Source organism: Cervus canadensis, chromosome 5 (genome assembly GCF_019320065.1).
Source record: "Cervus canadensis isolate Bull #8, Minnesota chromosome 5, ASM1932006v1, whole genome shotgun sequence".
In the NCBI taxonomy this organism is placed as follows: Eukaryota; Metazoa; Chordata; class Mammalia; order Artiodactyla; family Cervidae; genus Cervus; species Cervus canadensis.
Genome location: NC_057390.1, coordinates 50826573 through 50898661, shown reverse-complemented (window position 1 = coordinate 50898661; position 72089 = coordinate 50826573). Strand labels below are relative to the sequence as shown.

Below are 72089 nucleotides of genomic sequence, written 5' to 3'. Positions count from 1 at the left end.
AAATATCCTACATTAACAAACTTTGATATTGAAGTGTCTAAGTCTTGTTTCTTAGCTAGTACCTGCCAATAGTTTTAACAGGCTTCAGGGATTGCATGAAGTTGCTGCTACCTGCATCAAGCAGCCACCACCTCCCTCTTGAGCTTCTCAGCACAGCTACATGCCTTGGGGTTGAAGTTAATATTTAAGATAAATTTGCATCAATATTTAATGATTCTGAATTTTAACTAAAAACTATCAACTGAACAACTCTAAATTGAACCATGCCAGATACAAAAACTTCAATAATAATACAGTTCTGAGTTGACTTAAAATTATATATTAATTATCTCTATGATACCAGACCATCTGATCTGCTTCTTGAGAACCCTGTATGCAGGTCAGGAAGCAACAGTTAGAACTGAACATGGAACAACAGACTGGTTCCAAATAGGAAAAGGAGTATGTCAAGGCTGTATATTATCACCCTGCTTATTTAACTTATATGCAGAGTAGTACATCCTGAGTAACACTGGGCTGGAAGAAGCACAAGCTGGAATCAAGATTGCCGGGAGAAATATCAATAACCCCCATGCAAATGACACCACCCTTATGGCAGAAAGTGAAGAGGAACTAAAAAACCTCTTGATGAAAGTGAAAGAGGAGAGTGAACAAGTTGGCTTAAAGCTCAACATTCAGAAAACTAAGATCATGGCATCTGGTCCCATCACCTCATGGGAAATAGTTGGGGAGACAGAGGAAACAGTGTCAGACTTTATTTTCTGGGCTCCAAAATCACTGCAGATGGTGACTGCAGCCATGAAATTAAGACACTTACTCCTTGGAAGGAAAGTGATGACCAACCTAGATAGCATATTAAAAATCAGAGACATTACTTGGCCAACAAAGGTCCTTCTGGTCAAGGCTATGGTTTTTCCAGTGGTCATGTATGGATGTGAGAGTTGGACTGTGAAGAAAGCTGAGTGCCAAAAAGTTGATGCTTTTGAACTGTGGTGTTAGAGAAAACTCTTGAGAGTCCCTTGGGCTGCAAGGAGATCCAACCAGTCCATCCTAAAGGAGATCAGTCCTGGGTGTTCATTGGAAGGACTGATGCTAAAGCTGAAACTCCAGTACTTTGGTCACCTCATGAAAAGAGTTGACTCATTGGAAAAGACCCTGATGCTGGAGGGATTGGGGGCAGGAGGAGAAGGGGACGACAGAGGATGAGATGGCTGGATGGCATCACTGACTCGATGGGCATGAGTTTGAGTAAACTCCAGGAGTTGGTGATGGACAGGGAGGCCTGGAGTGCTGCAATTCATGGGGTCGCAAAGAGTCAGACACGACTGAGTGACTGAACTGAACTGAACTGATGCTATAAATTTATGCTTTGTCATATATATGGGCTTCCCCAGTGGCTTAGCAGGTGTAGAATCCCCCTGCTTAACAGGAGACACAGGAAATGTGGGCTTGATCCCTGGGTCAGTGAAATCCCCTGGAAAAGGAAATGGCAACCATGGCAGTATTTTCTGAAGTGTATTTTAGGCAAGTATGTTTTTGCCTGAAAAATCCCATGGACAGAGGAGCCTGGCAGGCTACAGTCCAGTGGGTCACAAAGATCTGGGATACAACTGAGCAAGTAAGCACAGTTTTAGTTGCTCTGGGGCATGTGGGATCTTAGTTCCCAGGCAAGGGATCAAACCCATGCCCCTTGCATTAGAAGGTGGATTCTTAATTTCATATACATAGAAAATAGTTGCAAATGTTGTTTATTCTCAACCTGTCATACATTCTGTGTTCATTCATGCATCAATAAATATTTTTGAGTGACAACTAAAGAAAAGTAATTGAGACCACATCTGAGACCATAGCCTCTGGATCCTATCTGCCTTAGGATGAATTTGATAGCTGTGTGGGGAAAGCTGATATAACTTCCCTGTGACTGTTTCCTCATCTCTAGGGAAATGAAATTGATTTAAATAACCTACAGGATTGTTTAGAATATCAAATGAGTTAAGTGATAAGAACAGAGTCTAGAAAATAATAAGGAATTCTATGAGCTAGCTTTTATTAATATTTCCATGTGAAAAGTAATGCTGTGCCTTTTGAGGACAGGTAAGTCTATGGTTAAAGAAGCATCCATTATTGCCTGGACATTAAATAAACAAATATCCCAAGAAAACGGGGTACTGTTTAGAAAGCCAAAATTAGAAAATGTGGCCAGGAAAGGTCTTTCTGGGGAGATATTAATAGCATGGAGGATGCACCACATTTTAAGATGAAACCAGACCTATGTAAATCTCCAAACAGGGATACAGAGGAAGCAGAAAAGGAATGAGCCCTGTGATTGAAATGAACTTGCTTGTCAACTAATAGAAATTAGAATGGTGTAGCAGGAGTGGTGGGTGATAATAAAAGAGAAACAGACCTCTTTTGAGGTATTGGAAAGAGCCATAATCAACTGGGATAGTAAAACTATCGGAATCTTTTTCATGTGTACCTCAGATCTTTTGCAATGTGGGAGAATAAACAATAAAATGCATCCCGATTTGACTGCAGGCCAGCCCAGAGCTGAGTATTTCTTACTGTGGAGGGGATATTTGCTTCTTGGAAACTCTATAAGGAAATTCTTAGCAAAATAGATACTGTCAGCATTTGTGCATAGGGCTTGGCATTGTAGGGTCCACAGGTGATGAGAGGCTTCAATTCCTATATGCACTCCCACACTGAATCCTTAAACCTAGATATTTTGTACTTTTGAAAATGTGAGGGTCATCTCTTGGCAAACAAACGAACAAAAAATTTTATTTTCAAATTACAGTGAGGGTACAAACTTCAAAACATTCCTATTGTAACTCTTGACAAATACAAACATCATTATAACTAACACAGATAGTCAAAATATTAGCACAACTTTCTCTGTTCTTATCTCTTCTTAGGAAAAAAAAAAAATGTTTCTCCTCTATTCAAGGAAGGGGGGGCAGTAATGTATTTCAGAAATCCAAGCTATTGCTACCTCATAAGAGGTATATACTCTATGGTTATGACCAACTTTTCAGAAAGCAATTGGAATCTCTGACAGAGTTAACATGCACATATGTTTGCATGTAACAGAGACTTCATTGAATAAGGGAATTCATAAAAAATAAAGGGAAAACAATGACATAAGTGAGAAAGTTGAAGTGATCTTCATAGAAAGGAACTTTGATCCTTGGTTTTCAAAATAAAGTTCTGTTTTTCTAATTTTTTTTTAAGTCCTGAATGTGAAGTCAATTATTATATTGTTACCTGAATATCATAGTTCAGGTAATCCAACAACTACATTTCCTATATTGCAGAAAAAGATGCCAAATAAGAAGCCATATACAGTCACTAGCTTAAATTATTATTTATGTGCTTAGATGCAACAAATATTTATAAGGCTGCTACCACAGGTAAAGCACTGTGAAGATAAAAGACTTGAATGCAGTATGGATTCTGTGCTCTGAGGCTGTATAACTTTATGATGAAGATCATAAAACCTGTACCTCATGAGCATCTTACAACAGGGAGAGATGAGTATGGAAGCTCTACCTGTGTCAGATGAGTCAAGCCATTTGAACCTTATTTAGGTTTTGTGGCTATATTTAGACCCATAAAATGGTGAGCAGGAAAATGGAATTTCAAAACACAAATCTTTAAACTTAATGTAACCCACATATTCAGCATATAGTTCCACTTTCTAACATCACCCTGATATTTTTTTGATACTTTCACTTTCCCCCCACAGAATTCTATGTAATGAAGCTGTCTCCTGTCCTAGAAAAAAGAGCAAATGTGAAACAAATGAATCTACTTTTCCTGAGAAATGAATCATAAAGAAATGAATAAAGACATCTAAATATTTAAAGTTCACTCAGTTCTTGCAGCTAAATCCTCATGATACTGTTCTTGCATCACAACTACAGATACAAGCACATCTGAATTGCACTAATAACTACCAATTCCCAAGCCTGATTTCTAGTTTTTCCTTCAAATAATTGCCCTCTGCTTATGTAGCTAGAGCCAGACGATCTTAGTCACTCAGTTGTGTCCAACTGTTTGTTGCACTGTAGCCCTCCAGGCTCCTCTGTCCATTGAAATCTCTAGGCAAGAATACTGGAGTGGGTAGCCATTCCCTTCTCCAGGGGATATTTCTGACCCAGGAATCAAACCCGGGTCTGCTGTACTGCAGACAGATTCTTTACTTTCTGAGCCACCAGGGAAGTCCATTCTAACTGATAAAGAACACCAAACTAGAGAACCAGATCTAGTCAATGGAGCATCAGAGAAATAGATTATTAGGAGTATCAGTCAGTTCAGTTGCTCAGTCATGTCCAACTCTTTGCAACCCATGGACTGCAGCACGCCAGGCTTCCTTGCCCATCACCAACTCCCAGAGCTTGCTCAAACCCAAGTCCGTTAAGTCAGTGATACCATCCAACCATCTCATCCTCTGTCATCCCTTTCTCCTCCAGCCTTCAATCTTGCCCAGCGTCAAGGTCTTATCCAGTGAGTCACTTCTTTGTATCAGGTGGCCAAAATATTGGAGCTTCAGTCCTGCCAATGAATATTCAGTACTGATTTTCTTTACAATTGGCAGGTTTGATCTCCTTGCAGTCCAAGGGACTCTCAAGAGTCTTCTCCAACACCACAGTTCAAAAATATCAATTGTTTTGGTGCTCTTTTCTTTTTTTTAATAGGAGAATAGAAAATTATATTCTAATCTGGCATAGGGCTTCACAGTTCATGGCACACATAAAAAGAAACAAGTAGTAAGTTATTCTGTGGCAAAAATTGCTCTTGACCACTACACAATTCTACCACAGTTTATTGTGATGAGCAGGAATTTGGAGGCCACAAGGTCGGGTGGCCATGCATAGATGGGTGGGGTCATTCAAAGCAAGTGAATAGCTCAGCTCCAATCCTTGAATTCTCTCCTCAATCCATTGAAATTCAAGGAGTTTTATGTGTGACTATATTGAAATAATATCTACTTTCTTACAACTGACAATAAGTGGCCCAAAACCTAGCTTAAAATTGTTTCTCAAGTTGATAAACTGCATAGTCAGCTGTCTTCTCAGCTTTTTCTGGTCTTTTTATAAAGTGATATTGAACAAATAAAGAGGAAAACATGCTCTCTGAAATGTTGAAATAGTTTTATCTAGGAGGGTCTGGAGGGTCCTTGATGTCTGAAAACCCCTCTTGCCATTCTTTTCTCTTATAAAAAAAAGTTGACTGTCTTTTCTCTGCTCATTTTCTGTTGAAGGTACCACAGTCCCCTCAGCTGAGTGCTGTAGTAGTTGGTACTTAAATATACCCCTCATTTCCCTATGATTTTTGCCACTATATCAAATAATTGAACTTGCATCCTAATTTGTCCTAGACTGTCAAATGTAGAATATATTCCACAGAGAAAAGTATTTCTGAAAAGAATGAGAAAAATTCACTAAAATCTGGTTATATTGTGTAACATGAATTTTAGAGTGTATTTTTTTAAGCAGGGAAGGGTGTACATTTTAGCTCAGTTTTAACTGAAACTGTGTGTCTACCAGAGTCCACGCTCACTCAAGCAGGTAAACCTTTGTTATATAAACTGGAGATGCAAGCATTGTGATTCCCAAGGAAATGTTTTTAAAAATTCTTCAAACTTGGAATGCTGATAGCCTCATAGGGAATTTTCTATTACCAATTGACTGAGGTAGAAAAACACAATGAGCCTGGTCTAGAGATTGCATTGCATAATGTATTGGCATCAGCATCAGGTTGAAGAATGTCATCAGAGTCTCACTCAGAAGTGAAATTTACTTATAGGCAGTGGAGAAATAGAACGTGCACAAGGCTCCTTCTGCCCAGTATAAGGGACACTGTGAATTAACTCTGACATAGGGGCAATGCTGTGGGCTTCCCAGGTGACCAGGTGGCAGGAGGGTTCTTCACTGCTCAGCCACCAGGGAAGCCAGAGTCTATACATGGGCTACACGTAATTCTTATCAAAGTCCCTCTCTATGGAAAAGTATATCAGTAACTTGGTGGATGTTTTTTAAGACTCTTTCCCCAGAATCCTCAGGATAGCTGAATTAGATGAAGACAAAGCAGCTTTGGTGTGTTTAACATTGTGGTAACTGTGACTAACATTGAGTCTCATATATTTTAGTACCATACTCTCTGAGATGCAAAGAACTCTACGAGAGAAGATGATCACCTGATATTTTTCTTCCATGATGGAAGAGTAAGAGTTTTTCTGAGTAGATTTACATTTCCTTTATCCTGATAACTTTTTGAGGCTCAGTGATAGTAAGCTGTAACTTGCAGTGCTCCAGTGAAAGTTAATAACCTAATGTATTGTGTAAATCACCTGTTACATTGCCTTATACATGGAGGAAATCAATGGTGAAATTTAGTTATTTTTTGTCTGATGTTTAACAATGAAAATTACATAAATTTTGAACAAATAAAAGGTGAAGGAAAGATTAAATGAATGACTGTGAACCTCAAAAAATATTTCTAGAATTTATGAATCTATTCCTAGTAATTGTGGAGAAGATCATAGAAAGGAAGGACTTGGTCACCAGTTAACCCAAGAAATTGAACCCAGGAAAATGGAGGCAGTCCTCATTCTCTCCCTTAGAATATACATTCTACCCACTGTTGTCACATCTGGACCTGTTTTTAAGGATGTAGCACTGAGAGGTATTTTGTTGAGATCATCTGGATGTATAAGTGGCTTTATATATACCCAATGAAAAGCTCTATATAAACTTTAAGATTCTGGCAGGTTCAGAGACCTACTCCTCTTAGAACTACCCATGACAAACTCCCTATATTAAGTTCCCTTGCTCATTAAACCTGCCACCTACCAATGTGGAGTAGTCCATCTCTATCTTGGGTCTCTCTTTATACCCTTCATGTATGGGTACCAGTTTGTGAGTTAACAGTAATGTGCATTAAATTCCTTATAAGTACATATTGAAAAAAAAAAGAGCAAAACATTTCTGTTCTTCCTGTCATCTTTGTTTCTGAAAGTTTTGTGGTTATTAAATATTAAATAGATGATTGCTCCAGTTAGCACATTTCTTTGTTATCACATTATTAAATCCCCAGGGAGCGTGGCTTTGATGCAAAGCAGATATGATTACAGGTCTAGCATTGTTCTTCCCATTCTTTGTGATCCTGAGTAACTTCTTTAAATGATCTTGGCCCATTTCTCACTTATAAATTTAGTGGTAAGGATGTTTACCATATCAGTCTAGTGGAAACTGAGATAAATCAAGGTATACATAGCATAGATTATGTTTAGTAACAAAGTGAAGTGTTATGTAAATTCTTATTCCCTATACTTATCCTCCTTTCTTGTTTTTTTATCCCTATTTTATTCTAATTTAAACCAATGCATTTTGATCATGGTTGCCATTTCTGTAAGTGAGCATCTGCTCCAATTTCTCTGTGATCACTGACAAATATTTCTCAGTATCCTTGCCTTCATTTAAAATTCAACATACAAAAAAGTCACTTGATATATGTATTGATTGAATTAAAAACAGAATCCTAGATGCTGGAAATAATACATTATTGTAATAACCATGATTGTGATGGCACAGGAATCAGTAGAATTTGGTTGTAATACTATCTTGTTTACTAATTATCTATTTACTATGATGAAATCACACAAATGTTTGAGGAATTGTGTATCCAGAACAAAATAACGGTTACCATGTAAGCCTCCTGACATTATTGTATATTGAATTAATTATATATGCTAGTGTGTTTTAAACTGTAAATAATAAGGAACATAAAATGTAAAGTATTTGGCGTTCTGCATATTAATTTCATTTCAATTTTCATGTAACTGGGATAGTCCTGGTTATGACTATGTTCTTAGATTTTCTATAGTTTACCAAAGTTTTCTCCAAAGGAGCATGGATTGAAAGTCACTGAAATAACATTTGATACCATGTACAAATTTGAACCATAATAAAAGAAAAATCAAAGTGAATTTCATTTCGGAGACATTTGGATATTCTAGCTTATTTAAGTAAACTATATATTGTGCTGCTTCACTTAAACTACTCATAACTGGGCTTAAGAAAGTTTTTATAAATTAACCTGATTCATAATTCAATTATTTAAGTGTTGATTTTTAATTTTGAATTACATGCTCAGCAAGCCAGTTGTTAATGTGGTTATTGCTTCACGGGTTAACTGGAGTCCCTTTTATGCAGAGCAACTTAATCATTTGTTTTTGTATTTAGTTTATTCCTAATATAAATTTGTGATACATCTTCTGCCTCAAGCATGAATCAACTGCTCTGTCAAAGAAATGTATTTATGATTTGTTAATGCATTTAAAATATTAAAATGACATTCAAAATTTGATCACTTTTAAACTAAGCATGCAAAAAATTGCCTTGGATGAAAAGACTGTATGATCTGGAAGGTGGAGGTTGAAGGTCGGTATTCCTCCGCTCTGGCTGAAATACAAAGCTGCTATGAGTTCCAAAGTCAGGGTTTTTCGGTTTTGTTTTTTAGTGTTTCTTCAAAAATGAGTTTTGTTGTTTGACTTCCACAAAAATAAACTAGAACAAAGAATGGAGGAGGTCAGAATTCACTGTGATATCAGTATGGAATGGAAAGTAGCAATTAGGAGACTTTTGCTGCATTGTTAAGATTTCCACAGGTTGTTAGGCTAACAGATAAAGAGAAAAGAGGGACCAAAATAAGGGGAAATAGTAAGTGGTTTTCTGGGTTAGATAATGACAGGCACTATTGTGTGGGGCATGGGAAACCATGATCACTTTCACTTGCAAATTGCGGGTAATAACTTTGCTATTGGTGAAGGAGAAGTTCTAAGAACTAATTAAAAATAATTGATACATGAATGCTATTAAATGCACTTGGTGACCTGCACAAATAGACTTGCAATTTGAGGGCATATTGTGTGCTCACAGCACTCTAAATGAATCTATAATTTTAAGATCTCTGTTCAAAAAAAGCCACATGAAGCTAAAAGAAAACAGATTAGGTCCTCTGCTAAAACCAAGGCCAAATCCAACTTTTGAGTTCACAGGTGAATTAACACAGTGAACTGTGTTAATTAACTTAATTAACAGTGAATTAAGAGTTTAATCTGCTTGAAAAGCCCCTTGTTATTAACAGAGTAATAGGGGTAACACTGCTTTAGAAGTTGAGATTATGAGTGTCAAAAATTATGCTTATTGCATGCAAATGAACTTATTTACATAACAGAAACAAACTCATAGCCTTAGAGAGTGAATTTATAGTTGGAAGAGAGGGGAAAGGTTGGGGGGATGGGATCGTTAGGGAGTTAGGATGGTAAGGTACACATCGTTATATTTAAAATGGATAACAAACAAGAACCTACTGTATAGCATGGGAAACTGTTCTGTGTTATATGACAACACGGATGGAATGGAAGTTAGGAGGAGAATGAGAGTATGGATATATACACGGTTCACTGGAAATTATTACAACATTGTTAATCATCCATATTCCAATACAAAATAAAAAGTTTAATAAAAAGTGCTTGATAAAGACAGTGACAATTGATGATAGATTTAGAGAAAAGAGTCAGAACAGGCAGAGAGATCTTAGCCAATTAAATATACATGGGAATAGAGCAATGGGAAACTAAAAATAAATATGAGTTAAAAATGATCCAGATTCTAAGCAATGTTAATGAGAACACAATACTTCAGGAGGAAATTTTGATTTGTGTTAAGATATTAAGTGAGTTGATCTTCAATTCAGTTCAGTCATTCAGTCGTGTTCGACTCTTTGTGATCCCATGGACTACAGCACGCCAGGCCTCCCTGTCCATCACTAACTCCCAGAGTTTACCCAAACTCATGTCCATTGAGTTGGTGATGCCTTCCAACCATCTCATCCTCTGTTGTCCCCTTCTCCTCCCACCTTCAATCTTTCCCAGCATCAGGGTCTTTTCAAATGCGTCAGCTCTTTGCATCAGGTGACCAAAGTACTGGAGTTTCAGCTTCAACATCAGTCCTTCCAATGAACACTCAGGACTGATCTCCCTTAGGATGGACTGGTTGGATCTCCTTGCAGTCCAAGGGACTCTCAAGAGTCTTCTCCAACACCACAGTTCAAAAGCATCATTTCTTCAGCTCTCAGCTTTCTTTAGGCCAACTCTCACATCCATACATGACTACTGGAAAAACCATACCCTTGACTGGACAGACCTTTGTTGACAAAGCAATGTCTCTGCTTTTTAATATACTATCTAGGTTGGTCATAACTTTTCTTCCAAGGAGTAAGTGTCTTTTAATTTCATGACTGCAGTCACCATCTGCAGTGATTTTGGAGCCTCCCAAAATAAAGTCAGCCACTGTTTCCCCATCTATTTGCCATGAAGTGATGGAACCGGATGTCATGATCTTAGCTTTCTGAATGTTGAGTTTTAAGGCAACTTTTTTGCTCTCCTCTTTCACTTTCATCAAGAAGTTCTTTACTTGGTCTTACTTTGTCCTTAATGTACTTTCACAGCAGAAAGGCCATTTTCATTGTTCACTGCAGACTAGTAGGATGTTTGTCAAAGCAGAGGTTGGAATTTTAAGTGTAGATGTTGGCTTCACTTGCTTACAAGGTCAATTGAATATCCAAACTGGCAATATTACAAGAAAGACTCTAAAACAGAAGTGGGGGTGGGGGGAAGAGCCTAGCTTTTAGAGCTTTCAGATTTAAAAACCTGTAAACCTGTCACTTTATTAAATTTTATTGTATTTAGAAGTGGTTTGCAAACGTTGCAATCCCTCAGAGTTTGGGTACACATATTATTGATATTAACTGCTTCCAAATAGATATGCAGTCCTATAATTGTGACTCTGAGCTCTTTGGTATAGACAAATGGCAACTCTTTTCTGTCATTGTTATTTCTTGTTGAATTTTCTCTATAGAGATCGATACCTACAGTACAGTGAAGTATCTCATTGTTTTCTGGCATGAAATAGCACATAATAGTTATTCACTGAAATATTTATTGTATGCTAAATCACTTGAGTTTTATTTGTTTTAATCAGAAATTTTAGATTTAGAATCAGCCAGGCTATAGTCAAATATGGAAATATCTAACTAGTTTGGGCACTCTTTATATCAAATTAAGGGACAGGAATATGCTAATTTAAAGGGGAAAAGCTAGAAAGAGGGATCTGATAGTTTGTACTCAGGAGATTCATTTCATTCTGCAGCAAAGGCAAAGGAGCAGAACTACAGCTCAAAGACTCATGAGAGGCTGAGATATAGGCTTCAATCCAAGAAAAAGTCTAAGAAAAGTGCAATCAGGCAGAGGGCAGACATGCAAAGTTATTAACAAATGATAAGTCTAGTATTTATTGAATGCTAACATGGACTAGATATTGTGGTAAGACATTTACATTTATTATCATCATTTTTCTTTAGAACAGTATTGTCAAAAAAGTATTGCTTTCCTCATTTTAGAGGCAAAATACTCTCCACAGTATAAGTAAATTGTGAAATAATTTATGCTCAAGAATGATAAGTGAGATTTTTTAACTCCTGTGCTGGTAAATTTTAAGTGTCAACTTGGTGGGCCATGATGCCCACATATGCAGACAAACATTATCCTGAATGGCCCTTTAAGGGTGTTTTGGGATGAGATGAGTAATTTTTAACATTTTATTTTGTACTAGAGTACAGCTGATAACATCGTTGTTTCAGTTTCAGGGGTACAGCAAAGTGATTCAGTTATACATTACATGTACCTATTCTTTTTTGAATTATTTTCCCATTTTAGGTTCCTAGATAATATTAAGCAGAGTTCCCTGTGCTACACAGTAGGTCCTTGTTGGTTATATGTTTTAAATATGGCAGTATATTTGTCAATCCCAACCTCCTAACTATCTGTCCCACCTACCCTTCCCCCCAGTAACCAAAAAATCATTTTCTAAGTCTGTGCTTCTGTTTTTGTTCTTTAAATAAGTCCTTTTGCATAATTTTCTTTTTGTTGTTGTTAAGTGCTAAGTGATGTCTGACTTCGGAAGGACTTCAGCATGCCAGGTCCCTCTGTCTTCCATGATCCCCTGGAGTTAGCTCAAATTCATGTCCACTGAGTCAGTAATGGTATTTAACCATCTCATCTTTTGCCTCCCGTTCTTTTCCTTCAGTCTTTTCCAGAATCAGAGTCTTTTCCAAAGAGTCAGTTCTTTGCATCAAGTGGCCAAAGAATTGGAGTTTCACTTCAGTATCAGTCTTTTCGATGAATATTCAGGGTTGGTTTCCTTTAGTATTCACAGATTTGATATCCTTACAGTCCAAGGGACTCAAGAGTCTTCTCCAGCACCACAGTTCAAAAGCATCAATTATTCTGTGCTCAGCCTCTTTTATGGTCCAAATCTCACATATGTACTAGACTACTGGAAAAACTATAACTTTGAATATACAAAACTTTGTCAGCAAAGTGATGTCTTTGCTTTTTAATAGGCTGTCTAGGTTTGTCATAGTTTTCTTTCCAAGGAGCAAATTACTTTTAATTTCATGGCTGCAGTCACCATCTGAAGTGATTTTCCAGCCCAAGAAAATAAAATCTGTCACTGCTTTCACTTTCCACCTTCTATTTGCCATGAAGTGATGGAACCAGATGCCATAATCATAATGTTTTCCAATACTGAGTTTCTAGCCAGCTTTTTCACTCTCTTCTTTCACCCTCATCAAGAGGCTATTTAGTTCCTCTCCACTTTGTGCCACTAGAGTGGTGTCATCTGCATATCTGAGGTTGTTGATAGTTGATATTTCTCCTGGCAATCTTGACTCCAGCTTATGGTTCATCCAGCATGACATTTTACATGATGTACTCTGTATATTAGATTCTGCATATAGGTGATATCATACAGTATTTCTCTTTGTCTTACTCACTTCACTCAGTATGAAGGTTCATCTAGGTCCATCCATGTTTTTGCAAATGGTATTATTTCAGTCTTTTTAATGGCTAAGTAATATTCCATTGTATATGTACCACATCTTTATCAATTTTTCTGTCAATGGTATGAAAGGATATATGCACTCTGATGCTCTTTGCAGTACTGCTTACAACAGCTAAGATATGGGAACAACCTAAATGTTCAAGACCATGTTTTTCTCCATATATATGTCCAGCTATGGGTTTGTTGGATCATATGGTAACTTTCTTTTTAGTTTTGTAAGGAACCTCCTTATTGTTCTTTACAGTCATACCAGTTTATATTTCCACCAACAGTATAGGAGGATTCCCTTTTCTCTACAGCCTCTTCAGCATTTGTTTGTATATTTTTTGATGATACAATATATAAAAACAATCCCTTCAATAAACAGTGCTGGAAAAACTGGACAACTGCATGTAAAAGAATGAAATTAGTACACTTTTTAATATTATATACAAAAATAAACTCTAAATGGAATAAAGACCTAAATGTAAGACCAGAAACTATAAAATTCTTAGGAAAAAAAAACAGGCAGAATACTCTCTGACATAAATTGCAGAATATTATTTTTGATCCATCTCCCAGAGTAATAGAAATATAACCAAAAGTAAATGGGACCAAATTAAAATATTTTGCACAGCAAAAGAAACTATAAACAAAACAAAAAGGCAGCCCATAGAATGGGAGAAAATATTTGCAAACGATGTGGGTTACAAACAGCCTGTGCAGCTTAGTATCATCAAAACAAACAATCCAATCAAGAGATGAGCATTTAAATTGATGGACTTAAGTAGATTGTCCTACCTAATGTGGCCTAATCAGTTACAGGCCTGAATTAGAAAAGACTAATGTCCCCTATAAATTTCCTTCAGACTTGAATTGCAGTAACTCTTTGTTAAGCCTATAGCCTGCTGGTTTTTGGACCTGAACAGAAGTATTGAGGTTTTCCTGGGTCTCCAGACAGCTATTCCACTCTGTCTATCTAGATATCTACTACACTGCTTCTCTGCAAAACCCTGCGTTGCGCTTAGTCCCTCAGTCATATCCGACTTTTACAACCCCCATAGGCTGCAGCCTGCCAGCCTCCTCTGTCCTTGGGGATTCTCCAGGCAAGAATACTGGAGTGAGTTGCCATGCCCTCCTCCAGGGGATTTTCCAAACCCAGGGATTGAACCCAGGTCTCCCACATTGCAGTTGGATTCTTTATTGTCTGATCCCCCAGGGAAGCCCATGAATACTGAAGTGAGTAGTCTATCCCTTCTCCAGAGTGTTAGAAAACGCCGCGGGAGAAAGAAAAAGCCGCCTCTAAGGACCGGTGGTAAAGGCCTTTTTATTAAGCGTCGCTCTCGCTCTCGGGCAGAACTCCCGGGGGGCTGGTGAGTGAGGAGACAAAGGGAGTCTGCAAGGTATGAGGGGTGGGGAGGGGTTTTATAGTCCGGGCAGGGCGTCCAGGCCAGGTCTTTTCATATAAGGAAGAAAGCGCGGGCTACAGCGGTGGTCAGTGTCCGAGGGCTCTGTGTTGGTACCTGATTGGACCAGGCTGCAGGGGGCCAGCCCCTGAAAGTTTAGCCAGCCTCCGGAATTTGCCTTGTAGCACTTTCCCGGGGGCATGCCCCGACCTTTCACAGAGGATCTTCCTACCCAGGAATCAAACCAGGATCTCCTGCCTTGCAGATGGATTCTCTACCAGCTGAGCTACCAGGGAAGCCCCTGGAAAAGCCTATCAAATACAAATTCCCAACATTTCTTCTTCTCTGCATACACTTTAAAAATAACTGTTATCTAACTGGACTACTTATTAACAGTTATATCTTTTCAAGTTTGTGATATCACAAAAATGTTAGACAATGAATTCAATACTCCTCTTCAATTTCCTCATTCCTACTTATTCTAAGCCTTGATACAGGTTGATTAGGAAGAACATAATATTATTATCCCCTAAACATAAGATTTTGGTGATAAAAAACATAATCTCAGCAGAGGGTACCAACTCATTTCTTTCAGGGGTTCTTACTCCTGAGAACTGGTTATATCACAGCTTCTAGGGTGCTTATTTAAAAAGTATGACACAAGCATATTTGCAAATATGCTTTGAAAATTCCTAAACCCAGCTATTCTGTCTCTAAGTATTACATCAGGTTCCTTGATTCATCATTAGTCCATCAATTTTGTTCAGTCACTCCTTCTAAACTTACTTCTAATGTGGCTTCTCAGATATTTATAATATATTTTGCACATATAACATCATCCCAACTATTCCAGTCTCGTAATTTAAAACCAATCTGTGATTTAATATCAACTGCTGCTACTATGCCTTCTCCAATGACTCAAAGGGTAAAGAATCTGATAGCAATGCAGGAGACATAAGAGATAACGAGTTCGATCCCTGGGGTGGGAAGATTCCCTGGAGGAGGAATGGCAATCCGCTCCAATCCAGTATTCTTTCCTGAAAAATCCCATGGGCAGAGGAGCCTGGTGTGCTATAGTCCAACGGGTCACCAAGAGTAGACATGACTGAGCACACACACTACTGTTATATAACACATTCCATAACTAAAGTATTTTCTATCAGATTACATGGATTCAGTGTTGGAAGGATGTTTGCTCATACATTTCAGTGACCATTGGCACAGGAAAATAGTATAATCATATGTGTATACACACACACACACACACACATATATATGTATGTATATATATACATATGTATATACATATACATATATATATATACACACATGTATACTTACCTATGTATATGTTTATGTGGAACAAATAATTTGCCACTAAGAACAGAAGAAGACAGCACAGAAAGAAATCAATCAACATTTATATTTATACACAAGTACGCACATACTGAGAAAACACACACAAGAAGAAACACTCAGGTAAGCATAAGATTAAAAGGAATCAGATAGCCTGTGTTCCACTTTTTGTTTTAATACTTAATTTAGAAAAGTTACATGGCCCTTCTGAGCCTTGATGCATATGTACATGCATATTAAGTTGCTTCAGCCATGTCCAACTCTTTGTAACCTTATGGACTATAGCCTGCCAGGCTCCTCTGTCCATGGGATTCTCCAGGCAAGAATACTGGAGTGGGCTGCCATGCCCTCCTCCACGGGATCTTCCCAACCCAAGGATCGAACCCACGTATCTTATGTCTCTTGCATTGGCAAGTAGGTTTCTTTACCACTAGTACCACCTGGGACGCCCTTTGAGCCTTGATATCCTTATCAAAATAATACCATGTACTGCCTATCACCCCTTCATGGATCACTGCCTTGTCATGGTGAAGGGGCTTACATAACTTAATGAAGCTATGAGCCATGCTGTGGGGCCACCCAAGATGGACAGGTCATAGTAGAGAATTCTGACAAAATGTAGTACAAGTGAGGAGGGAATGGCAAACCACTCCAGCATTCTTTCCATAATAACCCCATGAAGAGTATGAAAAGGCAGAAAAATATGACATCAGAAAATGAGCCATCTTTTTGGCTTAGGTCGGAATGTGTCCAATATGCTACAGGGGAAGAGCAGTGGGCAAGTACTAATAGCTCCAGAAAAATGAAGCAGCCAGGCCAAAGCAGAAACAACGTTCAGTTGTGGATGTTTCTGGTAATGAAAGTAAAGTCTGAAGCTGTAAAGAACAATATTGCATAGGAGCTTGAAATGTTAAGTCCATGAATCAAGATAAATTGGATGTGGCCAAGCAGTAGATGACAAGAGTGAACATGGACATCTTAAGAATCAGTGAACTAAAATGGACTGGAATGTGTGAGACTATTTCAGATAACTAGTACTACTACATTATAGTAGTAGACCACTACATTATATCTACTACTGTGGGTAAGAATCCTTTAGAAAAAATGAAGTAGCCATCATAGTAAACAAGAGTCTGAAATGCAATACTTGGGTACATTCTCAAAAATGACAGGATGATCTAGATTCATTTCCAAGGCAAACCATTCAATATCACAGTAATACAAGTCTATGCCTCAATTATTGATGCTAAGGAAGCTGAATTTGACTCATTTTATGAAGACCTACAAGACCTTCTAGAACTAACACCAAAAAGAGATGTGCTTTTTATCATAAGGGATTTGAATGAAAAAGTAGGAAGTCAAGAGATACCAGAAATAACAGGCAAATTTGGCCTTGTAGCACAAAATGAAGCAGGTCAAAGGCTCACAGTTTTCTCCAGAGAACACATTAGTCATAGAAAACACTATTTTCCAACAACACAAGCAATGACTTCAAATGCACGTCACCAAATAGTCAATACCAAAATCAGATTGATTACATTATTAGCAGCCAACGATGTGGATGCTTTATAGAGTCAGCAAAAACAAGATCTGGAGCTGGCTGTGGCTCAGATCCTGAGCTCCCTATTGCAAAATTCAAGCTTAAATTGAAGAAAGAAGAGAAAACCACTAGACCATTCAGGTATGACCTATATCAAATCCCCTATGATTATACAGTGGAGGTGGTGAAAAGATTTAAGGAATTAGATCTAGTAGACAGAGTGAAGAATAATGGACAGAGGTTCATAGCACATTACAAGGGGTGGTGATCAAAATCACCCCCAAGAGAAACAAACACAAGAAGGCAGTGTTTGTCTGAGGAGGCTTTACAAGTAGATGAGGAAAGAAGAGAAGTGAAAACCATGAAAGACAGGGAAAGATACACCCAACTGAATGCAGAGTTCCAGAGAATACCAAGGAGAGATAAAAAGGCCTTATTTAATGAAAAATGCAAAGAAATAGAAGGAAACAATAGAATGAGAAAAGCTAGAGATATTTTCATGAAAATTGAAGATATCAAGGGAGCATTTCATGAAAGGATGGGCATGATAAAGGACAGAAATGGCAAGAACCTAACAGAAGCAGAAGAGATTAAGAAGAGGTGGTAATAATACACAGAAAAGCTATAAAGAAAAGGTCTTAATGACAGATAATCATGATGATGTGATCACTCACCTGGAGACAGACACCCTGGAGTGTTAAGTCAAGTGGGTCTTAGGAAGCATTACTAGAAACAATCCTAGTGGAGGTGACAGAATTCCGGTTGAGCTATTTCAAATCCTAAAAGATGATGCTGTTAAGGTGCTGGACTCAATATGTTAGCTAATTTGGGAAATTTCAGCAATGGCCACAGACCTGGAAGATGTCAGTTTTCATTCCAACCCCAAAGAAGGACAATGCCAAAGAATGTCAAACTATCAAACAGTTGTGCTTATTTCACATGTTAGTAAAATTTTGTTCAAAATCCTTCAAGTTAGGCTTCAGCGGTACCTGAACTGAGAATTTCCAGATGTACAAGCTGAATATAGAAAAGGTAGTGTAACCCGAGATCAAATTTCCAACATTCATTGGATCATAGAGAAAGCAAGGGAATTTCAGAAAAACATCTACTTCTGCTTCATTGGCTACACAAAAGCCTTTGACTGTGTGGATCACAACAAACTGTGGAAAATTCTTAAAGAGAAGGGAATACCAGACCACCATATCTACCTCCTGAGAAACCTGTGTGTGTGTCACAATACAACTTTGAAGAACTGACTAATTCGAAATTGGGAAAAGAATAAGACAAGGCTGTAAATTTAATTTATATGCAGAGTACATCCTGCAAAATGCTGGGCTGGATGACTCACAAGCTGGAATCAGGATTTCTGGGAGAAATATCAACAACCTCAGATATGCAGATAAGGCCACTCTATTGGCAAAAAGTGACGAGAAACTAAAGAGACTCTTGATGAGGGTGAAGAAGAGAATGAAAAAACTGCCTCGTGGATTTGAAGTTCAGTATTTCTAAGCCTACAGGTATAAAATACACACTTTCCAGGAGAGGAACAAAGAAGAGAGATCTCAACATCTGAAACACTGACAAAGATGATGGGCACTCCAAGAAAGACACATCTGACTTGGCAGATGATCTTCACCTCCTTTTTCTACAAGATTGTGCAATGGACTTTGACAGTGGGAATTGTTGCTGGGAGGAAGCCAATTCTGACTCCATGTTGGAAATTGTTTCTTTGACTTGCTTTTGCTGCTCCTGCTATTATGTTGCTGTTGTTGTTGTTCAGTCACCCAGTCATCTCCGACTCTTTGCGACCCCATGAACTGCAGCACACCAGGCCTCCTTGTCCCTCACCATCTCTCAGAGTTTGCACAAATTCATATTCATGGCCTCTGTGATTCCATCCAGCCATCTCATCCTGTGATGCCATCTTCTCCTTCTGTGCTCAATCTTTCTCAGCATCTGGGACTTTTCCAGTGAATTGTCTGTTCACATCAGATGAGCAAGATACCAGAGCTTCAGCATCAGTCCTTCCAATACCTTGGCCACCTGATGCAAAGAACTGACCTGTTTGAAAAGACTCTGATGCTGGGAAAGATTGAAGGCAGGAGGAGAAGGGGATGACAGAGGATGAGATGGTTGGATAGCATCACCGACTCAATGGACATGAGTTTGAGTAAACTCCCGGAGTTGGTGATGAACAGGGAAGCCTGGCGTGCTGCAGTCCACAGGGTTGCAAAGAGTCAGACACAACTGAGTGACTGACCTGAGCTGAACCTGTGAACAGAAGAGATTGGCACACCCCTGCCAGAGGCTAGGGGCTTTCTTGCTGGCTCTGGTGTAATTTGCCTGCAATGCCGGAGACACCGGAAACACAGGTTCGATCTTTGGGTCAAAAGATCCCCTGGAGGAGGGTATGGGAACCCATTCTAGTATTCCTGCCTGGATAATCCCATGGGCAGAGGAGCCTGATTAGTTACAATCCATGGGGTCGCAAAGGGCCAGACACAGCTGAAACAACTGCACAGACATTCCAAAGACTGGCCGCTCCCTTGGAGATGTTCTGTTATACTGAAGACCCTTTCACTCTACTTCCTCACTGCCTCTCACTCTCTATTCTGCCTTTTGAGTTTAATTCCTCATTGCTTCTTTCTCTCTGATCTGTAAAAGAAACTGGCATCCAAACTCCGATAATATGATTATTTTGAGGTGCTATCCTGCTATCTTGTCTGTCAGCTGCTTTCCGAATAAAATTGTTTTCCTTGCCTCGGGAGAGGAAAAAAAAAAAAAAAAAGGCTTAAAACTTGACTGTCATGGGATCCAGTCCCATCATTTCGTGGCAAATAGGAGGGGGAAAAGTGGAATCACTGACAGATTTTATTTCCTTGAGCTCAGAAATTAACTCAGATGGTGACTGCAGCCATGAAATTAAAACATGCATGCTCCTTGAGAGGAAAGCTATGACAAATCTACACAGCATATTAAAAAGAAAAGGCAGTACTTTGCCAACCAGAGTCCCTATAGTCAAACTATGTCTTTTCCAGTAGTTATGTATGATGTGAAAGTTGGACCATAAAGAAGGCTGAGCACCAAAGAATTGATGCTTTCAAACTGTGGTGCTGGAGAAGAATCTTGAGAGTCCCTCCCACTTCAAAAGAGATCAAATAGTAAATCCTAAAGGAAATCAACCTTCAATATTCATTGGAAGGACTGATGCTGAAGCTGAGGCTGCAATTCTTTGGTCATCTGGTGTGAAGAGCTGTCTCATTGGAAAAGATCCTGATTCTGGAAAGTTGAAAGCAAAGGTGAAGAGGGAAGCAGAGGACGAGATGGGTGGATGGCATCACTGATTCAATGGACATGAATTTGAGCAAACTCCTGGAGAAAGTGAAGGATAGGGAAGCCACTTGGTGAAGTAGATTTTGGAAATACACAAAAGTAGGGAAGAATATAGATAGATAATAGATAGATGATAAATGATAGGCCTCATGTAGTCAGATATGACTTAGCAACTGAACAAAATAACAAATACCTACCTCATAGGATTTTTGTAGGGAAAAATAAGATATGTCAATTAAAAATCTCAATATAATGCTATCAATAGACATTGGTTGACCAATTTTATAAAGCATGCAATTTAAATAATTATTCAGAACCATAAGACAGAATTAATTATTTCCATCTACCTCCTAGTTTTAGCCTCTTAGATCAGAGAAATGAAAATGATCAGGAAGGATTACTTTAGAAAGTCAATACTTTTACCTTTGTATTTCATACAGCAACCATAATCTAAAAATTATGGTCAAAAAAAAAAAGAAAAAAATATGTGATATAATGATTGCTTATTGAAAACTGGATTTAGATATTACTCTTGAATTGCTTACCAGAAGGAATATAAACTATATTTGATAACCATGTTACAGGTATTTTTGAACCATTTCCTTAATTCATTATTTTATAGTATAAATATATCATAGAGACAACATAATTTCATGGGAAGAAAATATTAGTCCTCTGATTTTTAGTGGCTCTGCTCTGTGAATTGGATACATCAATTAATGTGCCCTAACTTGTAAAAGAAAAGTGCTTTATACAGTGGAGTTGTTAAAATCAAAAGAGATTACTTATTAAAGTACACAGAAGAGTTAAAATTGCCATGAAAATATGAGGAGTTAGTTATATATAAAGGAAGAATTTTAATTAATATTTACAGGTGCATACCTTATTATATAAATGGAATTTTCAGATTTTTTGACATTTTTGGAGCATCTACCATGTGCTCAAAATTGTGATAGATGTCAGGGAGATAGTAGTGAAAAAACTGACAGAATTTTTATCCTTATATCATGTATAGTCAAGAAGCTTCATACTTATAGTGTCTGCAGTATACAAAGCATATTTTTGTACTTGTCTTCCATAGAATCAGTTTCTTTAATAAGTGACTGAAGAAATGATTTAAGGAAACTTTATTCAGAGAATAGAAATATGATTTTATACTGTGTATTTGATACTTTGTCAATGGAATCACAGCGATTTTTAAAAGTGTATTGTTTGTGTGTGAACTCAATTTATTCAACTTTATCAGACATTGATACCAAAATATTGTTGTATTTTTGACATCTCCTTACATTTTTTGCTGACATCCCTTGGTCTTTCTTTAAAGTGAACATCGACCTTTTTTAATTAGGATGAGTCTAAAGCAATATAAAAGTGTTTGGCATTGTTTCTAATTAAGGTAATTTAAGAATCAGCTGACATTTTAAGCATTTTAATGAGTGATGTTTTTTAAGGTTGCAAAAATTTAAGGTTTCCCCTTTTAATGAGAAAATTTATTTCATAGTAATTTCAGCTTTCTTGTTGGATGATCCTATTTTGACTTAACTCTTAGTTAGGTTTAATGTCCTTTTCACACATTCCACATAATGGAACTTACAAAATTTCTAGGCTGTAATTCAAAGCACTCATTTCTATAAGGAGTTTCACAAAATTATTTTAACTTGCTTTTCCCATGAACTTTGCCTACCATTTCTCCTTTGCCTCTTTCCCCAAAAGAGTTCTGCCCAATATTTACTTTCTTTGTTCACTTTTACCCAAGAAAATCATGAAAATCTGTTTTCATCACTTTACTAATATCTCTCCAAATTCTTTAACCCATTTGTTCATTTTTAATCCATTTATTCACAAATTATTTTCAAAGAGTACCACATATGAGGCACTGTTCTGGGCCTTTGAGTTATGCCATGAACAAAGCAAGCGAAAATGGTGAGAAATAGTCACATTTTAGATATTATGATGACCATGCAGAGTTTGGAAGAAAGAGAATAATTAAGAATAATTTTAAGAGGCTTAGCCTAAGCAACTGGCAGGATGGATTTTCCATCAGCTGGACTGAAAACACTTGGTGAAATATATTTGGGAAATATGCAGAAGTAGGGAAGGATATAGATAGATAGTAGATGATAGATGGTGAATAGATGATAGATAGATAGACAGGTGGGAAAAGACTGTCTATTCCATAAATGGTATTAGGAACAATGGACAGCTATATGAAAAAGAATTATACTTACTTTCTCATATCATACACAAAAATGAAACTAAGATGGATTACAGACTACAAGAGAATATGGGCAGTACTTTATCATCATATTTACAAATATTGTTTTGGATCTATTGAGTTAGGCAAGAGCAAAAATAAGCAAATGTGACTACCTGAAACTAAACAGCTTCTTCACAGAAAAAAAAAAAAAAAAAATCAACAAAAGAAAAAGCTAGTATAATGAATAGGAAAACATTTCAGCAAATATATCTGACAATAGGTTAACGTTCAAAATATGCAAAGAACTCACACAATTCAACACCAACAGAAAACCTGATTAAAAAATGGAAAGAGGACCTGAATAGACATTTTTCCAAAGAAGATAATCAGGCGCTTCCTTGGTGGTCCAATGGTTAAGAATCCACCTTGCAATGTAGGGGATGGGGTTTGTTTCTGGTCCAGGAATTAAGATTCCACATGGCACAGAGCAACTAAGTCCACGCCCCATAACTACAGAGCCTGCATGACACAGCTAGGGCCCACGTTCTACAACTACTGAAGCCCAAGGCCTCTGCAGCCTGTGTGCCACAGAAAGATCCTGCGTGACAAAACAGATTCCACATGCTGCAACTAAGATCCAAAGCAGCTAAATATATACATACAAAAGAAGACAAATGAGTGGCCAACAGACACATGAAAACATTCTTAATATCTAATCATCAGGGAAATTCAAGTAAAAACCACAATGAGATAGTCCCTCATGTCTTTCAGAATGACTATTTTCAAAAAGAAAACAAATAACATGTGTTGGCTAGGATGAAGAGAGGAAAAAAAAAAAAAAAAAACTACACAGAACTATACAAAAAAGATCTTTACAACCAAGATAACCATGATGGTGTGATCACTCACCTAGAGCCAGACATCCTGGAATACAAAGTTAGGTGGGCCTTCAGAAGCATCACTGCAAACAAAGCTAGTGGAGGTGATGGAATTCCAGTTGAGCTATTTCAAATCCTAAAATATGATCTGTGAAAGTGCTGCACTCAATGTGCCAGGAAATTTGGAAAACTCAGCAGTGGCTACAGGACTGGAAAAGGTCAGTTTTCATTCCAACCCCAAAGAAAGGCAATGTCAAAGAATGATCAAACTACCACACAATTGCACTTGTCTCATGCAAAATAATGCTCAGAATTCTCCAAGTCAGGCTTCAAAAGTATGTGAACCATGAACCTCCAGATGTTCAAGCTGGATTTAGAAAAGGCAGTGGAACCAGAGATTAAATTGCCAACATCAGCTGGATCATCAAAAAAGCAAGAGGGTTCCAGAAAAATATCTACTTATGCCTTATTGACTACACCAAAGCCTTTGACTGTGTGGATCACAACAAACTGTGGAAAACTCCTAAAGAGATGGGAATACCAGACCTCCTGACCTGCCTCCTGAGAAATCTGTATGCAGGTCAAGAAGCAACAGTTAGAACTGGACATGGACAACAGATTGGTTCAAATCGGGAAAGGAATATGTCAAGGCTGTATATTGTCACCTTGCTTATTTAACTTACAGGCAAAGTACATCATGTGAAAAACCAGGCTGGATGAAACACAAAATGGAATCAAGATTGCCGAAAGAAATATCAATAACTTCAAATATACAGGTGACACCACCCTTAGGTAGAAAGTGAAGAAGAACTAAAGAGCCTTTTGATGAAAGTGAAAGAGGAGAGTGAAAAAGTTGGCTTAAAGCTCGACATTCAGAAAACTAGAATCATGGCATCCAGTCCCATTACTTTGTGGCAAATAGGTGAGGAAACAGTGAAAACAGTTATAGACTTTATTTTGGGGGGCTGCAAAATCATTGCAGATAGTGATTGCAGCCATGAAATTAAAAGATGTTTTCTCCTTGGAAGGAAAGCTATGATCAAGCTGGCCAGCATATTAAAAAGCAGAGACATCACTTTGTCAACAAAGGTCAGTCTAGTCAAGGCTATGTTTTTTCCAGTTGTCATGTACGGATGTGAGAGTTGGACTATCAAGAAAGCTGAGAGCTGAAGAATTAATGCTTTTTTTTTTCTCTCTCTTTCTTTCTTTCTTTTTTTTTTTTTTCATTTATTTTTATTAGTTGAAGGCTAATTGTTTACAATATTGTAGTGGGTTTTGTCATACATTGACATGAATCAGCCATGGATCTACATGTATTCCCCATCCTGATCCCCCCTCCCTCCTCCCTCTCTACCCAATCCCTCTGAGTCTTCCCAGTGCACCAGGCCCGAGCACTTTGAACTGTGGTGTTGGAGAAGACTCTTGAGAATCCCTTGGACTGCAAGGAAATCCAACCAGTCTACCCTGAAGGAAATCAGTTCTGAGTATTCACTGGAAAGACTGATGCTGAAGCTGAAACTCCAATACTTTTGCCACCTGATGCGAAGAACTAACTCACTAGAAAAGACGCTGATGCTTGGAAAGATTGAAGGCAGGAGGAGAAGCGGATGACAGAGGATGAAATGGCATCACTGACTCGATGGCATGAGTCTGAGTAAGCCCTGTGAGTTGGTGATGGACAGGAAAGCCTGGCATGCTGAAGTCTATGGAATCTTAAAGAGTCAGACACAACTGAGGGATTGAACAGAACTGAATATGCACTGTTATAAATTGATTCAGTCATTATCAGAGACATGAAAGATCCTAAAATAATTAAAAATGGCACTTCTCTATTAAGCAGCCTTTTTTTTATTTTTTTTATTTTTTTTATGTCTGTACTGCATGGCATGTGAGATCTTAGTTCCCTGATTAGAGAAACAAAACTCTGGCCCCTTCAGTGGAAGCACAGAGTCCTAAACGTTGGACCACAAGGGAAGTCCCTGAACCATTATTTTTGTATCCGATTATTTACCCAAAGAAAGAAAAAATATATTCAATATTATATATGCAGCATTATTTTCATTGCAGCATTTTTTCTATAGCCAAGATATGGAAGCAACCTATCAACAGATGAACAGATTAAAAATATGTGATATTTATATACAACAGAATACACTTAGGACTTCCCCGGTGGCTCAGATGATAAAGAATCTGCCTGCAATCTGCGAGATCTGGGTTCTCTCCCTGGGTCAGGAAGAAACCCTGGAGAAAGAAATGGCAACCCACTCCAGTATTCTTGCCTAGAAAATCCCTTGTACAGAAGAGCCTGGTGGTCTAATGTCCATGAGGTTACAAAGAGTCTGACAAGACTGAGCAACTAACACACTAGTGGTCTGAAGCAGGACCCTGTGGGGCTCCTGGGCACAAAAGACTCCCTGTGCCCCCCATTTGTTTCATTATAGGAAACAGCCTTCATTGTTGCCTTTCCCTGAGTTCCAATAGGTAGGTTCAAGCAGTTGTTAATTAAAGAAAGGAAGGGATAGGAGACAATGGAAGAATAATCAAGAGAAACAACAGTGCAGCCCTGGGTCAAAGTCCTAGTTCCCCATCAAGGGATGCACATGACAATATCTTTGAGCTGTTTTCCAGATACTGAAACCACCACCAGATGGAAGAATTTAACTGTATGTTGTGCAAAAGCATGTAGACCCCAGACTGATTGGAACCAGGAGGCTGATGATGCTGACTACCACTTACCTCACAACCAACCAGTCAGAAGAATGTCTGCAAGCTAATCACTCCCTCTTTGAACCACTACTATAAAACTTCCCACTGCTCCCTCCAGGTTGGGACACAGTTTTGAGGGCATTAGCCTTCTGTAGCTCCCCTTGCCTGGCAAAGCAATAAATCTGTTCTTTTCTACTTCACCCAAAACTCTGTCTCCATGATTTAATTCAGTGTTGGGGTACCAAGGCCAGATTCGGCTTCATTAGCCATAAAAAGAAATAGAATCTTGCTATTCTGACAACATGGATACATCTAGAAGGTATCATGGTAAGTGCAATAAGTCAGACACAGTAAAACCAATACTATATGATTTCACCAATATGTGAAATCTAAAAATCCAAACAACAAAATAAAAACAGACTCATTGATATAAAGAACACAAAAGGTGGTGGCTGGAGAGTATGGTGGTGGAGGATTTTGTGAAATTGGTGGAGACTGAGGTACAAACTTCCAGTTATACAGTAAACCATGGGAATATAATATATAACATAAGTATCATCAAGAATATGGTAATAACTTTGTATGGTGAAAGATAGTTACTGGATTTATATTGATCATTTTATAAAATATGTTAATGCCAAATCACTGTGTAGTGATACCTAAAACTAATATAATATTGCACATCAAGTACATTTCAGTAAAAGATATCAAAGTAACATTATGCTGAACTGATAAACTAAACAACATGTAATAACTACTCTAGATGTATTGGTCACTTTTTTGTATTAATATTTCCTTTATTTTTTGTAGTGCTATGTTTTGATTCCTACTTTTGTGTGTCTTCTACAAATACAGTGAGGCCTTCATAAAATGTCTTATAATAATCTATTTTATATTGATAACAACTTAATTTCAATGACATATAAAACCCTTCACTTTTATATATTCCTCCCTCACACTTTATATGATATGGCAATTTATATATTTCAGTTGTGACTAATAAGATTTTGTATATATAATAATTTTTAATACTTTTTTCTTTAACTTTTATAATAAAATCACATGTGATTTAGGCACTACCTTTGTAGTATAACAGAATTATTTATTTGTATATGTGTTTGCATTTACCAGTATTTTATACTTTTATATGTTTGATGTTACTGTTTAGTGCACAATAGCAACTCTAATATGGAAGTGATCATGAATTTTAGTGGTCAACTAGAATGAAGATACATACCATTTCTGTTTTCTATTCAGATCATCACATATTGGAAACCAGCTTTAGGAAAGCATAGACTAGTTGATGTAAAATTTAAAAAGTTAGTCTCAGGACTTCCTGGTGGCCCAAAGGTTGAGAATCCATCAACCAGTGCAGGGGTCACAGGTTCAATCCCTGGTCCAGGTCAGCCATCTAGTTGCCATGGTTTCTAATACATGAGTGACAAAATGCCGGCAGTGGTGCTGTTCATTAAATTGGTATGGCAGTGGTACCCATAATGAAGGCATACACCACAGAAAATAACTCTGGCCTATAAAAGGGTGTACCCTATGGTATGGAAAGGGAAGCAAGCCTAAGTAGTAGGTGTTCTTTGCATAGCAACATTTTAGCATCACATGCAACCCAAGTTTCATAAAAAGTACAAAGCCTCTAGGTGCTGATATTTATTAAGGCAAAACCAGAATAATCTAAAGACAAGGTCTCAATGAATGGGCTTCCCTTGTGGCTCAGCTGGTAAATAACCTACCTGCAATACGGGAGACCTGGATTCAATCCCTGGGTTGGGAAGATATCCTAGAGAAGGGAAAGGCTACCCACTCCAGTATTCTGGCCTGGAGAATTCCATGAACTGTATAGTCCATGGGGTTGCAAAAAGTCGGAGGTGACTGAGCGACTTTCACTTTCATTTCAGTATATGGACAATACATATCTAAATAGTAATTTAGGGAAAATTGTAATTGTTTGCAAAAACATGTATAACTTTATTCAAGTAGAATGAAGATAAATACCATTTCTTTTTTCTATTCAGATCACCACATATTGGAAACCAGCTTGAGGAAATCACAGACTAGTTGATGTAAAATTTAAAAAGTTAGTCTCAGGACTTCCTGGTGGCCCAAAGGTTGAGAATCCATCAGCCAGTGCAGGGGTCACAGGTTCAATCCCTGGTCCAGGAAGATCACAGATGCAAAGAAGCAACTAAATCCATGGGCCGCAATTATTGAACCTACATACTGCACCTACTGAAGTCCACATGCCTAAAGTTCATGCTCCACAAACAAGGGAAGCCACCACAATGAGAAGCCCACTCACTGCATCTAGGGAGTGGTCGCCTCTCTCCTCCAATAGAGAACAGCAATGAAGACCCAGAACAGTTTAATCTCCTTGAACAATCTCTCTTGGGTTCTGTCTCAACACACAAATAGCTCCTATTCATTTGATAGGTCAGGAGGAGAAGGGGACGACGGAGGAATGAGATGGGTTTGGATGCAATCACCGAACTTCAATGACATGAGTTTGAGTAGGCCTCCGGGAGTTGTAATACGGACAGGGAAGCCTGGTGGCAGTCCATGGGCACAAAAGAGTTTCCGAACGACTGAGCGAACTTGAAGTTGAACTGAACTGATAAGATGAAGGAAACAAATAAGGAGACAATTTCAAAAAATCCAGTGAAACCAGACAAGAAGTCTTTAGAAAGAATTCTTAGAGAATGTTTTAAATAGCTCTGTGCCTGCTTTCCAATGAGAGTAAGGATAGGCTATGTGATTTTGCTTGTTGCCTTATGCCCTCATGCCTTTCCATCAAGTCTTAAGTTCGTGTTTTATCACTCTTAATGTAACCAAGTTACCATTGCAAAACATTTTACATAATCAGAATCCAGAGACATTAGAGTTTTGGAAGCCATAGGGAGATCAGACAACTGTGATTAAGGAAAATATCATTTTACCAGTAGTAATAGGGGGAATCATATGTAGTCTACTTTGGCTTATTCAAAATTAATACTGATTTCTGTGAAATACTGAACTGCAGACTATTTCATATAAATGTAATATCTTTATTACTCAATAAAGTTACTTCCATAAGACAGTAAATTAAATGATTCACTCAGTGAAAGAGTCATTCATGTGTTTAAGAGAATGTATTGTTTCCTGTTACTTAAAACATTGTTCTGATACTTCTGATGAGACTAAGAGGAATAGCTTTCTTTGCTCAAATAACATCTGATGCTTTTTGCAAACTGGTGGTACAATGAAACTAAATACTGATGAATCATGGAAACTCTTGAGAAGGTCCGTCACTAGGAGAAACTCAAAAACACCATAAAGACAAAATGACAAGTGTTTGTCATAGGCCAGTTTAATTGATTTGATAATCATCTGTTTGTTTAAGAACAAATGTTCTACTACTCAACTCTGCAAAGAAGCCTAGAATTTAAAACGAAGGAACTCTTTACAATGGATTGTCAGTCTCTAGGATTTAGGGGAGGGAGAAGCCACTGAATCTGTTTCGTCCCACCAATTCCCGGGGTCTAAGTCCAAGGTTGATTCCTTTTTTCTTTCATTAAGTAAGACTACATGTTAACTAAGCCATCAAACACAGCTTGATCTGGGGGGAGTTTAGATCCAATCTACACTCAAATTTGGAAAACTCAGCAGTGGCCACAGGACTGGAAAAGGTCAGGTTTCATTCCAATTCCAAAGAAAGGCAGTGCCAAAGAATGCTCAAACTACTGCACAATTGCACTCATCTCACACACTAGTAAAGTAATGCTTGAAATTCTCCAAGGCAGGCTTCAGCAATATGTGAACCATGAACATCCAGATGTTGAAGCTGGTTTTAGAAAAGGCAGAGGAACCAGAAATCATATTGCCAACATCTGCTGGATCATTGGAAAAACAAGAGAGCTCCAGAAAAACATCAATTTCTGCTTTATTGACTATGCCAAAGCTTTGACTGTGTGGATCACAATAAATTGTGAAAAATTCTGAAAGAGATGGGAATACCAGACCACCTGACCTGCCTCTTGAGAAACCTGTATGTAGGTCAGGAAGCAACAGTTAGAACTGGACATGGAACAACAGATTGGTTCCAAATAGGAAAAGGAGTACATCAAGGCTGTATATTGTCACCTTGCTTATTTAACTTATATGCAGAGTACATCATGAGAAATGCTGGGCTGGAGGAAGCACAAGCTGTAATCAAGATTACTGGGAGAAATATTAATAACCTCAGATATGCAGATGACACCACCCTTATGGCAGAAAGTAAGAAGAACTAAAAAGCCTCTTGATGAAAGTGAAAGAGGAGAGTGAAAAAGTTGGCTTAAAGCTCAACATTCAGAAAACTAGAATCATGGCATCCAGTCCCATCACTTCATGGTAAATCGATGGGAAAACAGTGCAAACAGTGGCTGACTTTATTTTTGGGGGGCTCCAAAATCACTGTAGATGGTGAGTGCAGCCATGAAATTAAAAGACGCTTACTTCTTGGAAGGAAAGTTGTGACCAACCTAGACAGCATACTAAAAAGCAGAGACATTATTTTGCCAGCAAAGGTCCATTTAGTCAAGGCTATGGTTTTTCCAGTGGTTGTGTATGGATGTGAGAGTTGGACTGTGAAAAAAGTTGGGTGTTGAAGAATTGATGCTTTTGAGTGTTTGACCAAGACAGACAGACATGTTCTCTCAAGACAGAGGCAGAAATGTTCTCTCAAGACATATGCTAACTTTTCATTATGGCAATGGTCCAGGGGTTATGCAATAATGGTCTTGGAAAAGAAAAGAGACCTAAAGGGTGGTTAGTTCTTAAGACAGTAAATGTGCCCCCTCTCTGGGAGAAACAATTGATATATAAAAACCACTACAATAATGTAAAGTAATTAGCCTCCAATTAATAAAAATAAATGAAAAAAATGATACAAATTTAATTAATCTGGAGATATGATAAAAGTGCATCTAAAAACTAAACACTTCTTGGAGGTAAAGCATTGAGACCTTGAACAATATTCTCCAATATCTAAATGCATCTTGATATTCCTCAGGAATAACCAGGGACACTGAACAATGATCTGTCATAAGAAGGACCCTTTGATAAAGGGTATGAATCAGTAAGAGATCCCTTGGTAACTAAGATGGTAAACAATCTGCCTGCAAGGCAGGAGACCCAGGTTCAATCCGTGGGTCAGGAAGACCTCCTGGAGAAGAGAATGGCTATCCACTCCAGTATTCTTGTTTGGAGAAATCCAATGGATAAAGGAGCCTGGTGTGCTATAGCCCATGGGGTCACAAAGAGTTGGACACAACTGTGCAACTAACAGGCACACACATATGCATCAGTGAACTTACCTTCACTTAAAAAAGAGGAACAGCAATATTAATTTGTGGTTTGTCAGATGGAATATAACTGACCTTGACCCAGATCATTTTCTTGAGGAATTGGCCAAGTAAGCAAAGCTAATGTGCTATGATAATGGACTCCTGACATATTCTGATGTAGAGTAAAATTCAGTCTGGTTTTCATTGTGTGGGTGGCAAGAAGCAAGTATATCCACATCTTTCTACAATAGTATGTTCCTTGGCAGAATATATTTAGAGGCTAAAGTAGTTCTAAGGCAAGAGATTTTGGACTCCCAGCAAATCAGGCAGGTGCATATTTTCATATTGTTTGTTGAGAAACCCCTAGATATTTGTTTGTCATATCTGACTACAAATCATCACAATCTTATATATAAAGTGGTGTGGTTGTGCAAAATTTGCTTGAATTAAATAGAATTTGATTAAAGTTATTAGAGACTTTTTGTATAATATAAACTTTCTGATATGATACACTATACATTACACTGTTCTCTATCATTTCCATCACCTCAGGCAATTACCACTCCTGTATTCTAACCACATCACCTATTAGGGATGATTCTCAGAAGATTTGATATTAGCTACTGCTATCATGTTAAAGAGATTTGGGTTTCCATATAAACCTCTATTTTGAACTGAAGGTCAGCCATTTCTTATTTTAAAGTAAAATAAAAGGAAACATATATTTATTCTATAAGATATTTACATTTAAGGAGTTGTGTGAAAATCATTTTATTTGTTTATTTATTTTTGTTGTCTGTGGTATGCAGTACATTTTTATTCTTGAAAGCTTTTGAGACTGTGTGGAGAAGACGGGTGGCAAAAATCTAGCAAAAATGTAGTTGGTGCTGTTATATGGTGCTAAATATTCAGATAATATTTATTGAACTTCTAAAAGGATTTAGTGCCTTAGTCACCGAGGAAATTAAATTAGAACAAAAACATGAAACATTTCAGGACAATCACTTTTAAATTGATAGAAAACTAATAATACTTCACTTTAGAATGATTGATTGTACCCTAGAAATTACAGATATTAGGTAGTCACATCTTCTTTGTGTTATATACCTTTCATATATTTTGTAAATCAGCTAAGACTCTTTAAAATATTGTATAGACAACTGAACAATATTCATGTTATCTACTACAATATTGTCTCTTTAAATGTACAAAGGCCATTGATGTTTCTATGACTTTACCATATTTTTCCTATGAAGGTATATATTCATGGTAAAGTTATATACATGTTTGAAGGCCTGGTTCATCTGATTATCACCTCCTTTCATTTATTAATGCATACCATTCACCGAAGAAAGGGAAATTTTTCATGAACATATATATATATATATATCTTCATGTCACCTCAAGCGTAATTCTTGCAGAAAACTCTAATGTGGAGGAATTATACCTTGGCAACATACATTTGTTTTGCATTCTGCTTTTTCCAGAACAACCCAAGCATAGACCTATTGTCTGATATAATTATCAATAACACATATTTCACTTAAAAATCATTTGAACATCCAATTATATCATGTGTTCCTATGAAATTAATGTCAGTTGCTTTTGTCTCCAAGATTTAATAATTTGTTGTTTTTTAATTGAATTAAATTTAAAGTATTTCCAAGGAAATGCACATTTTAACAGTGTCAAGCTAGTCATTTCAGGAGAGATCAGGTTCATTTAAGATGGTTTGGAAAAAAAAAAAAAAAGATGGTTTGGCTATAGAAACGCTAGTCATTTCAAATTAACTCTTCCACTGAACATAAATATAAAACTAAAAGAAACATGTGCAAAATATGTTTTAAATTATCTGAGAGCTCTAAATGAAGTGGAGAATTACAGGAGCAAGAAACCAAATAACTCTAGAAGCCCAGAGCTCTGAACTTAGTAACAGGATCAGTTTTTCTTTTTAGTACCCACATGGTCCCCTAAACAAGAGAAACTGATGCATAAGTTTCAGAAATGGATAAGAATTTATAACATATTCATAGAACTGAGAGGGCAAATTTGAAGTTTAGGGTTTGCCACAGATAAGCATGGCTGGTAAACAATCCATCAATCCAGGTTAGATTCAGAAGGCAACTTCCTCTGTGTAATGATACACTGAAAATAGATCAGAACTCCACTGAACAGGCTGAAAATGACACTCACAGATATTGAATCCTAGCTTTACTTAAATACCTAATTGGGTTAGGGAAATTAAGATTATTAATATTGCCAATTTAGACTGGTAAAGAATCCGCCTGCAGCACGGGAGACCTGGGTTCGATCCCTCAGTTGAGAAGATCTGCTGGAAAAGGGAAAGGCTACCCATTCCAGTAGTCTGGCCTGGGGAATTCCATGGGCTGTATAGTCCATGGGGTCTCAAAGAATCGGACACGACTGAGCGACTTTAACTTTCACTTTCTCCTCTAGTTTTTTGTATGCATCATATCTAAACTTGATAATTTCTCTTTGTTTCCAATGATTAAAAAATGTCTTACACTCTGTGTTGTGTGTGTGTTTAGTCATTAAGTCATGTCCGACTCTGAGACCCCATGGGCTGTAGCCAGGCATGCTCCTATGTCCATGGAACTTTTCAGGGAAGAATACTGGACTGGGTTGCCATTTCCTTCTCTTGGGGATATTCCTGACCCAGGAATCTAACCCATGTCTCCAGCATTAGCAGGCAGATCCTTTACCACTGAGATACCTGGGAAGCCCCTTACAATCTCTAAGAGGTAATAAACTCATTCTTAGAATGAAAAACACAAATTTAAACAGTGTCTTTTCTTGCCTCTCTTAGTTTTGTCATTTGCAAATGACATCATTGAAAATGTAGAATTTCTATATTTAAGAATAAGAAATTAATATTCCTGAGGAATACAAGATAATGGAAGCAGAACACCCTTGATACCAAATTGAACTTTATTTATGATAATATAAGGGCTGGGATGAAAACTAGGCATCTGTGCACTTGGTGAAATGTAGTATTTCCTAGAGTCTTGTTCACAGTTTTATTTATTGAAGCAATACATATTTACTGGGTATCTGTATGTTGCTGGAACAGTCGGACACGACTCAGTGACTAAACAACAACACACTGCTGCATCCTGTTCTTCATAGAAGGGATACAGAGTTTTTGTTTGTTTGTTTGTTTTAAACCTAACCTCATCGAGCTTATATTCTAATATGTGAGTATAATAAGCAAAGAAGAAAGAAATTTTGTATAAGAATGTGACAGGTATTTAAGTATAATAAAGTAGTCTAATAAGTGTAGAATGATCCTGGGAAAAAGGAATGTGATTCATGAAGTACTAAAGAAAGCTTTTAGTATGATGCATTTGAGAAAGATTTGAAGGGAGTGAAAGGGTAAACCATGTAGGTCCATGGGGGACTGCATTTATTATAAACCAATGGAAAAATGACTGAGAAAATCATAAAGTGGAGAGACACTTGTTTGTATGAATAATAGCAGGTCAGGAGTGAAATAAGACATGGAGAGGTAGATTATTTGCAAATCTGAAGATAGAAACAACATAATTTACTAATGAACTGGTCTTAGGACTTGAAAGTTATCAGGATAACTACAACACTTTTTGTGCAAATGGGAAAACAGCTATGTCATTTAATTAAGTGTAGAAGTCTGCTTATGAGCCACTATTATTTTGGGGAATCGGTGTTGGTGGAAAGAAAGAGTGTGTCTTGAACGGTGCATTAAATCATAATAAGCATTCAAGTTGAGATAGCAAGGGGGCAGGTAGATACATATGAGTCTAGAATTCAGAAGGGAGACACAATTTAAAAAGATAATTTAGGGAGCCAGCCTTTCAACAGGTCCAAAATCAATAGAATGTGTAAAAAAAAAAAAAAAATGACCATAGATAGAGAAAATGAAGTCTAGGACTCACATGTAGCCCTTCACTTGCTGGTAAGGCACTCTGAATGGATGATAAGACACTGAGGGAGAATCTCTTTCTGTACATTTCCTAGCTCCTAAAGATCATCTGCCTTCCTTTCTCATGGTCCCCGTCCATCTTCAGACCAGCAGTGGTCAGTTAAATCTTCCTCACTTTGTATTATTCTAGCACTGACACTTTTTTTGCCTCTTGTTTCCACTTTTAAGTACCCTTGTGATTTCACTGGGTCCCCTTAGATAATCTAGTGGAATTTTAAATCATCTGATTAGTAAACTTAATTCCCCTTTTCTATGTAGCATGAAAACTTAACAGGTTCTGGGGATTAGGATATGGAAACCTTTAGGGGTTTCCTTATTCTGTCCACAATAAAAGGGAATTAATGTAAAGCTAAGTATTGATGATAGGCAACATGAAGGCCATTGATGATCTTATCAAGCAATATCTCTGCAGAGCAGTTTGTGTAAAATCTAATTGGAATGCATTTAGGAGAGAAGGGGAAGATGAAATTTAGATTAAAAAGCTAAAGATAGCTCTTTTGAAGAGTTTGCTAAAGGAGAACAGGAGATGAGTTCAGGATAAAGTGTTCTTGAGAGGAGAGGTGAACTGATAGAATATAAACTGATAAAAGAGCAGAAATGTAAGATGTAGGGAAAAAAACAAAATTATAGGAGTATAATTATTGAGTAGGTGATTCATAATGGAATCTAGTGAAACATAATATAATTGAATTGAACAGGAGCTTCATCCACAGTGAAAGAAAGGATGGTAGAATACAAAGTTAAGGTTTCAGGTTGGTCAGTCTAGAATGAATGAATGTTTAGTCACTCAGTTGTGTCTGATTCTTTGTGACCCCATGGACTGTAGCCCTCCAGACTTCTCTGCCTTATGGGATTTTCCAGGCAGGAATACTGAAGTGGGTTGCCATTTCCACCTCCAGGGGATCTTCCTGACCCAGGGACCTAATCTGTGTCTCCTGCATAGAAGGCAGATTCCTTAGCCTCTGAGCAATCAGGGAAGTCCCAGCCCAGTGGGGATGATGTTAATATGTTCTTGTATAGTGTTTATTTTCCAGGGATATCAGAAATTAAATAATCAGCATAAAACAAGGAAGAGAGAGAATTTTTTAACATTTAAGAAGAAAGACAAAGTTGTAAAATAATCACCTTGTATGGTACTTCAAAATATTTTCACGTCATGGTACACTTGGAAAATATTTGTGCAAAACACTGGAAGACATGTAAGTGTGCTCATAGCTGAAGGTGGCTGGGAGTAATTGCAGGGTAACTAGGATCTATAAGTCAGCCCAGACATCTAACTGTTCTATGAACAGTGGAACAATAGTTTGCAAATTTGTAACATATCTGAGGTATTTCAGTGTATGTTAGCACAGTGATTGGGGAATGAGTATGGAATGAAACACACTAGGGAAAGGGTTAAAAATGATGAACAACTCCTTTAAAGTTATTTTTCCTTCACTTAGGTGAGACTATAGCATACCTGTGTGGTTTTCTACAGCCACGTCTAGATGCATGGCAAGAAAGAATGTAGACAAAGTCAATATGAACTAAAATTGATTTTTTCTCCCAAATGGAGAGAAAGCTACCAAAACCAGCATATAGGCAAAGGAGAGACTGTAGTGAAAGACCATGGGAAGAAAAATAAAGGTGTGAGGGGAAATGAGGGAGATGGCATAGATAGTGGGATCAATGTAATGGTATCACAGTTCCGTCAAAGGATGTAATTTGTAAGAGATACAAGTCAGAATGGAGAATGATTACAGCAAGATTCTTACGTAACTGCAGTTACTGGCAGTGGTCAAACTTTAGGATATGACTATAAAAATAGTGGCTGATGTAAAGAAATTGAAAAGATAATTGGAAGAGAGGAGACGATGCCAAGATATCAGAGTATCAAGATTTATAACAAGAGAAGGTGAGAAAAAAGGGCCAGGAGCTAAGATTTTCAATCATAGACTCCAAGTATGTTTCTGAGCCCCTGTCTTCATGTGCTGGCTGAGTGCTCATTCTGCTTTGAAGGACCAAGCAAAACTGTGCAGTAGTTATCTTCCTAAATTTAACATACATTTCCTAGAAAATCCAGCTCTTCTGCCTTAATATACTTGTTTTTGGATCCATAATTACAAGCACCAACTGGAGCTTTGATGTCGCCAGATATTGGTCTTTATTTCCCCACTTTGCTGTTTGGCTGGTTCTTCCTCTTTCTTCTCTTTCAAATACAAATTACTCTCTAGTCCTTCCACACTCCAGATAAAGCTCCCTCTCTAATTTTGTGAAAACTTTGAAGCAATCAGAAGAGAAATCTCATAGACTACAACTAGCATACATACAAACCTACCATATTTTGAACTCACATGCACCATATTTCTACTAATTTAGCTGAACTTAGCAGCTTTTATAAAAATCAATTTCACCAAGAGTGTTCTAGGTCTTATTCTTTTTTTCCTACTTAAAACATTACTATAGCATCATCATTTTTCCCTCATTAGTGGATCATCCCAGAACTAACAAGAAATTCAGTAAGAATGGTTCCTGATAGCACTTATTTTTCTAATAGTTAGTGAGATATCTTATCACATACTTTTACATCTAATCAATTTAAAGTAGTTATCTATATGGACTTTCTATCAATTCCTTTTTTCCCATCTCATCTTCCTCACTCTGTTTTATTATATTGTACTATATATAGCATAATATTCACAATTTACATGAAAATATATATTTTAAGTTGATAGCTTGATGAGCTTTAACATATATGTATGTATATTCAAGCAACTCAGAACTCTGTGAATATATAATATTTCCAGCACTCTAGAAATTTCCCTAATGTCCATTTCCAGTCAATTTCCCCAAATCCCTGTAAGGCAACTATAACAGTACTGGATTGGCAAATATTCTTATTGATATTATGGTAACAGTGGGAGAAAGATTAAGAATATTTATTGGGACAAGACCATGGATATATTTAAATTCTATTAGTATTTTTCATTAAATTGTCTATGTAGGGATATATTTTATCCTGTTTTATCAAGTAAAGAACCTTTTTGAAATTTCCTTCAATAAGCTAAATTAAACCTTTTAGTATGCCCATTTACTTAAATATAACTCTGCACAAAGATTTTGGTTCTTATCATTAAGCCTGTCTACTATAAGTGGTATTGTGCTGCTTGGAAATCTTGAGTCTGAAAATTGTGTATCATTTCCTGAAAATATGAATAAGTAACTCATGATCTTACTGCGAGTCATTGATTTCACTTTTGGAATGTCATTGGGCCAAAGTCCCAAATACATTCTCCCTCTATGTGTGTGCATGTGTGTGTGTGTGTGTGTGCGTGTGTGCACATGTGTGTGCTCTATGTTGTTTCAATCATGTCCAACTGTTTGTGACACTATGGACTGTAGTCCACCAAGATCCTCTGTGGGATTCTTCAGTCAAGAATATTGGAATTGGTTGCCATTGTCTCCTCCAGGGAATTTTCCAGACACAGGGACTGAGCCGGTGTCTCCTGTGGCTCATGCCTTGCAGGTAGGTTCTTTGCCACTTGACCACCACTATAGGCTCCGGTTATTCACATTTCTAACCTTTGAATAGCTATTACCTTTGGAAAGGCCTCTCCTTTCATGTCTAAACCCTATACCAAAATTCCCAGCTTACCTTTTAATGTTTACTTTGATGCTTACGGAGATTAACATTTATTTATTAGTTTGTAGTTCTTGCTTACCCCACTCAGCACATATCTTCTAAATAATATTAAGTGAAATTCCATATCTTAGCTATAATTTTCAAAATTGATTTATTTCATATATGCATCTATGTTTTAATCATTATTTTACTGTGATTACTGATAGAAATCTTTTCTTACATTGTCTCTTTCATCTATACAAATATTTTAAATTTTAAAATCTGCCTATCTCTTAAATGTCTATTTAAGTGTAAGCAAGGCTGACTGGAATCTGAACTCAATTGCTAAGCCAATTTCTGCCTCTACCCTTAACCAAGCAGCCTTGAGTTTCTTGACTTTTGTATCCATAGAAATTCTAGTCCTGCTTGCTTATTGTCATAATTGCTTGTAGTTTTATTACAGTACTTTAGATTATCTCTGAATTAGTTTCTATTCTATTTTGGTTGTTTTCTTTTCTTTTTTTTTTTTTTTTTTTTTTTATTAGTTGGAGGCTAATTACTTCACAACATTTCAGTGGGTTTTGTCATACACTGATATGAATCAGCCATAGATTTACACGTATTCCCCATCCCGATCCCCCCTCCCACCTCCCTCTCCACCCGATTCCTCTGGGTCTTCCCAGTGCACCAGGCCCGAGCACTTGTCTCATGCATCCCACCTTGGACTTTCATGTATCAGATTGTTCAATTATTTACTTAATTTACTTTTTAACTGGAGGAAATTTCTTTACAATGTTGTAGTGGTTTCTGCCATGAGTGCTTGTGTCCTCAGTCTCTAAGTCATGTCCATCTCTTTGTGACTTTATGGACTGTAGCCTGCTAGGCTCCCCTGTTCATAGGTTTCCCAGGCAAGAATACCAGAGTGGGTTGCCATTTCCTTCTCCAGGGGATCTTCCTGATCCCTGGGATCAAACCTACATCTCCTGCATTGGCAGGCAGATTCTTTACCTCTGAGCCACAAGGGAAACCCCACAAATACAAATCAGCCATAATTATAAACATATCATCTCCCTCTTGAACCTCCCTCCCCTCCCCATGTACCAGACTAAGTTTAATAAATGTTATTTGGGTGGTGGTGACTCCTTAGTACACAAATCTTGAATAATATAGACAGTTGTATAGTCGCACGTCCTGACACATTGTAAAATTCTTCTGGAGATGAGAGAAAATATGCATTGTCATCACATTATTTTTCATTATTCAGTGTCTCTTGACTCCTCCCAAGCTACTAAATGTGAATTCTCTCACTGTCTTTTACACACTCTATGTGTCTGTCTTTACCTGATTCTCCATATCAAGTCATGAATTTAAGTTTGACATCATTTATTTTTACCTCCCACTCACCTTGCAACACACACTCCAGTCAATTCTGGACTCTGTCTATCTGGGTTAATATTCTGGGTCTGTCTCTAGCTTTGTGTTCTCTGGAAACTTATTTAACATTGTCTTGCTCTATCCTCCTTTTGTGTATATCATGTTACTGACCTCATAACAAATACAACATTGTAAAACAATTTTCCTCCAATTAAAAAATAAATTTAAAAAAATGCATAGTATATCACTTTCCACAGATCCTGCCATAGATAAGAACTTGATAAATGTTTAGATTTATTATTAATTATGGGAAGGCAAAGAGTATTTTCCACAGATTCTATTAGTTCCACTTTCCTCTTGCTGTGTCCCCAGAACCATGAGAACATTATTTATTCAACTGTCTCACCACTCTACACAAGCATGCATGCATCCCTTTACCATACTAGCATTCCCTTGACAATGCCCAGATAGAGTCTCTCACATTTATTATCTTCCTGATACCAGTTTGGAAGTAGTCTCCCTCCCATTATATTAGAAAAGCTATAATACAAAGTAGGAGATGCCAAGAATCCAGGTTATACCTATGGGACATTTCTAAAATGTCCTGAGTATTTCAGAAGCTAACCAGAAAATAAACAGGTTAAACTTGAAAAAAGAATCTTGACAGAACTGTGAGGGCTCTCCAGGGTCTTTCAAATTCCTCATATGAAAATCAATTTAAGAAAAAAAAAAAAGTCTGCTTCACAGAGAGCAGCCTCACCTTCCAGGTTTTGCTTGTTCATATCAGAAAGGTTACCATACCTAGGATAGGAAGCAGCCCCTGTCATGAGTTCAGTGGTCATATCTTCACAAAATTTTTATGTAGTCTTTTTAAAATTTTCAATAAGAGTTCTGAGGAGTTATATTATTCTATAAATCAATGTATTTTTTTTTCTTTTTTTTTTTTTACTGCTAAGTCCTTTACCTTAAATCTCAAACTCAGACTGATACAGAAACATCTTGATATAGTAGCTGTCATTATTAATTGGTAAATAGTTTCCCCTCCCTTTCTACCTCCCAGATACATGGTGATTGACTTCTTTTGTGCCTTTGTAGTCAAGTGGACTGTGTACCTCATTTTGGTCACTGAGCTGTGAGCAAACATGATGTGTTATACTTCTGGGCTATGGTAAACTATTACTAATGAAATTCTTCAAAATCATCTTTTCCTCTGGCATGGAGACTGGCCATGTTTGTACTAATGTACTATCAATGAAACTATGAGCCATGACATGTAAGGCCACCCAAGATGGACAGGTCATGGTGGAGAGTTCTGACAAAACATGGTCCACTGGAGAAGGGAATAGTAAACCACTTCAGTGTTCTTGCCTTGAGAACCTCATGAACAGTATAAAAAGGCAAAAAGATAGGACACTGAAAGATGAACTCCCCAGTTTGGTAGATGCCCAATGTGTTACTGGAGAAGAGTGGAGAAATACCTCCTGAAAGAATGAAGAGGATGAGTCAAAGTGAAAAAAATGCCCGGTTGTGGATGAGATTGGTGATGGAAGTAAAGTCCGATGCTGCAAAGAACAACACTGCATAGGAACCTGGAATATTAGGACCATGAATCAAGGAAAATTGGAAGTGGTCAAATAGGAGAGAATCAAGGAAAATTGGAAGTGGTCAAACAGGAGATGGAAAGAGTGAACATCAACGTTTTAGGAATCAGTGAATTAAAAAGGACCGAGTTCAAAATGCAGTAAGTGGGTATAATCTCAAAAACAACAGAATGATCTCTGTTCATTTCCAAAGCAAACCATTCGGTATTACAGGAATTTAGGTCTATGCTCCAACCGCTAATGTCAAAGAAGCTGAACAGTTTTATGAAGACCTATAAGACCTTCTAGAACTAACACCAAAAAAAGATGTCCTTTTCATCATAGGGGACTGGGATGAAAAAGTAGGAAGTCAAGAAATACCTGGAATAACAGGCAAAATCGGCCTTGGTATACAAAAGGAAGTAGGGTAAAGGCTAACAGAGAGTTTTGCCAAGAGAATGTGCTGGTCATAGCAAACATCTTCTTCCAATAACACAAGAGAAAACTCTACATATGGACATCACCAGATGGTCAATACTAAATCAGATTGATTATATTCTTTGCAACCAAAGATGGAGCTCTATACAGTAAGCAAAAACAAGACCAGGAGCTGACTGTGACTCAGATCATAAACTCCTTACTGAAAAATTCAGACTTAAATTAAACAAAGTGGGAAAACCACTAAACCATTCAGGTATAACCTAAATCAAATCCCTTACAATTATACAGTGGAAGTGGAAAATAGATTCAAGAGGTTAGATTTGATAGACAAAGTGCCTGAACAACTATGGATGTAGGTTCATGGCATTGTACAGGAGGCGATGATCAAAACCATCCACAAGAAGAAGAAATGCAAAAAGGAAAAATGGTTGTCTGAGGAGGCCTTACAAATAAGTGACAAAAGAAGAGAAGCAGAGAGGAGCTAAGACGGCAGAGGAATAGGACAGGGAGACCACTTTCTCCCCTACAAATTCATTGAAAGAACACTTGAACGCTGAGCAAACTGCACAAAACAACTTCTGACCGCTAGCAGAGGACATCAGGCGCCCAGAAAAGCAGCCCATCGTGTTCGAAAGGAGGTAGGACAAAATATAAAAGATAAAAAGAAAGACAAAAGAGCTAGGGATGGAGACCCATCCTGGGAAGGGAGTCGTAATAGAGGAAGTTTCCAAACACCAGGAAACCCTCTCACTGGCTGGTCTGGGGGAAGTTTTTGAATCTCAGAGGGCAACCTAACTGGGAGGAAAAATAAATAAAACCCACAGATTACATGCCTAAAAGCAACTCCCAGCAGAAAAGTACCCCAGACGCCCGCATCTGCCACCAGCAAGTGGGGACAGAATGGAGAGGAGCGGGCGGCATTGCTTAGGGTAAGGACCAGGCTTGAATGCCCTGAGGGCAATTGGAGGGAGCTAACATGAGATAGCAACTTAAACTGTGGGATAGCAGGAGAGAGAGAGAAAATTAACCGGCCCGAACACACTGCGGGCCTGTTTGCAGAACAAAGGAAGAACTGAGCGATCCCAGAGAAGAGCTAGCCAGTGGCGGACCAGTCCATCCCCTGCTGGAGGCAGGAGGTTTTGGGGGGGGAGGGGGAGGGGCAAACTTGACCCCAGAGACGGCATCCCCTACCAAACTGCAAAGAGGCTTCTGGATGATTGACATCGGCCAGGAGGGTCACGGCAAGAGACCAGCTCCCCAGAACAGACATAAGGCGCACCCGACCCGGCACGCGCAGAAACTGAGGCAGGGACCGCGGAGGGGATAAGGTGCACCACAGCAGGGAGAATGCGCCAGTCAAGCCCCTGGCTGCCTGAGCTGCTCGGGTAGGGGAAGGCACAAAAGGCAGGCCCAACCAATCCGCGCTTTTGTGGAGGACCTGAAAACCGGAACCACACGCCACGCAGGGCCCGCTCCCTATAGAGCAGCCTGGAGCCTGAGCAGTGTAGACGGGGAAAGCACACTCCCGTGAGCGGGGGCAAAGCCAGTGTGGCTGGAACACCGCGGGTGCTCCCCACACACGCCAGTGACATTTGTCTGCAGCGCCCCTCCCTCCCCTCAGCACCACTGAACCAGCGAACCTAAACAAGAGACCACCTCCACCCGCTTGTGTCAGGGCAGAAATTAGACACTGAAGAGACCAGCAAACAGAAGCCAAAGAAACAAAGGGAACCTCTTTAGAAGTGACCGGTGCAACAGATTAAAATACGTATAGATAACACAGACTACACCGGAAGGGGCCTATAGATATCAAGAAGTGTAAACTGGAACAAGAAGCATCTGAAACTGAACCAAACCCACACTGACCTCAACAGCTCCAGAGAAATCAGAGAAATTCCTAGATATATTTTTACTTTTTATTTTTAATTAAAATTTTTTTTCTTTTCCTTTTTTTAATTTTTTCTCCTTTATTTTCTTTTAAAATTCCCTATTACTCCTCCATTACTCCTTAACTTTCATTTTCATTTTCATATATTTTTACTATTTTTTAATTATTTTTTTTCTTTTTTCTCTTATTTACTTTTAAAGTCCTCTATTACTCCTCTATTACTCCTTAATTTTCATTTTCATTTCACTATAACCTTCCAAAAAAAAAAAGAGGCCCTATTTTTAAATGGAACTTCATATATATCTCTAAAATTTTTTGTGTTTTTGTTTTTGTTTTTAATATTATATTTTTAAGAGTCTAACCTCTACTCTAGATTTTTAATCTTTGTTTTTCAGTATTTGATATCAATTTTGGACATTTAAGAATCCAATATTCAGTATCCATTTTTACTCAGGAGTGTGATGATTACTCTCTCCCCCTTCTGACTCACCTTTTTCTCCCCCAGATCACCTCTATTTCCTCCCTCCCCCTTCTCTTCCCAATCCAATTCTGTCAATCTCTGCGGGTGTCTGGGCTACAGAGAACACTTAGGGAACAGAGGACTGCATAGATCTGTCTCTCTCCTCTTTAGTCCCCCTTTTTCTCCTCCTGCTCATCTCTATCTCCCTCCTTCCTCTCCTCTTCTTTATGTAACTCTGTGAACCTCTCTGGGTGTTCCTCACGGTGGAGAATCTTTTCAGCATTAACCTAGAAGTTTTATTATCAGTGCTGTATAGTTGGAGAACTCTTGAGGCTACTGGAAGAATAAGACTGAAATCCAGAGACAGGAGACTTAAGCCCAAAACTTGAAAATACCAGAAAACTCCTGACTACAGGGAACACTAATGAGAGACCATCCAAAAGCCTCCATACCTACACTGAAACCAACCACTACCCAAGAGCCAATAAGTTCCAGAGCAACACATACCATGCTAATTCTCCAGCAATGCAGGAATATAGCCCTGAGCGTCAACATACAGGCTGCCCAAAGTCACACCTAACATATAGACCTATCTCAAAACTCACTACTGGACACTATATTGCACTCCAGAGAGAAGAAATCCAGTTCCATGCACCAGAACACCGACACAAGTTTCCCTAACCAGAAAACCTTGACAAGCCAATTGTCCAACCCCACCCACTGGGAGAAACCTCCACAATAAAAAGGAACCACAGACCACCAGAATACAGAAAGCCCACTCCAGACACAGACATTGTGTCATTAACCTTTAAAGTAAATGGGTTGAATGCCCCAAACAAAGATAAAGACTGGCTGAATAGATACAAAAACAAGACCCTTATATATGCTGTCTACAAGAGACCCACCTCAAAACAAGGGACACATACAGACTAAAAGTGAAGGTCTGGAAAATAATATTTCACACAAACGGAGACCAAAAGAAAGCAGGAGTCGCAATACTCATATTAGATAAAATAGACTTTCAAATAAAGACTGTGAAAAGAGACAAAGAAGGACACTACATAATAATCAAAAGATCAATCCAAGAAGAAGATATAACAATTATAAATATATATGCACCCAACATAGGAGCACTGCCATATGTAAGGCAAATGTTAATGAGTATGAAAGGAGAAATTAGCAGTAACACAATAATAGTGGGAGACTTTAATACCCCACTCACAACTAAACAGAAAATTAACAAGGAAACAGAAACTTTAAATGACACAATGGACCAATTGATATCTATAGGACATTTCACCCCAAAACAATCAACTTCACCTTTTTCTCAAGTGCACACGGAACTTTCTCCAGAATAAATCACATCCTGGGCCATAAATCTAACCTTGGGAAATTCAAAAAATTTGGAATCATTCCAGTCATCTTTTCTGACCACAGAGCAGTAAGATTAGATCTCAATTACAGGGAAAAAATTATTAAAAATTCAAACATATGGAGGCTCAATAACATGCTTCTGAATAACCAACAAATCATAGAAGAAATCAAGAAAGAAATCAAACTATGCATAGAAAAGAATGAAAATGAAAATACAACAACCCAAAATCTATGGGACACTGTAAAAGCAGTGCTAAGGGGAAGGTTCATAGCATTACGGGCTTACCTCAAGAAACAAGAAAAAAGTCAAATGAATAACCTAACTCTACACCTAAAGGAACTAGAGAAGGAAGAAATGAAGAACCCCAAGGTTAGTAGAAGGAAAGAAATCTTAAAAATTAAGGCATAAATAAATGCAAAAGAAACTAAAGAGACCATAACAAAAGTCAACAAAGCTAAAAGCTGGTTTTTTTTGAAAAAAATAAACAAAATTGACAAACTGTTAGCAAAACTCATTAAGAAAAAAAGGGAGAAGAACCAAATTAACAAAATTTGAAATGAAAATTGAGAGATCACAACAGACAACACTGAAATACAAAGGATGATAAGAGACTACTACCAGCAGCTCTATGCCAATAAAATGGACAGCTTGGAAGAAATGGACAAATTCTTAGAAAAGTATAACTTTCCAAAACTGAGCCACAAAGAAATAGAAGATCTTAACAGACCCATCACAAGCACGGAAATTGAAACTGTAATCAGAAATCTTCCAGGAAACAAAAGCCCAGGACCAGATGGCTTCACAGCTGAATTCTACCAAAAATTTAGAGAAGAGCTAACACCTATCTTACTCAAACTCTTCCAGAAAATTGCAGAAGAAAGTAAACTTCCAAACTCATTCTATGAAGCCACCATCACCCTAATTCCAAAACCAGACAAAGATGCCACAAAAAAAAAAAGAAAAAAGAAAACTACAGGCCAATATCACTGATGAACATGATGCAAAAATCCTTAACAAAATTCTAGCAAACAGAACCCAACAACATATTCAAACAAATCATACATCGTGACCAAGTGGGCTTGATCCAGGAATGCAAGGATTCTTTAATATCAGCAAATCAATCAATGTAATACACCACATTAACAAATTGAAAGATAAAAACCATGATTATCTCAATAGATGCAGAGAAAGCCTTTGAAAAAATTCAACATCCATTTATGATTAAAACTCTCCAGAAAGCAGGAATGGAAGGAACATACCTCAACATAATAAGAGCTATATATGACAAACCCACAGCAAGCATTACCCTGAATGGTGAAAAATTGAAAGCATTTCCCCTAAAATCAGGAACAAGACAAAGGTGCCCACTCTCACCACTACTATTCAACATAGTTTTGGAAGGTTTGGCCACAGCAATCAGAGCAGAAAAAGAAGTAAAAGGAATCCAGATAGGAAAAGAAGAAGTGAAACTCTCACTGTTTGCAGATGACATGATCCTCTACATAGAAAACCCTAAAGACTCTACCAGAAAATTACTAGAGCTAATCAATGAATATAGCAAAGTTGCAGGGTAAAAAATTAACACACAGAAATCCCTTGCATCCCTATGCACTAACAATGAGAACACAGAAAGAGAAATTAAGGAAACAATACCATTCACCATTGCAACAAAAAGAATAAAATACTTAGGATATATAGATCTAAAGAAACAAAAGACCTATACATAGAAAACTATAAAACACTGATGAAAGAAATCAAAGAGTACACAAACAGATGGAGAAACATACTGTGCTCATGGACTGGAAGAATCAATATTGTCAAAATGACTATACTACCCAAAGCAATCTATAGATTCAATGCAATCCCTATCAAGCTACCAATGGTATTCTTCACAGAACTAGAACAACTAATTTCACAATTTGTATGGAAATACAAAAAACCTTGAATAGCCAAAGTAATCTTGAGAAAGAAGAATGGAACTGGAGGAATCAACCTGCCTGACTTCAGACTCTACTACAAAGCCACAGTCATCAAGACAGTATGGTACTGGCACAAAGACAGAAATATAGATCAATGGAACAGAATAGAAAGCCCAGAGATAAATCCACAAAACTATGGATACCTTATCTTTGACAAAGGAGGCAAGGATATACAATGGAAAAAAAGACAACCTTTTTAACAAGTGGTGCTGGGAAAACTGGTCAACCACTTGCAAAAGAATGAAACTAGAACACTTTCTAACACCATACACAAAAATAAACTCAAAATGGATGAAAGATCTAAATGTAAGACCAGAAACTATAAAACCCCTAGAGGAGAACATAAGCAAAACACTCTCTGACATAAATCACAGCAGGATCCTCTATGACCCACCTCCAGGAATATTGGAAATAAAAGCAAAAGTAAACGAATGGGACCTAATGAAACTTAAAAGCTTTTGCACAACAAAGGAAACTATAAGCAAGGTGAAAAGACAGCCCTCAGATTGGGAGAAAATAATAGCAAATGAAGAAACAGACAAAGGATTAATCTCAAAAATATACAAGCAACTCCTGCAGCTCAATTCCAGAAAAATAAATGACCCAATCAAAAAATGGGTCAAAGAACTAAACAGACATTTCTCCAAAGAAGACATACAGATGGCTAACAAACACATGAAAAGATGCTCAACATCACTCATTATCAGAGAAATGTAAATCAAAACCACAATGGGGTGCCATTACACGCCAGTCAGGATGGCTGCTATCCAAAAGTCTACTAGCAATAAATGCTGGAGAGGGTGTGGAGAAAAGGGAACCCTCTTACACTCTTGGTGAGAATGCAAACTAGTACAGTCGCTATGGAGAACAGTGTCGAGATTTCTTAAAAAACTGGAAATAGAATTGCCATATGACCCAGCAATCCCACTGCTGGGCATACACACTGAAAAAAACATATCTGAAAGAGACACGTGCACCCCAATGTTCATCGCAGCACTGTTTATAATTGCCAGGACATGGAAGCAACCTAGATGCCTATCAGCAGACGAATGGATGAGGAAGCTGTGGTACATATACACTATGAACTATTACTCAGTCATTACAAAGAATTCATTTGAATCAATTCTAATGAGATGGATGCAACTGGAGCCCATTATACAGAGTGAAGTAAGCCAGAAAAATAATGACCAATACAGTATACTAACACATATATATGGTATTTAGAAAGATGGAAACAATAACCCTATATGCAAAACAGAAAAAGAGACACAGATGTACAGAACAGACTTTTGGACTCTGTGGGAGAAATCGAGGGTGGGATGTTTTGAGAGAACAGCATCAAAACTTGTATATTATCAAGGCTGAAACAGATCACCACCCCAGGTTGGATCCATGAGACAAGTGCTTGGGGCTGGTGCACTGGGAAGACCCAGAGGGATGGGGTAGAGAGGGAGGTGGGAGGGGGATCGGGATGGGGAATACATGTAAATCCATGGCTGATTCCTGTCAAAGTATGACAAAAACCACTATAATATTGTAAAGTAATTAACCTCCAACTAATAAAAATAAATGGTAAAACAAAAAAAGAAGAGAAGCAAATACTCAAAGATGAAAAAGAAATATATATCCATCTGAATGCATAGTTACAAAGAATAGCAAGGAGAGATAAGAAAGTCTTCCTCGGTGATTAGTGGAAAGAAATAGAGGGAAAAAATTGATTGAGAAAGACTAAATATATCTTCAGGAAAATTAGATATAGGGAACATTAGTGAAAGATTAGGGAACACTACATGCAAAGATGGTCACAATAAAGCCCGGAAACAGTATGGGCATAACAAAAGCAGAATATATTAAGAAGAGGTGGCAAGAATACACAGAAGAACTACACAAAAGGATCTTAATGACCCAGATAACCACAACGGTGTGATCACTTGCCTAGAGCCAGACATTCTAGAATGTGAAGTCAAGTGTGCCTTAGGAAGCATCACTACAAACAAAGCTAGTGGAGGTGATGGAATTTGGCTGAACTAGTTTAAATACCAAAAGATGATGCTTTTAAAGTGCCACATTCAATATTCCAGTAAATTTGGAAAATTCATCAATGTCCATAGGACTGGAAAACCTGAGTTTTCATTCCAGTCCCAAAGGCTATGCCAAAAAATGTTCAAATGACTACACAGTTGCACTGATCTCACACACTAACAAAGTGATGCTCAAAATTCTCCAAGCTAGGCTTCAACAATATGTGAACCAAGAACTTCCAGGTGTTCAAGCTGGATACAGAAAAGGCAGAGGAACCAGAGATCAATTTGCCAACATCTGTTGGATATAGAAAAAGAAAGAAAATTCCAGAAGAATATCTACCTCTATTTCATTGATCACAGTAAGGCCTTTGACTAGGGGATCAAAATAAACTATGGAAAATTCTTAAAGAGATGTAAATACCAGATCACCTTGCCTACTTTTTGAGAAATCTGTATGCAGGTCAAGAAGCAACAGTTAGAACCAGAAATGGAACAAAGGACTGGTTTAAACTGGGAAAGGAGTATGTCAATGCTGTATGTTTTCATCCTGCTTATTTAACTTATAAGCAGAGTACATCATGTAAAAGGCCAGGCCGGTTGAAGTACAAGCTGGAATCAAGATTGCAGGGAGAACTATCAATAACTTCAGATATGCAGATGACATCACCTTTATAACAGAAAGTGAAGAGGAACCAAAGTGCCTCTTGATGGAAATGAAGAGGAGAGTGAAAAACCTGGCTTAAAACTCAGCATTCAAAAAGCAACGATCATGCCATCTGTTCCCATCCTTTCACGGCAAATAGAAGGGGAAATGATGGAAACAGTGACAAACATTATTTTCCTGGGCTCCAATATCACTGCAGATCATGACTGCAGCCATGAAATTACTGGATGCTTTCTCCTTGGAAGAAAATCTATGACAAACCAAGACACCATGTTAAAAAGCAGAGACAGCATATTAAAAAGCAGAGACATAACTTCACCGAAAACGCTCCATTATGTGGTCTAAATTTCACATGTATGGATGTGAGATTTAGACCATAAAGAAAGCTGAGTGCCAAAGAATTGATGCTTTTGAACTGTGGTGTTGGAGAAGACTCTTGAGAGTCCCTTGGACTGCAAGGAGATCCAATCAGTCAATCCTAAAGGAGATCAGTCCTGAATATTCATTAGAAGGACTGATGCTGAAACTGAAGCTCCAATAATTTTGCCACCTGATGAGAAGAGCCGACTCATTAGAAAAGACCCTGATTCTGGGAAAGATTAAAGACAGGAAAAGAAGGGTAAGTCGGTGGATGAGATGGTTGGATGGCATCACCAACTCAATGGACATTAGTTTGAGCAAGCTCCAGGAGATGGTGTCCTTGACCCCAGGACAAGGAAGTCTGGGGTGCTGCAGTCCAAGGGGTCACAAAGAGTCAGCACAACTGAGTGACTGAACTGAATGACTATCTGTCTGATTTTCTTTCTTTCGTTCTTTCTTTTTTTTTGCTAAACTTATTTCCTATTAGAGTATTTATCTTTCTGATATCTGTAAGATGATGTTTAGCAGGGTATACCTGCTCACCTACAATGGACACATGATGTGAGTGAACAATAATTTTTTGTTTTGTTGAAGCTCTTTAGATAATGGGCTGGTGTTTTACTGGAACAAGGTCATTCTCTGTTTCCTGACACAATCTGAGCTTAATTTCTCAGTTTACCACCTAATCCTGGCCTTCGGAACTCCAAGCTGCATCCCACAGTTAGGTATAACATAGAAGAAGTATTGTTCACCTGTCCTATCCTAGAACTCTATATGAACAGAACAGCAAATTCATTTGGCTCTTCTTAAGTGAGAATGTGGTCCTTAATCAACTGCGAAATTTGAAATCAAGCACAAGTCTTTAGATTTCACACAATGATCATTGCCATATTTCTGTTGTTGTTCAGTTGCTCAATCATATCTGACTCTTTGGGACCCCATGGACTGCAGCATGCCAGGTTTCCCTGTCCTTAACTCTCCACAAGTTTGTTCAAACTCATGTCCATTGAATTGGTGATGCCACCCAATCATCTCATTCTCTGTCCTCCCCTTCTCCTCCTTCCCTCAATCTTTCCCAGTGTCAGGGTTTTCTCCAATGAGTCAGTTCATCTCATCAGGTAGCCAAAGTACTGGAGCCTCAGCTTCAGCATCAGTCCTTCCAATGAATATTCAGCATCTTCCAGTTAACAGTTTCAGCATCATAAAACCATTGCTTTATTTCGATTCAATTTTTGTTTTTCTTTTCCTCTCAAGATTCACAACAGCTGCTTTGTCTTTCTGACTAAGTCTATTTATTAGTCATAGGATTTTGAAGAACTCTATTTTGGATAGAATCTATAGGATTCTGAAGTCTATTTTGTTTCACTAAGCAATCTCAAAGCCTTATCTAATGTATTGAATAAAGCAGGGTGTTTTCAAATGAACAGGAAATGTGTACAATAACTTTTTCACAACATAGATTTGTGGAAATTCTTTATTAATAATTTAGATCAAAATAATAACATTTCTGGAGAAGAAAATGGCAACCCACTCCAGAATTCTTGCCTGGAAAATCCCATGGACAGAGGAGCCTAGTAGGCTACAGTCCATGGGGTCACAAAGAGTCAGACACAACTTAGTGACTAAACAACAATAACATTTCACATCAATTCCTGATTTTTTTGCAATTACTTTTCAATGATATTTCTTTAGGTTTTGGTCTGCTGAAGTTTACATATTGATTTTTTCCTTCAAGTTCTTTACATTATATATTGTAACATGTCTAACTGAACAAAGGATTTGAAACTATTTTTGGTGATCAAGCCTAAACTATGCTAAAAAGAACAGAAAGTTTTAGGTGGCTTTTGACTCAGCTCTTCAGTGATTCAATTTAGCACAACAGTTCTGTACTCATCAACTTGATTCAGACAGTCACAACCTTAACAATCTTTAGTTAAGTAAATGTCACATTTAAGTTTTATAAAAAAGCAACTTGATTTTAGATGTTCAGAATGTAAGGATTGTTTCTGATTATTCTAAGTAAAATTCATAGTTGAATTCAGTGGAAAAATTCAAACTTTAACCCTTTTGCTCACCACACCCAAAGCCTGTTAATATTCACTCCCAAGGAAGAATACATATGTTGGTTTTAACACAAGAAAGCTTTTTGCTGAAAAGAGAAGCTATATATGATCAAACAATATGAATATCAGTAATATAAGGAGATAGATGTTTCACATAGTTAATCACCACAATGATTCAATCAAATAGTGATACTGATGGCCTTTGTATTCTTCAGGTCTAAATTTCAAAGCTATAAAAATAATAGCACATAGTCCCTTTTGTTTTTCAGATAATTCAAATGGCACCTTTTGTGCTTTCTCTGAACATACTGCCATCTTTGCACTTCTCTTCCTTTTCAAGAATAGCTCTCAGTTTGTCTTTCTGACTAAGCTAGCAGTCTTGGACCATTTTTGTCTAACCAAGATGATTCTCAGGAAGTCTGTTTTGTTTCCCTAAGCATTCTTAAAGCCTTATCTAATTTATTGAATACGTCAGGGTATTTTCAAATGAATAAACTATGTGTACAATATTTTTTTTCTCAACACATATTGGTGGAAATACTTTATTAATAGTTAAGCAAAATAATAGCATTTCACATCAATTCCTGTTCATTGTTTTCTGGGTTCCACACTAATCTTATCTAATTAAGAATGCGAGACCAAAATAATGCATTTTTCTATTCAGCTCTGTAATGATATTGGTGCTAGCAATCCATGGCACAACATGTATGGTCATTGGTTGCGGCACTGTTTTAAGTTTTGTCTATTACACTTTTGAAAAATCTAGTTGTATAAAGGCTCCTCCACAAAATTAATCTAAGTGATACTTTATTAAAACAGGTATTTTAAGAAATAATGCTTAAAAGACAAAAAATAGTGACCCTCTCTACCTCTCTGATTTCTTCCTCACAAATTATTATAGAACACATTCAGTGTCTGAAATTAATATTCTTTCTCATCTTTCTATTCTCTAAAATTTCTGAAAGATATGTGTTCTCAGTATTCTACCTGGTAGAGATATGCAAAGAATAAGAGTGACTTCATTCAGATCTTCATTAATATATTTGGCTTCTGTCTAAATCACATGTTTAATAGCTGCATGTGAAATCTAAACTCCCCATTATATTACTGATACAGTAAATATTATCTGGTCACATGAAGGATCTCTTCCTCAGAGAATGCTCTCTCAGGACAAGATAACCACATTTTTTGTAATATCATGTGAGGTTCAAGGATCATTTGACAATTTTTTTGTTTGTTTTGTCTTTTAATTGATGATCCTGTGTTTCACATTTTGGAGCCAATGACAAGGACCATGTGATAAAATTGATGCTAATAAAATATTGCTAATGTATTAGAAGTGATCATAGTCATTCTAACCTGCAGACTCATCAGTCGTTTTACAGACACATGTAAGTTGATTCCTCTGCAGCACTTTGAAAACAGAACCACTGGTGTTAAGGAAAGTAGAAGAAAGGGCCAGTTTGACCTCTGGGTGCAATCTGATGCTTAGGGATTAAATTCCCTCAGGCCTAACAGAGACAACTGACAATTCTGTGTCAGCCTGTGCTCCCATAAATGTCAATGACTCACCTCTTTTTCCTCAGTCTTTCCTCATGCAATGCAAAGACAACACAGTGTATGTGTATGTATATGTGTGTCCTTGTGGTAAAGATTACCTTCGGCTTCTAGGCAGCAGCTGGTTTGCTTTGGAGAATGCTAAAAAGTAATTGTGTGTCAGCATTGGTTTCACAGATGAGTCTCTCTTTTCTTTTTCATTTCCAATTTATGTTGCTAGATAATTTATAGAGAAGAGGCCTCTAAGTAAGGTTTTTATAGCACCCACTGGAAGCTTGCCACTAATCTCTGGCATGATAAATCCATGCCCGTCTCTTTGGTTTTCCATTTTCTCTCATTCTATTTTCCCCTTCACTAAATTGATCCCTAGTAAATAAAAGAACAAAAACCCATTGATGAAGCAAAAAGGGTTTAACTTTAATAATTTACTATGTAATTTTACGGCAAGCCTTTTAATGATGCTTAATTTTCTTAATGCTCTTAATCCTCTGTAAGAAAAATGTTGATAATGCAACACATTATTATATTTGAGGGAGGAATGTGTTCTTGCAAGTAATTGCTTAATTACTTTAGTGGATTGTGTAATGCTGGCTTGATGTGCCTCTCCATCTGTTTTCTTTAATTTATTGAATTGATGCCATCTGACAAAAGAGCAAATGAAAATCGCATGAGACAGGAAGGAGAATAGGTCATCATCCTCAAGGCTTCTGGGAGCACAGGCTGGTTCAGAAACTTAAGTCTGCCAGCTGACGTGTAAAATCCTGAACTTCAGTGCTGAACTCCTGTGTTTAAATTCTGCTTCCTGTTACTTATAGTTCAAAGAACTCAGAAAAACCTGATTTTTTTCAATTACAAAATGGGAATAATAACCCATTTAACTGTCATATACTGAACAATTTTCATGGGTCAAGAACTCTTTAAGAACTAGATACATATATGAAGATAAATGAGAACCTTAGTGATTCATAATCTTGTTGACTGTCTTCTCAGAGTTACTGAGAGTAGCAAAAGAGAAATGATTGGGAAATTCATTCAATATTCCCTACTTGGATACAGTGGTTTTCCTCTTAACCAAATTCTGCTAAATTACTTCTTCGGTTAGTGCTTCTTCTGGTTTGAAATGTGAGAAACATTTACAATATAAATATTTGATCTACTTTGCTAATAGGACAGGATTAGAACAAGTTCTGGTTGAGTTGGTAAAGAATCCACCTGCATTGCAGGAGCCCCAGGTTTAATCCCTGGATGGGGAATAGCCCCTGAAGAAGGAAATGGCAACCCACTCCAGTGTTCTTGTCCATGAACAGTGGAGCCTGGTGGGTTACAGTCCACGATGTCACAAAGTGTCAGACACGACTGAGCACCTGAGCGTGAAAATGTGGAATAAGCTCTAACTCTGAGAACTCTGAAATGTCCTATGTGTATACTTCAACTTTATTGAAACTTAAACTGAAATCATTTACCTCAACTCTAAAACTGCATCCTGACTGGTCAGGTTTCATTTATGACATCATGCTTCTTCTGTAAAGAAGATATGATCTATTTTGGAGTCATCTGATTAGGTGCAAAGCCTTCCCATTCATTTATGGCCTTGAGAACATTTTGTTTTAAACTAAATTTGGTTCAAGTCCAGGCTCTACCAGGTATGAACCATAAATATGAAGAAGTCACTTCTAGTTCTAAGACCCAGTTAGCATCTCTGTAAATTTGAGATCATTGTATCTAACACATTGGGTTGTTGTGTAGTAAAAGCAAATAAGGTGCCTACAGTGATTATTACAACATTTGGTGACAAAATAAGTACTACAAAATGATAGCTTAAGTAAACAAGCAACTCAATCTGAATTTATTACAATAAATTACAGCTTGTGAGCCTGAATTATTTCTCTCTATCCTACAAGAAATTTAAACTGCATTGCTGGATTATTTTAACTTTACTAAGTTTAGAAATATAGGTTTTAACTTAATAATCCAATGACTCCTAAATAAGTATAGAGTGATTCTTAATCTTATACTCAAATAAATAAAATAGAATAAATCCATGTAGCATTTCAAAGGTTTTATGAAAAATGTATACTGCAATGTTGCTTGCAAAATCTCAAATATATGTTGTTTCCAGTCACTCAATTGTGTTTAATTTTGTGACCCCATGGACTTTAGCATGCCAGGCTTTCCTGTCCTTCACCATCCCCCAGAGTTTGTACAAACTCATGTCCATTGAGTTGGTGATGCCGTCCAACCATCTTGTACACTGTAAAATATGTAACAGTAAATAAAATTTGATAATGAAAAAATTAGCAGTCTGGTAAGTAACAGCTGGCTTTCTGCTACAAAAATAAATAAATTAATTAACTAAATTTTAAAAACTGAAAAATAAAGGAAGAGACAGAGAGAGAGAATATAAAGGAAGGTGAGTAGGGAGAGAAAGGAGTTGGAGTAAGGGAGAAAACAGAAAACAAGCCAAATTTTATTATTGCCTAATTCCATAGCAGTAATACTCCCACAACTACCCCTTTCAAGTAGTTAATGCTAGCTGGTTCACAAAATTTCTAAAAATGTAGGAATTAACATCTACAGGCCAGCAAGAGTCAACTGTAGCACACAGTAGAACCATCAGTAACTTTGATCAGATTCTCAAACGATATCTATGACTAAAGAAATGGCCTTCCCTGGTGGGTTGGTGATAAAGAAGCTGCTTGCAAATGCAGGTGACAGGGGTTCAATCCCTGGGTCTGGAAGATCCCCTCAAGAAGGAAATGGCAATCAACTCCAGTTTTCTTGCCTGGGGATCCCATAGACAGAGGAGCCTGGGAGGTTATGGTCCACGGGGTCACAGAAGAGTTGGACAAGATTTAGCAACTAAACAACAACAAAGAAATGTTAAGAAGCACTAGCTTTCAAAATAAAATCAAACAAACATCACTTCACATATAAGGTTCTCTAAAGCATAACTCTACCTTAAAAGCTTTGCTGTTTGCTTTTGTTTTTTGCCATTCCCTTTTCCCCTTATGAACCCAAGTAAGTTTAGTTTGTAAATTCCACAATTATATCTTTACTTTATTCTAATTACTATGAATGGTTTTACATCTCTGTTTCTGTCAATTCAAAATGCAACTAATCTTAAAGTCTCATTTAAATTTTCATTTCCTTTTACCTGGACTGCTTCATTCCTTTCTGTATTTTAAGTAAAAATATTGCCATTACTTCATTATCTCTATAACATTTCTTCAAGAACTTAATTTCTTTTAAGTCATGCTGTTTGCTTCATTAACTGATTGAATAAACAATAATTTATTTACCAATTCATTTGCAAACATTAAAAACTTAGATGCTTTTGTGTGAAGATTTCTTTATGTGGCAACCAAATGTGATTTTTTTTCATTAAGTTTCATAAATCAAAAATCTATGAAAATCCTATTCTTCTTATTAGAATTAATATTTATATAGCAGTAATTAGAATTCAATTTTCTGCACCTTTGTTTTGTATTCAACTGCCCTATTTGATTACTGTTTGAAACCATGTGAAAAGCTCTGTATTTTATCTTATGCCAAAATGTAATGTTTCATTAAGTGCTCAAGACAACTTAAGATCTTCTTAAGAACACTTTTTAAAGAGATATTTGTATGCTGACTCTAAAATATAAATAAAAATTGAGAGGTTTGTCTTCATATTATGAACTTTGAAGTATAAGGAATTAGTATTTTACCGTGTATAAGACATCACATCTTTTACAATGGCATTTATATGAAGTTAATATAAAGAAAATTTGAACAAAGATAGTTGTAACAAGTTTTGAGAATAAATGTATATTCTGAATAAAGGACAACTTTCAATGCCAATAATATTATTGCTAAGGAAGCAGAGGGAAAATAATGCAACTCTTCTTTGATTTTTATAAACATTTAATTTTATTTGTATCTTAAGTCTTAGATTTCCTAAAAATCTACACATCAAAAAATCATGAATAATTTGTTAAAATATAAATGAAAATACCAGTTAAGTTAAAAGCAATAACATCAAGTGTTTAGGAATAGTTGACATGAAGAATGAAAGACCTATATTACATAAGCTACAAAATCTGAGAGAAAAATGAAAATGTGAACAAGTGGGATGATATAGCATATTTCTCAAGAAACTTAAATGTGGCAATTATTTATTCTGTAATTAATTTAAAATTCTTGAAAATTTTTTCTTATAATCTTATAAAACTTTATTTAACACACACAAAATAAATGGCCAAGTATATTAAAGAATTATATCTGAGAGCCAAATAGGAAGGAAAGTTAGCCTTGCTTGATGTTTATTTTGTTTATTATAAAACAAGGATAGTTACAGCAGTTGGAAGTTAGGAATTAGAGTTGACATTTGTACAACTTTTTCATTTTTAGCTCTTCAAAAGATACCTTCTGGAATGACCAAATAATATGAAAACAAAGGAAATAAAGTGTGACCCTCATATGCCACATACAAAATATTAATGTTTGCAAAGTATATGCAGAGGCAATTGTGGATCTTCTCAAAAACCCTTTCAGACAAAACACTGCATGTGCATTCTCAGTCGCTTCAGTCATGTCAGACTCTTCTTGATGCTATGAGCTGTAACACACCAGGCTCCTCTATCCATGGGGTTCTCCAGGTAAGAATACCGGAGTAAGTTGCCATGCCCTCCTCCAGGGGATCTTCCGGCCAAGGGATTGAACCTGCATCTCCTGCATTGCAGAAGGATTCCTTAACCTCTGAACCACCTGGGGGGCCCAGGCAAAACACTACCGAGTTCTAAAAAAAAAAAAAAAAAAAGATGAGCCTATCTTATTTAAGAAAATCACTCCCTTAACTTCTAGGGAAGAAGGCTGGGACCTAAATGAATCATGGCACAGAAAAGAAAGTTTATTGAGAGAATCCATTCTCCAGGGACCACTAGGCTGAGAAATCCAAAGACAGAGCAAGTCAGATTAGGTCAAAAACTTAATGGAGAGAGTATTTTCAGTAATTCAACTTTTTCCTAATATTATGTTGAGTTTCCCTCTGGTGGGAACTTGAGAAGCACCTCTACAAAGCCTGGCAAAGCCACATCCGGTATGTGACATGATATTAAGACAAAATAGAAACAAAGAAAACATTTGCTCAGCTTCTTTGTAATTGAACTATCATAATAAAAATACCATGCCACTCTCTGGGCCTAATTGCGTAATGTTGGGGGTCATGTTCAGATGCTGCTTAGTTTTAAGGTTATTCTCTTTAATAAGAAAAAAAATGAATATTATCTACACACAACTCAATAAATGATAAAATTAATAAGAAAAAGTTAATGAAACATGAATAAGAATTTAACAATGATCAATGATTAAAAATTTGAAAAAATAAAAACTTGTTAAACTGATAAATAGAACCAAAGTCAATGATATTCCAAAGAATATCATTGGAAAAACATTTTGCTTGCCACTTTAAAAACACTAAATATGTGAAACAAGTATCATTAGAATTGTGTAGGGGAATTAACTGTAATCAAATTTTGCAAATAGCAAAATTTTATGATAGATTTTTGATAAAAATGTGTGAAAATCATGATGAGGCTGATTGCTTTTGTAGGGAAATAACATATAATGAAAAGCAATACATATATTCTAGTTTGATTAAATGAAGAACACATTTAAAGTGCATTATATAAAAGGAAAGGAAACTTTAAAGTTGCAGAGACAAAGACAATAAAGCTAGACAAATATTTCTATGGAATAGAATAGAAAGTCTGGTAAAAGACCCACACAAATATGGTTAATTGATTTTTACCTAAGTTGCCAAGGCAGTTATGGAGAAGATTATTTGTTAGACCAGTTGGATGTTGCTGTTTAGTCACTAAGTCCTGTCTGACTCTTTTGCAACTCAATGGATTGTATCCTTTTCATACTGTTCATGGGGTTCTCAAGGCAAGGTTGCTGAAGCGGTTTGCCATTCCTTTCTCCAGTGGACCACATTTTGTCAGAAATCTCTACCATGACCCGTGTGTCTTGGGTGGCCCAACACAGCATGGCTCATAGTTTCATTGAGTTAGACAAAGCTGTGGTCCATGTGATTAGATTGGTTAGTTTTCTATGATGGTGGTTTTCAGTCTGTCTACCCTCTGATGGAGAAGGATAAGAGGCTTATGGAAGCTTTCTGATGGGAGAGACTGACTGAGGGGAAAACTGGGTCTCATTCTGATGGACCAGGCAATGATCAGTAAATCTTTAATCCAATTTTCTGTTGATGGGTGGATCTGTGTTCCCTCCCTGCTATTTACCTGGGGCCAAACTTCCTCAGGGATCAATGCAAAGAAAATGAGGAAAACAACAGAATGGGAAAGACTAGAGATCTCTTCAAGAAAATTAGAGATACCAAGGGAAAAATGGGCTCAATAAAGGACAAAAATGGTATGGACCTAACAGAAGCAGAAGATATTAAGAAGAGGTGGCAAGAATATACAGAAGAACTGTACAAAAAAAGATCTTCATGACCCAGGTAATCACAATGGTGTGATCACTCACCTAGAGTCAGACATCCTGGAATATGAAGTCAAGTGGGCCTTAGAAAGCATCACTACGAACAAAGCTAGTGGAGGTGATGGAATTCCAGTTGAGCTATTTCAAATCTTGAAAGATAATGCTATGAAAGTGCTGCACTCAATATGCCAGCAAATTTGGAAAACTCAGCAGTGGCCACAGGACTGGAAAAGGTCAGTTTTCATTCCAATTCCTAAGAAAGGCAATCCCAAAGAATGCTCAAACTACCGCACAATTGCACTCATCTCACACGCTAGGAAAGTAATGCTCAAAGTTCTCCAAGCCAGGCTTCAGCAATACGTGAACTGAGAACTTCCAGATGTTCAAGCTGGTTTTAGAAAAGGCAGAGGAACCAGAGATCAAATTGCCAACATCTGCTGAATCATGGAAAAGGCAAGAAAGTTCCAGAAAAACATATATTTCTGCTTTATTGACTATGCCAAAGCCTTCGACTGTGTGGATCACAAAAAAAAAACTGGAAAATTCTGAAAGAGATGGGAATACCAGACCAACTGCCCTGCCTCTTGAGAAACCTGTATGTAGGTCAGGAAGCAGCAGTTAGAACTAGACATGGAACAACAGACTGGTTCCAAATAGGAAAAGGAGTACGTCAAGGCTGTATATTGTCACCCTGCGTATTTAACTTCTATGCAGAATACATCATGAGAAACCCTGGGCTGGAAGAAGCACAAGCTGGAATCAAGATTGCTGGGAGAAATATCAATAACCTCAGATATGCAAATGACACCACCCTTATGGCAGAAAGTGAAGAGGAACTAAAAAGCCTCTTGATGAAAGTGAAAGAGGAGAGTGAAAAAGTTGGCTTAAAGCTCAACATTCAGAAAACTAAGATCATGGCATCTGGTCCCATCACTTCACAGGAAATAGATGGGGAGACAGTGAAAACAGTGGCTGACTTTATTTTTTTGGCCTCCAAAATCACTGCAGATGGTGATTGCAGCCATAAAATTAAAAGATGCTTACTCCTTGGAAGAAAAGCTATGACCAACCTAGACAGTATATTAAAAAGCAGAGACATTACTTTGTCAACAAAGATCCATCTAGTCAAGCGTATGTTTTTTCCAGTAGTCATGTATGGATGGGAGAAGGCAATGGCACCCCACTCCAGTCCTCTTGCCTGGAAAAATCCCATGGATGGAGGAGCCTGGCAGGCTGCAGTCCATGGGGTCACGAAAAGTCGGACATGACTGAATGACTTCACTTTCACTTTTCACTTTCAGGCATTGGAGAAGGAAATGGCAACCCACTCCAGTGTTCTTGCCTGGACAATCCCAGGGATGGCAGAGCCTGGTGGGCTGCCGTCTATGGGGTCACACAGAGTCGAACACCACTGAAGCGACTTAGCAGCAGCAGCATGTATGGATGTGACAGTTGGACTATAAAGAAAGCTGCGTGCCGAAGAATTGATGCTTTTGAACTGTGGTGTTGGAGAAGACTCTTGAGAGTCCCTTGGACTGCAAGGAGATCCAACCAGTCCATCCTAAAGGAAATAGTCCTGAATATTCATTGGAAGGACTGATGTTGAAGCTAAAACTCCAATACTGTGGCCACCTGATGTGAAGAACTGACTCATTTGGAAAGACCCTGATGCTGGCAAGATTGAAAGCGGGAGGAGAAGGGGAAGACAGAGGATAAGATAGTTGGATGGCATCACTGACACAATGGACATGAGTTTGAGTAAGCTTCAGGAGTTGGTGATGGATAAGGAGGCCTGGTGTGCTGCAGTCCATGGGGTTGCAAAGAGTCAGACATGACTGAGCCATTGAACTGAACTGGACTGAATCCTCCCAGACTCCTCTTGTCCATGGGATTTCCTAGGCAAGACTACTGGAGTGGGTTGCCTTTTCCTTCTCCCAGGTATCTTCCTGACTCAGGGATTAAACTCACATTTCCTGCCTTGCAGGCAGATTCTTACCACTGAGCTACCAGGGAAGCCAAGACCAACTGGATTGTTGTTGCTGTTCAATTGCTCAGTCGTGTCCAGCTCCATGAGGCCCCATGCACACAGACTACAGCGCTCCAGGCTTCTCTGTCCTTCACCATCTCCCAGAGTTCACTCAAACTCATGTCTATTGAGTCAGTGACGCCATCCAACCATCTCGTCCTCTGTCATCCCCTTCTCCACCTGCTTTCAATCTTTCCCAGCATCAGGGTCTTTTCTAAGGAGCTGGCTCTTCGCATAAGTTGGCGAAAGTGGATTTTCATATGTAAAAATATGAATTTGGATCTTTACCTTTCACCCCACAATACCTAAGTAAAAATAAATCCTATACCTAAACATAAACCCATTAGAATTCTAGAAGAAAATTATGAAAAAAGTTTTCTTTCTTTGTTTTTATTATAGAGTTAAGCACTTATTTAAAAACACGACAACAAAAGCATGATGCACATACATTTTCTTTTTTTTTTTTTAAGCTGGATTTCATAAAAATTTAAAACTCTTCAAAAGATGCTGTGAGGAGACAGAAAGATAAATCATGAATTGGAATGACATATTTATATATCATATATCTGAAAAGGATTTTCATCTAGAATGCATTAATAACTCTAAAAACTTAGTAATAGGAAAGTGAACAACTCACTTTTAAAATGGCACCATTATTTGAATACATACTTATCAAAGACTATATAGAGATGAAAGTTAAATACTTGAAAGAATATTTAACATCATTAATTATTTAAGAATTCTTAATTAACGCATCCATGAGTAATCACTATACACACATTAGAATATTTTAAATTAAAGTTTGACAGCATCGGGTATTATCTAGGTTGCAGAGCAACTGGAACTTTGTCACTGCAAGTGGGGCTGTAAAAAATGCATAGTCATGAGAACAGTTTGGCAATTTCTTAAAAATTAAATATTTTGCATATATATATATATATACAGATTCTCATTTGATTAAATTATATATATGTGTTTATGAATAGTATGTATGAGGTTTGTATATTTAAAACTATACAATCATTTACCAGGTTACCTCTAGGCCTTTCTCCTAAAGAAATTGTAGCATACATCCTTGCAAAGATTTTTACACAAATATTAGAGACAGCTTTACCTGTAGCAATAGTACTGAAAACAATACAAACATAGATACGTAAGGTACAGTATAGCCAAACAATGAAATAATACTCAACAATCAAAAAAAAAATGAAGAGGAAGAAGAGGGTGCTAAAATTCCAGATCAAAAATAAATATACATTGTATAATTTAATTCGTATAAATTTTTATAATATGTGAACTAATCCAAAAGTATTGAAAGCAGATTAACTGTTGTTTGAGTTTATGTCATAGATGATAAAGTCTGAGAGGGTAGTTATTAAAAATGGGAATATATAAACTTCGTGAGGAGTGGTGTATTCATATATTTGTTGTCTCGATTTTGCCTAGATAGTTGGATAAATGGACCTTAATAAATTTGTGCTTGTATCTATGTCTATATACCCTCCTTCATTAGAAGTCATTAGAGAAAAAATGACATTATGGTGAATATATAAAAGAAACTCTCCCTAAAATGAAAAATGATTTTATTGAAAGCTCTAAAAAGAAACTTATTTTAATACTTTTGTATTTTAAATATCCGGCAAGAATACAAGAACTCCATTACGTAAAAAAAAGTGTTATAATGAGAGAGAAGAATGCAAAAATATCTGATGTAAGAAGAAATAGATGGAATGAAAAAGTTTTGTCAAAGAAAACTCTATCAGCAAAATCAAAATACTTATTACAGAACATGATTTATGTATAGATTATATAATCTCTAGAGATTATCACATATGTGCAGTAGAAACATAAAAAGTAAAAGGCAGGAAGATTAAAATCATGCTCAATAACGTAATAGATATTTGGGTAAAAGTGTTTTTTTTAATTTGTGGCTACCATTTTTTAGAATTCCATTTTATTCAGTTTATTTAATTCACTTTTTACTTCTCACATTATTAAAATGTCCTTTTAGACTGTATTTTTTTTTTTTTTTTCAGGGAAAGAGGTGGAAGAAAATAGTGGAAGAGTAAGGTGAGGAGATGGCCAGCCTCTGAACACTCCTACAAAGCAAACTCCAGGTGACAGCAGAAGACCCCAGCCCTCCAGGGGGACAGAATAAACTTCCTGATATGAGGTAGGAGAGAGGATGGAGACATAAAAAGGGAAAAGACTGAGAAATTCTGAAAAACTTGTGCCCTGATGGAGAGAGGGAGCCCTGAAACAGGAGGATTTCCTGGGCACTGGGAAGCTCCCTCACAGGTGAACCCAAGGGGGAGCTTCATAATCTTGGAAAACTGGTTCAAGCAGGGACTTAGAGGCCAGAAAACAGAGAAAGCTGCACTTCTCAGCCCATGGACAGCTCACGGACTGTGGCCTGAACAGATGGCAGGCTCACACATGTACTGCAGTGTTCACAGGCTTTCACTTTGTTTCCCAGTTTTTATTAATAGATTTTAGCTTTTAGATTAGCTTTAGATTTTCAGAAAAATGAAAGCAGTGTATAGAGTTAATAAAATACACCCCTGACACACAGTTTCTGTCATTAATATTATACATTAGCATGACTTGGTGTATATATTTTATTATCATAAATTATCATTAGCTAAAGTGGTAGCTCAGATGGTAAAGTGTCTGTCTGCAATGCTGGAGACCCGGGTTCGATCCCTGGGTTGGGAAGATCCCCTGGAGAAGGAAATGGCAACCCACTCCAGTACTCTTGCCTGGAAAATCCCATGGACAGAGGAGCCTTGTAGGCTACAGTCCCTGGGGTCATAAACAGTTGGACACGACTGAGCAACTTTACTTACTTTACTAAAGTGTATAAACTAATCAGATTTCCTAAGTTTATACCTGACATCTTTTCCTGTTCAATGGCTATAGAAGTCTACAAACATAACATAGTTTTGTCTGTTTTTCCTTATATTTTTGTCAGTTTTTCCTCATGTATTTTCATTCTCTAATATTAGCTGCAGAATGAATTTTTTTCTGAAATTAATGTATCTACTTCAATTATTTTTAGTGTTAGCTTGGTATGTATTTCTCATTTTCTTTACTTTTAATCTATTTGTGTTCTTATAACTACTTTTTTTCTTGTAGACAAATCATGGCTAGATCTTATTATATTGTTTTTAATAGTTGCACTAGATTTTTCATATATGTTTAAAACTAATCTAAGTTCACTTTCAGATAACATTACACCAATTCTTAGGTAGTGTTAGTATCATACAACAGAGTATTCTGAATTTCCCCCTGCCAACTCTGTAATATTGTTGCTATTAATTTCACTTAAAAATCAAATATATTGTTACTATTATTATTTTGAGTTAAATTGTCTAGTCAATTAATTAAGAATAAGAAAAGTAAAACATTTATTTTACCTTCACTTGTTCCTTCTTTGGCAATTCTTTAATTTATGTAGATTCAAGTTTCTAACCTACTTTAAATTGCTATAAAGAAATTAATTGTACATTTATTATAGGGTAGGTCACCTGGTGATTCTTGTGGCTATTGCTGTCGCTCAGTCACTAAGTTGTATCCGACTCTTTGAGACCTCTTTGCATCACATGGCAAAGTACTGAAGCTTCAGCTTCAGCATCAGTCCTTCCAATGAATATTCAGGGTTGATTCCCTTTAGGATTCTTTGGTTTGGTCTTCTTGCAGTCCAAGGAACTCTGAAGAGTCCTCTCCAGCACCACAATTTGAAAGCATTAATTCTTTAGTGTTCAGCTTCATTTGTGGTCCAACTCTCACTCAGTACATGACTATAGGAAAAACCATAGCTTTAACTATATGGACCTTTGCTGGCTAAGTGATGTGTCTGCTTTTTAATACTCTATCTAAGTCTGTCATACCTTCCCTTCCAGGAGCAAGCATCTTTTAATTTCATGGCTGCAGTCACCGTACACAGTAATTTTGGAGTCAAAGAAAAGAAAATCTCTCACTTTTGCCACTTCTTTCCTTTCTACTTGCCATAAAGTGATGGGACTGAATGACATGATCTTGTTTTTTGGTATGTTAAGTTTTAAGTAATGTTCCTTTCCTTGGAAAGAACATATTTGCTATGGACAGCCCTTTGAGCATATTTCCAGTTACTTTTCCCTTTCCATTGCCTGAAACAATAGAAAGGGCAGTTTCCTAGGCTCCTTATTTCTATAACCCAGTTAGGTTCCAGGTGATAATGTCTACAGTAATGTCAAGTCCCTGTAAGACTGTGGCCCCAAGAAGTTTCTCAGTCTTAAATTAATCTACACTCATTCTGCATCATTTCATTAAAATTCTTATAAAAGTGTTCTTAGTAGTGTATGTACATCAGCTTTTGCTTCAGATAAGATGATCTCACTGGATATTTTATATTCCATCTCTTTAAATTGCAGGGTGGGAGTCTGCCCTGTGACCTCAGTTCTCTGATGACTATAACAAAAGTCACTGGTTTTCAATTTGTTCAGCTTCTTTTTCTGTTAATGTTAGAACAAGAATGACATTTTAAAAATCTTTTACATGTCATAGTTGAAACCAGCAGTGTACTTATTTCTGAATATTTTTATTTTAAAAACTAGAAGTTTGATTCTTTACTTTCTGGATAATAATAATTCATAAAATGCATCCTTTTATGTGAAGTTTATCTAAACAACAATATCTGTAAAATTCAAATGGTAAACAATGTTGTCCCACTATACCTTTACAGAGTATTATATAAAAAATGGATGTTATTTATGAGAATCATTCTATTATTCTAACATATTCATCATTTACAATATATTTTATGAATCATTTTCTCTCCATTCTATTATCATCAGTCAAGAGAAACCCACATTTCATGAACTCTTTCTTTGTCACTGTAATGTAGGTTTCCTGCTTTTACCAGTAACTTCCTTTTCTTTCTCTTATTTCAAAATCAGTCAAAATAAATAAAATTAAGTGCAAACCAAGCTCTTTTACTGTCTGATTTACTTTATATTTCCAAATTTTTATCTGTTTACCCTCAACATGTACCCTCAATTCTGCCCTGTTAACTGTTTTACAAGCACACTTTGTTCTTTCCTCATGAGGGAGGCATTATTCCTGTATTTATTACAATCCACAATGGTTTCTTCCTAGAACACGTTAGCTGCTTCCTAACTTGTCTATACTATGACATTTAAAGTGACCAGCATAATTTGACTTAAAAGTAAATACAATCAAGACATTTACATGTTCAATATTCTTTTATGGTTTCTTGTCATACCATGGCTACTCATTCCAGTATTCTTGCATGGATAATTTCATGGACAGAGGAGCCTGGAGAGCTACAGCTCATTTTCACTCTCATATCTAAAACAAAAACTTTTTTTTTTTACCTTGACCAAGGATGCCTTCCTTGGGGAATGTCATGAATTTTTTCTTCAGGGTTTCTCCTGTTATATCGTAAGATCATTTCACAGAAGTGTCACTTGTTCTTTTATATTTCCTGAAATGAAGCAAGATTGCCATCTCAGGAACATGGATGCAATTCTTATCTGGTTGGGAAGTATTCTCTTAGAACATGCACTTTATGACCTGCCTCCTCATTTTCCATTGGCTCCTCAGAAGTCACCTCCTCAAAGAACCCTTTTCTTACAACCTTTCTGTAATAGTTTTTATTGTTTCTATATTTTCCCCAAAAAGCCTTGATATTTTTCTATCATCTTACCTGGCATATTTTTCTTGATAGTTTTCTTCTTTTCTTATCTTTTTTTTACCATATTAACTAATATAATATTTTTTGTCTAACTTGACAAATGGTGCCGACGTTAAAGTTCTGTGAGTACAGGATTTTGTCTGATTTCTTCTTATGTCCAAAATAAATTAATGAATGCATTTTGAATAAAATAAGCTCAGGCTTTATACATACCTAAATTTCATTCATTTATTATGTTTTTATCAAGTTTTGCATGCAAGGTTTCATGCATGAAATCTTCCATACCTAATTTATATATATATATGTAAAATTTACTCTTTTTATCTGCAACAAGAATTATGATAATTATAATTTACTGAAGATTGATTTTATTACATCTTTTTTCCCCTTATCAGTCTCCCCACAAAGTCCCATATTTCCAGATTTTATCTTGACATCTATACTATAAACTCCATGCAGTTATATAAGTATTACCTCTTCTGTCGCCATTTCTTACTTTTGACAACTTCTGGGACTGTGCCCTTTGTAGTTTATAATTCATGCCAGAAAAACGACCTAGATCCTTAGTCTTTTTGACTAATATTTCGTTCTTGACATAATTGATACTCTAGTCTTTCCTGAGAACCAGGTAACCCTGTCGCTCTCTTCAGAAGTATCTGTTTGATTCCATAGTCTTTGTACCACTTCTTCTGTACTGCTTTTCTCCCACTATGCCAACTGTGTTGAATATTTTGATAGCAAGCTATATCATTAAATATGCCTCATTATTATAATTATTTATCAACCCACTGTTTACTGGTTTTAATTTTTCAACTATTTAGATTATACTTCACTACCATGTTTTCCAAGACTATTTTATTCTAAACTTTAGGTGACTTGAATATATATATATATATCACTATTAACAAACTGGTCTCCACCTTGAAATTGTCTTCTCATATTAATCTCCATCAACCTTAGACATTGTTTCCCATGGTCATCGCCTAGACATAGTCCTTCACAGTTCAGTTCAGTCACTCAGTCATGTCCAACTCTTTGTGACCCCATGGATTGTAGCACTCCAGGCTTCCCTGTCCATCACCAATTCTAGTAACTGCAATTTCCCAATAATCTAAGTTTCAAGTATTGCCTCTTCTATGTTTGAATCTCATTCCTAGATAGAAATGCTAAATAACATAATAATTGTCTCCTCATAGGTTTTATGTGTCAAGAGTCTGGTCATGGCTAAGCTGGGCCCTCTGCACAGCTGTATTCATGAAGTGAGCCAACGATGGTTTCTTTTCTCTGGGCTGAACTGGGGATAGTTTGTGTCAAAGCACAGTTAGGTGTTTGCCAAAGTTTATGTTTTGTGACTATAGGACTTATAGATAGTCAGGCAAAAGCAGCAAGAAGAGAAATTCTGGAAAGATTCTAATATAAAGATGTCATGGAAGTAACATTCATTACTTTTGCCACATAATGTAAGTTTGAAGTGATTCATAGGTATAACCTATAAGGGTTACAAAGAGGCATAAACAACACGGTGTAGGTATCCTTGGGTTCTCCTCAAAGTCTGTCTTCTAAATCCATTAACACTTCCATCTCAAATGCCATTCTCTGCTTTTCTTTACAGAAAAACTAAACTTCAAAGATTTCTGGGCTTAGTGCCTTGAACTTTCCCTTGTCAATTTCTTTGTATGTATTCAATTCATTATTTCCATCACTATTCCTCCCAAACTGTCTTAATCTAGGTCACCAAGCATCTATATATGATGAAATCCTATGGTCAATGCTAAATTTCCATCTTACTTGACTCATAAACTATGGTAGTCACCTAATAATTTCTGTCTCCTTTCAGTTCAGTTCAGTCGCTCAGTCATGTCCAACTCTTTGAGAATCCAAGGACTGCAGCACACTAGGCCTCCCTGTCCATCACCAACTCCTGGAGTTTACTCAAACTCAGGTCAATTGAGTTGGTGATGCCATCCAACCATCTCATCCTCTGTCATCCCCTTCTCTACCCACCTTCAATCTTTCAAAGCATCAGGGCCTTTTCAAATGAGTCAGTTCTTCACATCAGGTGGCCAAAGTATTGGAGTTTCAGCTTCAACATCAGTCCTTCTAATGAATATTCAGGACTGATTTCCTATAGGATGAACTGGTTGGATCCTTTGCAGCACAAGAGACTCTCAAGAGTTTTCAACACCATAGTTCAAAAGCATCATTTCTTCGGCACTCAGCTTTCTTAATAGTCCAACTTTCACATGGAGAAACCATAGCCTTGACTAGATGGAAATGTGTTTAATTTTATGGCTGCAGTCACCATCTTCAGTGATTTTGAAGCCCAGAAAAATAAAGTCTGCCACTATTTCCACTGTTTCCCATCGATTTGCCATTAAGTGATGGGACCGGATGCCATGATCTTAGTTTTCTGAATGTTGAGCTTTAAGCCAACTTTTTCACTCTCCTCTTTCACCTTCACCAAGAGGCTCTTTAGTTCTTCTTCACTTTCTGCCACAAGGGTGGTGTCATTTGCATAGCTGAGCTTATTGATAATTCTCCCAGTAACCTTGCTTCCAGCTTGTGTTTCCTACAGCCCAGCATTTCTCATAATGCACTCTGCATAGAAGTTAAATAAGCAAGGTGACAATATACAGCCTTGACGTACTCCTTTTCCTATTTGGAACCAGTCTGTTGTTCCATGTCCAGTTCTAACTGTCGACTCCTGACCTGCATACAGATTTCTCAAGGGGAAAGTCAGGTGGTCTGGTATGCCCATCTCTTTCAGAATTTTCGACAATTTGTTGTAATCCACACAGTCAAAGGCTTTGGCATAGTCAATAAAGCAGAAATTGATGTTTTTCTGGAACTCTCTTGTTTTATTGATGA

At 37.2% G+C, this 72089-nt stretch overlaps 1 long non-coding RNA gene across 1 annotated transcript; it reads right to left on the bottom strand.

The window, feature by feature from the left end:
• Window positions 1-30613: 30613 nt before the first annotated feature.
• LOC122442623 lies at window positions 30614-51207 on the bottom strand. Its single transcript, XR_006269678.1, has 3 exons — window positions 51145-51207; window positions 46695-46698; window positions 30614-30709 (listed from the first exon to the last, which is right to left on the bottom strand). It is a non-coding gene; the product is annotated as an uncharacterized LOC122442623 (long non-coding RNA).
• Between the last annotated feature and the right edge of the window lie 20882 nt (window positions 51208-72089).